Consider the following 58,363-nt stretch of genomic DNA (forward strand, 5'->3'; position numbering starts at 1 on the left):
GACACCAGCATTACATTACTGCTCATTTATTGTGTGGACATACCCTCTGTCTTGCTGTCTCAGTTGGTGTTCATGAGTTTGTTCGAGATTTTACAAGATTGTCAGCTCTGCTTTACATCTGAGTGTTATTGTAATACTGTGTTCAGTTACTCTTCTTGAAATCTCCACATTCATCTTTTCACTGTGGCCCACTAGCTCTATCTTTTCTCCCCGAAACTTTTCTTTGGCTTGTCTATGTGGACAGTAAATGGCAACGTAGACTGGCTTCACTGTGGACAGAGTTTCATGGCAAGCTTGAGCCTTAGTGGTTCCACACTCAAAAAAATCTGTTGTTGGATGAACACAATTTAATCATGGCACCTTTTTCCACGCGATTTAACCAAGTACAATTACCTATTTTTGACCATGTCAAACCAACACATTTGGCATTTGGTGGTTTAATGTAACCAGATTACGTTGGATCAACGTAGTATACTTACATTGACTTGAAGTAATTTGTTGAAGTATGTAAAGTGAAATTTGTTTTAATTCATTCTACACAAGTGAAAAACTTTAGGAAAACACAATGAAATCTTGTTGTTTGAACAACTACTTTGTTAATCAAGGCTGGAGTCTTGCTTAATGAACCAATATGGGGGTTGATGATTTCATAGAGACAAACAACCATTTGCACTTACATTCATGGGTAATTTAGAATCACCAGTTAACCTAACTCTAATTACACACTGCAAACCAGCCAGATTGTGGATTTGAACCCAGTCCCTTCTTGCTGTGAGGCAACAGCACTAGCCATCACACCACCAGGCTTAACAAAAGTAAGAAAGCTATGATTACAAGGCTTGATGCAGAATTTTCTGTACGTTTTTTGTCCTTGACAGGTTAAACCACAATAAATAGCGATACCATACACGTGGTGTGTGTGTGTAGCTGTCTGCCTCTTAAAACTCCAGCGATTTTTCCTGCAATTTGACATCTAATGTGATCTTGTGAATTTTGTGAGTCCAGGTAACTAACCACTCTTTACTAGATTGTATCATGTCATCTCAACAAGAACAAATTAAGTTGCTGAATTTCGTGCAGATGCTACATGATTTAATTACTTTCACCATAGAAACATGAAATTGTTTAGTTCAAATTACAAGTTTGAATCTTGTACATGTATCAGCCACACAAATTCATTTTTTTGAGTGCATGATTGTTTCTGATCATCCTAACCAGTTTCCGATTAATCTTCCCAAAGTCCCGACCTAAACCCTACTGCAAACTTGTTGGCTATGATTTCCTGGCGTGGTCCCTGCTTTTAAGTAATCAAATCAATGAACTCTACCAATTATGCCAGGAAGAGTGGGCAAATATCCAAGCAGAATTATGCCAGGAGCTTGATGATGGCTACCAAAACTGGACTGATCGAGGTGCACCTTGCTAAGGGACATTAAACATCACTTTGGCTGCATCAGAACAATGATGTTACCATTGTTTATTAGATTCAGACATTTTGCCTTATCTTCTAGACATACATTTAAATCAAATCTTTCTGGAAGTCTCAAATAAATCCTAGTCAAAGCCAGGTTACAAAGCCAAAAGGGTTTTAAAAATTCAAAGATGGAAGTCTCCATGACACAAAGCTATTTTTACTGGAGAAAAAATGAAAGATTTATAAAGCAGCGTGAGTGGTCATAAAGATCAGTGTATGTTGCTTTAAATGAGTCCCCCTTATATTACCAGTAAGTAGCAGATGATCTCCAGTCCCTATCAGTTCATGTTGCTGTTATTGTTTCATAGTTGTATAATGTGTCCTGTGTGTTTTACTGTTTGACTGGTTATATCCTGTTATCTCTGAGTGTTTCTCTGTGTAAAGTCTTAATTTGTGTTGTTGCACTACATGCTTGGGTTTGTGTTTTGGTTTAGCTGTCGGGACCCTAAGTTTAGGCGTGTGTGAACTTGGCTTTAAATGCTTGGACTGTAATTTGTGTGTTCAAAAATTCCAAACAAAATGACACATTGGCTCAACCTACAATTACAATTACCTACAAACCAGTTCTGTAAACCAGAGCAACTGTACACAGACTTCATCAGAACAATGAATCACAGCAAAATGTAAACAAGATTAAAAATTAGGATCTAAAGAGATGTCAGACAGAGAGATTACATCATGGAGCGAATTCAGCTGGAATAACAGAGAAACTGTTTGTTGTGTTGCAAGTGTTATGAAGGTTGTGTTAGTGTTTTTACACGAAGCACAAGAAAGATTGTTCTCTCTGCAACACAAAATGAGTTTTCTTCCTGTTAAAAGGGAGTTTTTCCTTCCCACTGTTGCCAAAGCACTTCCTCATGGGGAGGGGGATTAAAATGCATGATCCAAGATAAGGTGGATGTCAAAGTAAAGCCAGGAGAACCTTTTTAAACAGGAGGAGAAGTCTTACCCTACCCCTGTCATCCTCTTCTCTAACTTTGTCTCCAAACTGATCAACCTGAGCTGTCTCTCTCATGGACTTGTAATTCTGTCCATCCTGCATCTTCAGCTCTGCCCAGCATGTCTAACTACTATTTTGCTGCCGTCACTCTGACACAAATCACCCTGCCACTCATCGTCACTTGTTTGTGGGTTCTTCTGCATTCAGTTTTGCATTAAATATCTGAAAAGCATACTCTGTTTGGGTTAAGATCAAGTGACTGACGTGGCCATTTCTCATTTCTTTGTGAGAAAGTCTCAGGTTGCTTTTGCAGTGAGCTTTGGGTCATTATCCATTTGGACTGTAAAATGCTGTATGACTAATTTTGTAGCATTTGTCTGAATCTGAGCAGAGAGTGTAACTCTGTACACTTCACAGTTCATCCTGCTATTTCTGTCATCAAAAAAACACTAGTGAGCCAGTTCCTCTGCAGCCATACATTTACTTTCCTTCACCATGTATGACCGATCACAAGCTGTCCTCTTTCCCTCTCTATACTTGTCTCTTCCTATCATTCTGGTGCAAGAATAAAGATCAGTGTATGTTGCTTTAAAGCACATTTATATCTATCTATCTATCTATCTATCTATCTATCTATCTATCTATCTATCTATCTATCTATCTATCTATCTATCTATCTATCTATCTATCTATCTATCTATCTATCTATCTATCTATCTATCTATCTATCTATCTATCTATCTATCTATCTATCTATCTATCTATCTATCTATCTATCTATCTATCTATCTATCTATCTATCTATCTATCTATCTATCTGGCAAAGTCAAATCGTGTTCTAGAGTGTAACCAGTGGTTTGCACCTCTTAACCACCTTTTGTTATCTTCTTTTCTCATGTTAGATATTCCAGTGAAAAGATACTAAATGGAAGTTCAAAATTCTGAATGAACCGCATCTTTGATTAAATTTGTCATGACAACAAGGGAAGAGGTCTTAGCTGCACCTCTGAAAATCGGGCTCTATGCATAAAAATGTCTTTAATTCCTAAAAAAAAATGAATGCATTTTTGTTGTTAAACCACTTGAATTATAAGTCTGCACTTATGATGTTTGCCACTTCTGCTCAAACTTGTCGGATTTCTGCCCTCGTGTCATTGCTGTGTTTTTAAAATTGCTCAAATTTAATTTACAGGAACAGAACAAAACTAACGGATTAATTTAATCATTTAAATTAATCATTTAAAAAAAAAGAAAAAAAAAAAACTAACGGATTAATGCGGCGTGTGAATAAAAGGCCCTTTATCCTTTTAATTACTTGCCCTCCTCTTCCCTCGTTTGTTTATCCTCCATCAGCACCGGCTCTGCTCCTGCAAGGCGTGCCGCTGCACACCGGAGCCCCCCATGTGATACTGACGGGAGATGCAGGAGGTGTGGGCGTCCTGAAAGAGTTTGCCAGTCCCGACGCTTCATCACTCCAGATCCAGGCCACCCCGCGGCGGAGCTGCATCGTACATCGGACGCTTTGGATATTTGCTCCCTAAACACAGTAGTTCTGCTCTGGCTGCGTTTATTGCGGAGGCTTTTTTAGACCGTAAGTAGCCAAAGACGAAAAGAGTTGGCCATGGGAGCACAGAACTCAGCGCAGCAGGACGGGAAGAGCCAGGAGGATGCCTCAGCCTCAGCTTCAGCCTCCGCCGGGGATCTCAGCGCAGAAGTGAAGGCGCACCAGGAGGGAGACAGCGTCCTGGACGGCAAGGTACAGCCGACACTTGCGCCTTTTTAGCTCTGTCACAGTAAACAAGACCCCCCCACCCCCAGCCCTGCACGGTGAGCAGAGACAGACCCGGTTGCGGGGGGCTGTATCTGCGTCTGCTTCCAGCTGTAAAAGCTGTCGTTTTGTGCATTTATTGTGAGTTTACCTACATGTTTGCAAACATACCTGTCGCCCCCCATCCCGCCTCCCCAGCCTCAAATCATGTGCTTCGCTGTGTGCATGAGTAATGTGCTGCAGCGCACCAGCTCCATGTGCGCCTGACGCTGTTTTTGCTGAGTAATGGCTCGAGTCTGCAGTCCCGCAGTAATAAAACGCCAGCAGCAGCTCAGCTTGGTCCAGGTTTACAGCCACACAGGCCATCGTTTAGTCCCGGATAACGAGCATATTTTTCTTTATAGAATAGGAACTGATTGATTTGACTGTTTTCGGCCAGCTTTTACCGGGAGAAATGACGGATGTGATTCTCACAGGGACCGATGATTGCATAATTAATGTTCCTTTACAGCAAAAATTGTCAAAAGTTATTTTTATACTTCATCATAAACTATTAATCCCAATGTTCTTTGTAATTCCCACATCTTTTTAAAGATGGCAGAAAAACGTAAAAAACAAACAAACAAACAAACAAACAAACCCCCAAACAATTAAAACTAAGAAAATGAAATGTGTTAATAAACAGAAATCTGATAGATACTCAGATTTTCATTCCATAATTTTAAAACTACATGCATTACAGTTCAAGAGGTTTTTGGTGATGTTGTTAGTTCAATGTCAATGTTGATGTTAGAGCACTGAAGAAGCACCTGTTTTTATTTTATCTTTGCAAGACAGGAAATAGTTAAAATGCCTGTTATAATGTCTCAAAGCCCAAGGTGCCACCACTTTAACAGTCTTAGACACAAAGATGAAAACATTCAGTTTTTATCTAGCACCAAATCCTCTCAGAGGAAATCAGAGAAGGTTTGGCATTTGTGCTTGAGAAATGATTGATGCGGGAAAATAAACAGGCCCACTGATCAGCTAATTATTTAAACCTTTCCCTTCAAATCAAATCCAATCAAATCAAGCACTTTGATCTCGTGACTCAGCTGTTAGGAGTAAACAGCATTAAAGTGCTTTACATTTCCCATATGCCGGGCAGTTTTCTAACTCTAGTGTCACATTTAAGTCAGATGACACTTCCCGAGTCCCTCTGAAAGTGCAAGACGCTGCCTGCGCAGACAGCAGAGAATTTAAAGATAATGAATGTATTTTTATTTCTTTATTTTTTTAAACTTTTGTTTTGTTTTTTTCCACATTTGAAATTAAAATTATATAAAATATCCCTATTCCAAAAAGCTAATATGCTGTTTTCACTGCTTTAGCCCTGGACCATGCTGGGGTCCAGCTGCCACCACCTGAGGTATCCTGCAAACACTGCACTCTTACCAATGTGTCAGTTGCTCAGTATTGTGTGAATGCATATTTGGAAAGTGCCTACTAAGAACTATTTATGTCTTCACCTTCTGCTCTGTTCACGCCTCACATAACCCATCGGATTTATTGAGTGTTTTATAGATTAGAGGGCAACAGGTTACATTTCGTGGCTCATCTCAGTCTCTTTAAGGTCAGCAGAAAGGTCACATGATACTTTGGGTGGGAGGTGTTGGTGGGGGTGGTGGTGATGGGGGGGAAAGGGGCGGGGGTACATTAAGAATCTAATCCAGATTTGAATCACGGTCGTTGCTTCTTGTTTATTTCCAAAGAACGTCTGTGTGGCGGTTGGACATTTTAGCCTCAAGCCTCGAGCTCTTATCTCAGGCGTCATCATGGATTGCAGTGTTTTCACTTTTATTTCCAAGTAACTGTGGGGACTTTGTCATATGCAATATTTCAAACGTCCCCGGGGTGTTTTAGGTACATCTTTTATTCTCTGTGATTTCAACCGTGACAGGTTGGAACAGTTTGTGATTCCCAGTCTACGTCTCTGCCACTGACAGTAAATTTCCAGTCATGCTGTTTTGCTGTTTCTACATCAGTAATTACCAGCTAGTATCAAATATTAGTTATTTGTGGAAAAATATGAGAATTTGTAGGACAGACCTTTATTTCTAATTGGAGCAGAGTCACGGATCTTTAAGAAGACTTTTTACCCCCTCGAAAAAAAGTGAAATTTACTAACTTTTCCTCTCAGCTGGAGCGATCTGACTTTGCACGCTGTCGCAAGCATGAGCCTCTAGTCATGGGTAAATGGATGTTTTCTTCTCTAGTGGTTTGTTTAGTATGTGTGGTTCAGTAAAAGGGAAAATACCACCTGCATGGAAACAACACTGAAAACAAGGTTTGCGTGTTCTCGAGTAAGAGTCACCATTCGCAGAGAAGATGTTGCTGCTGATTCTTTTCAACGCCACTTCCACTGAAAAGAAAACCCATCACATGTCTAAAATGAGAAAAGGAAACATTTTGAGAAAAGTATCAGTTCATTCAATTTCTTCATTCGTTCTTTTGCCAAGAGTTTGTTGGGGAGACCTGGGTGTAGGATGGGTATCGAAAACCGGTTCATGTTGAGAATCGGTTCCCACTGTTTCAATTCCTTGGAATTGTTTGCCATTTTTGCAAACGATTCCCTTATCAATTCCAGTCGCCCCGAATGACGTCAACACGTTACGGAGCGTCATTTACCTGGCAGGAAACATGGCGCCTAAGCGGCTCAAACGCTCAAAAGTTTGATTATACTTTACGAGAACGGATGACAACTTGCAATACTTACAAAGTAGATATTTCATTTAAGGGAGGAAACACTACGAATATGCAAAAGCTCACAAAACACGCGATGACCTTAAATGAATGTCATGTTTTTAATTCCGCTCCGGATTCGTGAATCTCAACCCAGCAGCAGCGGTAACGTTTGCACGTCCTCTCCCGTTAATGCGGCAGGTATTATGTTAGCGCGATCTGCCTTATTACAAAACCTGCCATTACTGTGCATTTAGGTGACCATGATGAGAGAGACAGACAGAGTCTGGCTCAGATGCTGGCAGTTCTCGCTGCAGTCTACCGGTAGCGTCTCCTTTCAGGCCATGATAGACGAATGTCACCGAGCAGTGACTAAGTTTGTGGTCAAAGGCTTGCACAGCAGATGCTCCGATTTTCGGTAAGTGAATGTGTTTAATTGTAGGCAGGGACATTACTGGATATTCTTGTGTAATTGTTACAGAATAATTTATGTTATACTTTGTTATTGCTACAGAAGAATATTTATGTTATTATTTTACATTTACATTTTTTTTCCTGGGGACCCGGTGACACCCCATTGAAGAGCCGTAGGCTGGATCTCTTAAGATCTCACTGTTGGGTTTGTAAGGCCATGTTACTCCTAAATTTCTATCTTGTTCAAAGAGAAGATATAAAATAAAGTTCTAAGCTATTCGACCTTAGTGTTCTCCTTTTTTAAAAATAAGAATCGATAAGAGAATCGATAAAGAATCGAATTGTTAAACAGAATCGAAAATAAGATAAGATAAGATAAGATAGAACTTTATTAATCCCTCGGGTGGGTTCCTCTGGGAAATTCGATTTCCAAAAAAGCACAGCACCGACAGAAGTTACAGAGTTACAGAATATTATATATACACACACACACACACACACACACACACACACACACACACACACACACACACACACACACACACACACACACACACACACACACACACACACACACATAAATACAGAGACAATATAAATAAAATATACGAAGGGGATAAATAGAATAAATAGGAATAAAAAATAAAAATACAAGTGAATTGCACATTTCAAGTATTGAGGTCTATTGCACTGTTGACTGTTTACAAAAGTATTGCACAAAAGGTATTGCACAGTGAGGTGAAGAGGCACTACAGCTTAGTTGTTCCCCCCTCCTTTGTCCTCCTGTTTCCCCTCCATCTCCCCTCCAGAGAGGAGTGGGGATCAGAATCGTGAAAATCTTATCAATACCCATCCCTACCTGGGTGGGAGCATATGTTGCTTTAAATCCTTTGTATGCCTTTCAGTACTGATGGTGCCTTTCCAGATGTGCAAGCTGCCCATTCTATAGGCACTACCACACCCCCATATCATCAGAGATTTAAGCTTTTGAGTGCTGATGACACGCTCTTTAATGTGTAGAAGATGTTGCTGTGTTCACGTTTTCCTAAAAGAATTTCACATTTCGATTTGTCTGAGCACAGAACAGCCTAAATGAACTGAAGCCATCTTTCTGTGATATTATATACCATAGATGATGAGATGATCAAAGTCTTCACAATTGTTGAACCTCTGCCAATCTTCAACTCTGAGAAGCTCAGCCTCTACAAGATGCTCTTTTGTTATGTCCATTCATTTTGCTCACCTGTTGCCAAATTAACCCGTTTTTTCTCAAAATAGTTCATTTTCTCAGTTTAAACCTTTGACATGTTTTCTGGTTTCTGTTGTTTTCTTCATTCCCTGATCTGTTACTTTTTTAATAATGTCTTTAAAAAAACTCCTCAAACTAAAACCTTTCTAAAGTTTTTTTTTTTTTTTTTTTTAAATGAATCACTTGTTTGTCCAGCAAATAAAAATCTCAACAACGGGCACACATAATCTAATTAAAAGAAGCCAGAAGCTAGAGCTTTGGCTGTGTTTTGTATGAAAGTGAGATTTTAAAGACTAAACAAATACTTCCACGTCAGTTAAACTGACAGGTATTTGACCTCTAGTCAGGACTTCAGACGTTTTCTTGCTGTTTTCCTTTTAAACCTGTGTGTCGTCCAGCACAGAGGAGAACCATGACCTTGTCTGTGGCTCCCAAGTATTTTATACTTGAACCAAAAGAAAGGAGTCGCTGGAAAACTGCTGTTTTCTCTGTAAGTGATACACGTCTATCTAAGATGAAAACAGATATTTTAAATCCATTTATTCAGAACAAACATCAGAGTTAGACAAAGCATGTAATCTTTAAGGGTCTATTTTCACGTACATTTGTATAATATGTTGTATTTTAGGGCGAGAGCGGGAAGCGTGTGTGTGCTTTGTTGGTTGTAGCGGTTGGAGCCTTCGTGCTTGATACGCAGTCAATAAATATCCTCCTGACTCCACAGAGGAATGTTAGAAATGTCTCCCTCTCCACCAGCGCCACGGCCCGCCTTGCTCATACCTCTCTGTCTCCTCGACCTCACCAGTGGTATCAAAACGATCACATTACGCTTGTAATTTAAGTAGGTGTTTCCGAGACTTTTTTCTTTTTAATGCAAAAATGTTTTTCTTTAACCCAGCTCTGCTGGCTTTGCTGCTGTTTACATGACATACTCTGTGAACTTAGAGGCTCAAAATAAGAAAATAAACAAGTTTGGCCAACACAAATGAAAAAAATAGTTAAAATGAAGAATCAAAGAATTTAGATTTCACAGTACTACAACTCCTTCTTCTTGTCTCTCTATAATGCTTTTATACATAATATAGCTAGAATGTAGTCTATAGATATAGAATCTGCTGCACTGGATTCTGTTCGGAGCACAACATGTAACCTCCTCTTGTGAAAAACTCCTAAAATATTAAGCCTGAATTTTTAAGAATAAAGATATAAAACCTTGCAAAATTTGGGAATACTTGCTACCTGATGGTCAGTGCATACATTTATGATTAATACATAGAAGCAAATTGTTTAAAGCAAAGGTCTTCTTAGCTCTCTGATTATTTAATATTGATTAGAGTGATTCGGCAATGCCTGGAAAAGTTTCCAGGGGTCATCACCTGGGTCGGGATGGTCATGAGCATCAGATCTTTGCAGGGAAGGATTTCTACAGAGAAAGACCCCTGCAAAATACTCATGGAAAAAAGTAATAATGTTTGCAAAAGTATGAAAAGAAATATAAGTTATGAAATATTAGCATAGCTGAAGTTTAATGTGATGGTACTGTGAGGATTATTCCTAATCGCTATTCTGCAGCTCTGATCTGAAAAGCTATCGAGCTATCGAGCGTGCTGCCATTTAACTTAACTGTGTGATTGTAAGCACCCTGATAGTGGCTGAGGTAACATGTGACCATGATGTGACACCTTTGGGTTTTTGAGGTGTGAGGCACTGTGAAAAACTAAGTGCATCCTTACTGCCTCTGTAGAAATTAAGAGGATAAGTAAAATCCAGGTGCTGATTATCGAATACATGTGTGAGCACCTGCAAAAAAGCAGGATTTCTGGAAATTTGCTGGTCTGGACTAATCAGTTGTGTGTTAACATAATGACATTAGCTTCTCAGGAGCGGATGTCCAAGCAGATCCATCTCAAATTCAGACTGTGCAATACTCAGAGAAACTGCAAAATAAACCCCGTAAGGCTGGGCCAATATTTTAGGCTTGTTTTGAAGAGACAGTACCTGGACACCTCGCACTCACTGAGCTGACCATGTACCAACGTGTCCCAGAGTCCAAATGTGAAGCCGTCTGTCTGACAACAAAACGTTTAGCCGTGCAAAAGGAAAATGATGCCAAGCACAAAAGAATGACTCCAAAAGAAAAGACTCATGACATTGCAATCGCCCAGACAAAGTAAAGACTGCAAACTGATTGAAATGCTGTGGTGGGACCTCAAGAGAGCTGCCAACAAACCTCAATGAACTGAAGTAATGTTGTAAAGAAGTGTGAACCAAAATTCCTCCACTACAGTGTGAGATCCTGATAAAGTCATACAGAAAATGATTCTACAAGCTACTAAACCATACTGACTGTAAGGTGATGATCAGTGGCACTGTAGGCCTCCTCCGTTTAGTGGTGGCTGTTACAGTCTGATGTAGGTTTATTTTACTCCTCTTGGAGTGAAATGATATCTTTTACAGATTAAATCTTTATCATGTATTCCCGAGCTGAACATTCACAAGTATTTGTTAGGCACTTTTCACGGGCACCTTCCATTCAGAGCTCCTGCTTACATGGAAAGTTAATTATGGCACTGTGACCTTCATTTTAGGTTAATGTACAGCCTGACAGTGGTGTCTGCAGAAGACAGTGTTTCCTTGTTATGAGTGTATATCATGGAAACAGTACGGACATTGTTCATAAGGAGAAGGTTTCAGTCTTATGATGATTTATGGGTATGGATTTTAGAGGCCTTTGGACTCGTGAAATTAATGTTGCACTGCGGGATCTCAGTTCTTTGAGCACACTGGAAGATTTCGGTGTTTGTAGGGTTGCTGCTTCAGCTTTAGGACGTTACTGGGCTTGGAGTGCAAAGGGATGCAGGGATCCTGCAGTCAGAATGTATCACAGTGCATGTGTTCTCTTTAGTTTCCTTTTTTGCAGCCCAGTTAAATTGGAGTTGGATGGGAGGTGTCTCTCAATGCAGTGTCAGAGTTGCAAAAGTAAATTCTTATTGTTTTAAGTCGCATGCACAGAGACTTTGAGATTAAACAGAGCAAGCGCACTGCAAATACCCACCTAGACACGAGGCCTAGGATGGGAGTCAGATCCTCCTCCCCTCGCAGAGGCAGCGGCAGGTGACTCCAATGATCCAACGTCATGTTATGTAATGTAATGTGCGCTGATTAAAGCTCGTACGTTCCTGTGTAATGAGCTGCGGCTGATCAGACGCTGCTCTGGCTCTGATTATCCTGTTTGGAGGGAGAGATGAGAGGGAGGCGGAAGGGGGTCAGACAGAAGATCCATTGAGGATGGGCCGGCATGGAGACAAGTGAGGAAGCCCCTCTGTGCACCAGGGGAGGGGGGGTGAAGAAATGCATTTTGGGTGGACAATGAGAAGAGGGGGCGAGCATGGAGCACAGGGAGAAAAAAGTTTGAGAAAGAGAGAGTTACATGGGGGGCCTGCCAGTGTGACACAAAGCCAGATGAATCAGTCAATTGTGTTCTCAGTCCTCCCTTTGGCCTGATTTTAAAAGGACACTGATGATAGAGGTTGAATGAAAATAGGCTCAGGTAAAAAGAAAGAAAGAAAGAAACGTGCTAAAGACTGTTACTGCCATCACAGGATAATGTGAGTGAATGAACATTGATTTACTTTCCACTCTGCAGTTACAGCTACCTGCTTCATTCAGCAGTTTTATCAACTTTATATTAAGGAAGAAAACAAAGGCACACAAACATTTCAAATTTAGAAGCTTCATCGAGGCAGAAAAAGTTTCAGCACAAACAGACGTTTCACCTCCCCGCCCCGGTGATGACGCCCTTTTAAACACCTGTAACATGTAATGATTGAGATTTTAGTGAGTTAACAACCCTCAGGAACAGTTTCTAGTCCCCACTACCTGGGGATGTCCACCAGTTGGATGTTGGTTTTACTTCAGACATACTTGTTGGTTAAATTCAGATGTAAATAGACTGTGATGGACTGGCAACCTATACAGGGTGTACCCCAACTCTTTCCTAATTACAGCTGAGATACGCTCATGTAACCCTAAACAGAATCAGTGATTAATATAAACAATGCAACAATCATACAGCTTATATATGACATGTGCCTTATATGTCATATGAAGGGTTAGCAATCTACTATCTAAAGAACCATTTTGAGCAAATTTTGATTTAAAATAAAATTCTATAGAGCCATAAAACATCAGTGAGTTTTATCATAAAGGTGATGCACACCATTAAAATTATGCAAGGCATGATTTTATACCACGTTTTTGTGCATATGAGTCAAATAAAAGCCTTCTTAGTGACCTTTTTTTGTAAACACCTGTTCGTACCACAGCTTTGGAGGTTGAGCAGAATAATGAGGATGAGGCTACAGGTGATAGACACAGGTTATCCTACGGTTTATCACATTTTTACAACTGAGGAATCTGCAGAATTACAACAATGACAATGAATTAAAATATTCAAAAACAGCCATTTTTTTACTTCCACGTTAATATTTTGGTAGTTTTTGTTTGTCACAGCCACTGGGGGCTAAATGCACTAAATAGCTTCAGTGTGTTTGGTTGATTAGATATTTGTGTTAAGGAGTATACCTAATGAAGTGACTGATAAGTATTTTATATTACTTTATTATAATATAGGTGCAAGCACAATTAAACTACAACAAATAATGAACCTCCCATGGTTTTTTTTTTCTAAAAGGGAAATCAAATTTAGAAAGTTTTTTTTCCTGCTCTTGTTGAGGTAAACAGGAAGTGTCTCACTTCTAATTGGTCTGTTCTAATTGCTCACACATCTCTCAGATACACTGCCAGATCCATAAAAACAGGCGTGGGTGTTTGAGGATGTGAAAAACCAGGGGTCTTTTGTTCCTCTTTACCCATCAGCACTTGGGGGAAAAAACTGCATTGAAACATTATATAATATTTTTTTTCTGTTTTTTAGTTTGTTTTTCTTTTACTGGCGTCTTTTGTGTTTCCGCCTCTTTTTTCCACCTAATTATCCAATAAGCTGTTTACCCTGCATATCATTAAGCATTTACATCAAGAAATGATTCAAATGAACTGAAACAAATTCTATTAAAATGCAGTTAGTGTCTGCTTCTTCTCATAATACTGAAAACTGTATATTTTTCCCTACAAATCTGCAGTGTACGTGTATGTGAATGTGATGCAGCTAGAAGTAAAATCCACCGAAAGAAGAGAAAGAAAAGTTTTTTGTTTCTTGAAAATGAGATTATTTCTTGATGTGTTCTGCAGTTGCTGACAAATAAAGATACTTTCTACGGGTTCCAACAGCAGGGAGCTCTGCATTTTTAAGCAAAAATATACACCTTCCTGCTGTAACCCTAAATGCGATATGTATGGAAGCCCATTTCCGCTACTAAAAAACAAACAAACAAAAGTTTCCATAACAGTTAGCAGCGCTGAATCGAAATTTTTAGTTATTTTCTCGAAATTTCGACTTATTAACTTGAAATTTTGAGAAAAGTAACTTAAAATTTCGAGTTAGAGCTGCCAATCAGTAATCCACGTGAATGACATCATTTCCTTGTTACCCGGAAGCTGAAGCGCTCTGCTACAAATGCTACAGCTAAGCTACCAGCCAGTCATGAATGCACAAATTGCTGAGTATTTTCAGCGTGGCTTCACAAATGATCACATCTTTTTGTTATTAGCTGAATCACATGCCGTTACTATGAGCAAACGTACTCTCCAAAGCGCCAATTTGTTGCAGTACGGTTTTGAGTGTGCATTGCGCTATATCCTCCCAGGTAGCAAGAAAATGACATCATTCACGTAGATTACTGATTGGCAGAGCTAACTCAAAATGTCGAGTTACTTTTCTCAAAGTTAATAAGTTGAAATTTCGAGAAAAATACGGATACTTTTTTTAGTGGCGGAAATGGGCTTCCATAGATTTGTCTCTAACTGGAATCAAACCAGTGACCTTTTGTTTGCCAATAACCAGAGCAGATAACCACTACATTATGGAGCCTTCTGCAGCTGGGGATAAGCAATAGACTACTTTAGACACTGGAAGCCTTTAGCTCCTCATACTGAAGAACACTTACATTTTAAGTTGATCATAACTAGTACACACCTTGAAACTGTGGCTTTTGCAGTAATTTTAAGACACAAGCAGCTCCCTTATTTCCCAGAGCAGATTCATCCACATGTTTGATTTGGCTCAGATTTTATGGCACATGGTCCTCCTGATAAAACCTTCCCTTTTATCCTGGGATTGACTCTAGGAGTACATTACTTTATGCCCCGTGAGGCTTGGGGATCCCCTGGAACTGGGGATGTTTTACATGTGAGATGACCTCTAACCTTTAGGCCATGTTGAACTTAAGGCCACTGCGATTTTTTTGTATATACCCTTATAGTATCAGTTTGAAAAACCTACGTGACTTCCTCCTCGAGTTATCACATTCACGAGATTTTCAGAAAACTTGACCTCTGACCCCATGCGTGTATAATGACACCGCCCATTTATTATTGTAACCATTATAAACACAGAAAAAAGAGACATGGAGCTAATCAGGCGTTGGACATGTTTGCTATTTTGTTAGTGATGTAATTTAAGTGCGTCACCAGAAATAAGAAAATTATTTTATTCACTTTAGATGTTACACTGTTTTTCTTTTCTCCTTTTCTGTGGAGATGGTGGGAGGAGGTTTTGAGAACTGGGAACTGTTGTCTTGTGGTGATGATACGTTATTGAATATCTCAGGTTTGCCCTGCCAGACTTGTCTTGTCCACTGTCCCGCAGGGACCGTTATAGCTACTCTGTCCAAATCAATCATTTTGATTGGACTGATTCTCCCACATCAGCATCCCTAATATGTGCAGCCTTTCAACACTGCTTTGCCCAGTTTTGTGTCTTCATGTGGAAGCAAAGATAAAGCAGAGTGGAAAGCCTCAAGAGTTATTGTCCCCTGAATGCCTAGTGTGTTATATTTGATATATAAATTTTTGAGCCTTCTACATCACCAGAGTGATTTTGTTTTCCTCCAGAAAAATCTAAATAAATTGCAAAAATAAATAAATAAATAAAAATAAATAATGCCAGATGTAGCAAACATGTTGCAAATTAAAACTCATATATGCAATTTAATATTTATTTCATTTAAAAAAACTCCAGATGGTTCAATAATCACTTCATTTTAATGGTTTCAAAATGTTATTTGCACATTACATTAAATTGATGAGTATGCACAACCTTTCACAGTTAGGTTACGATCGTACACATAATATGATTAAAGTATAATTGCTTTACAGGGCCATGCCTATCCAACAATTCTGTTTGCATGACCCAGGGAATGTGATTTGAGGAGTTTTAGTTAAGGCGTTTGCTCTTCTAGCAGTGTCCTTTGTGTGGTGCTCATCGGGCATGAGTCATGTGGTTTTTGCACAGTTTGAAGTCCCTCAATTCAGTTAACATCCCACCTCAACTCCATTAAGAGCTTGCTGGATTCGCTTGTCAGCCTTGCCTCTGCTTTCTTCTTTCGCAGCTTCGTGAGTCATCATTTTATCTTTCCCCACACCTCTGAGCTCATGCTCTGCACAGCGTGGACTTACAGTCGCTTTCTGTATTTTGCTGTCTGCCTCTCAGCCTGTTTGTTGAAACAGAGTGGGGCACAATGGGCAAAAAGGGTGGAAATAGCCCTAAAAGAGTATTCCCTTTGATTTTATAACCAAGCAATTATGTTGAAATTCCACAGACATGATCATGTGTAGTCCTTTCACACGCCCCACACAGGTTCATCTGATCTGCTGTGAGGCTAATGGAAACAATTACATGCGGCTTAGTGTAAACAAGTGTGAAATTAAGCCACGTATTTAAGATGATGGCATCCTTGTTTTTAGCTTTGAAAAAACAAAGCAGTAGCATTCTTTTTCATTAAATAGTCCTTTTTTTTGTTGTTTTTTTAGGGCTTTAAGAGGTAGAAAAATCGTATAATTCATAGCTCCCCCCCACACACCCTCTCTTGCACTCACTCACCTCGCTCGCTGCCTTCCTTTCTGTTGCTCTTTTTAACACATCCATTTTTCATCAGCTTCGGTCCTGATGCAGCACTAGCTGCATCACGGAGCGCAGTGGAAGACGTATGAGGTCATGTTTTGTGTGTGTATGTGTGTTTCCGGTACCGGTGTGTGTTTGTGTGTTCTGGTGAGAGTCGGGGCATTTGAAGGACAAACAGTGAGTCATAGCCTGTGCACAGCTGCTTTTTCGGAGATGCTCGTGTGGGGCAGTGTGGTCACTGTAATCCTCACAGCTGAGGTGTGCTTACTGTATTAACTCCTATCTTTATTGTAGTCTTATAACACCTCTGCCTCAATCAGATTTAACGTGCTAAATCTGTCAAATGCTCATAATATTTATAGAACAGCCTAATTTTTCATACCAAGATTCGACAAGGTGCTGGAAACATTACTCTGAGACCACATCATCAGATGTGGTGACTGTGGTTTTGAGTAACTCATTGTTATGTTCAAGAAAGCAATTTGAGGTAAAATTCTCACCCTACCAAATGTTGCAGAAATTGAGGCTTTTTTCAGAGCAGGCCTAATTTTTCCGATTATCTTTTATCCATTTTTGAAGCACTCGTGTGATATGTAGTCTTTCCTGTTCTTAGACGTAAGTGGCACCTGGTGTGATCTGTTGCTGTAGCCCATCTGCTTTAAGGTTTGACCTATTCTGCATTCATTTTAAGTTACTATTAAAGTTACTCCTATTTAAGTTACTGTTACCTTCCTATTAGCTCAAAGCTGTCATTCTACTCTAACTTCTAGTCAAGCCATTTTCTCCCAGAGAACTGCCGCTCACTGGATAGTTTCTCTTTTTGTGGGAAAATAGACAGTCCAGCCTAACAATTTAAGACTTCACTTGCACTTATTTAAATTTAAGTCAAGGCAATTCATTTTTATTTATATACCGCCAAATCACAACAACAGTACCTTCAAGGTGCTTTATATCTTAAGATAAACACCCTATAAAGAGAATCAGATGACCCCTATGAGTAAATGACTTGGCGACAGTGGGAAGGAAAAAAACCCTTTTAACAGGAAAAAGCCTGGGAGGTAGGGGAGGCAGCCATCTGCTGTGACCAGTTGGGGGTGAGAGGACAAAGAAAAACAATTTTGTAGCCTATGTCACAAACTAAGGATAATGAAACAGTCCAGCTCCAATGTAGGCGACCCTATTTGCCTAACTAAAGGTGCTGTTAGCCCAAACCATATGCTGAGTACATTAAACTGCCTTACCTTGGCTCTAAATGGGATCTTGACACACAAATGCTGTTACTAAATGATTAGAAACATATAGCAGAAGGTTTTGCTTGAAACCTCTCAAAGTGTTACTATGTAACCACAAACAACCATTCACAGCTTCACTGAGTTGAGGATTGAAATATATCCTTGATAAATGAACGTAACAAGATGAGGAGACCAACACTGAGGTGGTTGTTTTCTTGCCAGAGTCCACCCTCAGTGCTCATCTCGTCATATAATTTCTCTCACATGTGTGTTTTCATTGCATTTAAATCAAATGGCACACTGCAATATGTTAGGAAACTTCATTTAAAAGACCCAAATAAGAATTTTTCTGTCAAGTCAAGCTAATGGGTTAATATCCCTATTAGTGTTAAAGCCGTAATAAATCAGTCAATTGGCTGTAATGTGGAAGGTGTTAGCTCGCAATTACAAGCCCACAACTGTCACTCGTTCATCTTTAAAGCTCAGTGTTTTAAATGACCTGGTCTTTAAAACCGTATCTTATGACTTCATGACAAAGAAGTGGCTCGCTGGAGAACCTTGTGGATAATGTAGCTGCTCTGTGAAGTTTCGCCCTCAAGATATCCATGTCAAATGCAGTCGGACTTGTTGTGGATCTGTGGTCCATACTGGCTCAGCTGTCAGCCGTACAGTGAGCGCTGCTGTTAAAAATGTGTTGCCTCTTGGAGAAAGGAATTGCTATAGGGAAAGAGTCAGAACATGACTACAAGTAACTGGAATTTATCTATTTTATGACAGTACATGGATATTTGGAGATTTTATTTATAGATCGGTAGGTAGGTAATTTGTTTCAAACAAATAAATGAAATTGTAGTAGTCTGAAAGGGACTAGAACAGTAGACGTTTAATACATAAAACCCCCGAAACAAACACAAAGTAAACTTTATACAGACTTCCTATCTCCTCATTGGCTATAGAACTGTTGACATAACAGGTTTTCATTTCCTCTGTACTGATATTCCTCAGTGTTTTAAAGTGATTTTACAGGCTAAACAAAAGAGCAGTTGGACTAAAGCAGTTTTTTAATTATAAATTATAAACTGTAAATGCAAACGTCCTGTTAGCAGGTTTGTGGTGTTAAATAAAAACACTTCATCATATTAAGAAACAACCAAACAGCTTTTCATATTACAATACTGTTCTGTCTGCATGATTTTTTGTGCTTTAATGAATAATAAATGAAGATATTGCCATAGTTTTCACCATTTTATCTTATTTTTTGCAGATTTATGTTTTAAGGAGAAGTTTGTGCTCCTTCTCAGTGACACCCTGTATGAAAAAGTCTGGCCCTTCAGAAAAAGTCTGGCCCTTCAGCCCCCCACTGATGATGTGACCTTGAATGTTGTTTCTGAGCCAAAACCTGGATCAAACTTATAGATATTAACTGGGCAATAATGTAGGAGTAATTTGAGGCCCAAAGCCATAAAAAAACAGTCTGCTTTAAGTGCCTCGCTAATTAAAACCATGTTATGCTTCTTAGTCGTCCTCTCTTCTCATACAGGACTCTGAAGCTCAAATTCTTATCGGACGTGAGACGAGGAGGGTCAGCAAAGAGGCTGGATTTGTTATTTCAACCCATTTAGAGAGGCAGGCCCCTGGGGTCAAACACTGGCCAGTGTGGCCTGATTATGATCGTGTCCTGGGGGGTCTTAACTGCGGCCAGGCTGTTGTTGTTGTTTGGCTCCGTTTGCTGTTCAAGTGTAGCAAGCTGCACAGATGAGGGGGTGGGGATGATGAAAAACAGACAATTTGTGGGAGGTATAGAGACGTGGGGTTAAAAGGTTAGCGATGCACTGATGTAGGTAGAGGAGGGCATCCCGCCCTCGTGTGTTGTCCTGAAACGGCAGCTAACAGGTGTGCGTGTCTCTGCAGCTTTGGTGTCACTCATCGGTTTTTCTTCGCTTTCATCTCCTTCCCATGTCTCTCTCTGTCTGTTACACACAAGCATGCATGGACACACTGAAAAGATTGTGTTCTGGGGGTTTATTTTTATCCCTTTCTTGTTTAATTAATCGAATTCAATGTCCCCGTGGTCCCTCCTCTCACATCATGTATGTGAACCGGAAATTGAATACAGCTGACAGTCACACAGAGAGACTAATGAGGTTTTCAGGGCTGACTGGCAACGGGCAGCATATGCAACAGAGATGTGGTCTTATTATGGCTCTGCAGTTAATCAAATTTAAATTTCAGGCATAATTTTGTCTTTTAATCTTAAAACGTCTTATGTTTATTCCAGTTCATAGTCTAATTCTTTTTTCTTTTTTAAATTTTGTTTATTTTGTTAAAGTTCAAAGAAGAGTTGTTTGTTTGTTTTAATCCAATAATTTCATATAGTCCATCAGTAATCATGTTAAGTAATCATGGTCAACAATAGTTAGAGTTTTTAAGTCATCAGTACCACCGAGCTTAGGCGACGGTGAAGCGTCCATCTGGGATCTGTACCTCCACGTTTCCCAGGAGTCCCCGCTCCCTCCGGAGTGTTGGTCAGATTTGAGGGAGATTTGCACAATAATAATCACTTATTAGATCTTCATCTGAACTGAGCTCTAGGTCAAGGCCATATTTCTTGATTTACAGCCACTTTTCGATCGTGGCTCAAGAGTTGGGAGTTCGTCTTGTAATCGGAAGGTTGCCGGTTCGAGCCCCGGCTCTGACAGTCTCGGTCGTTGTGTCCTTGGGCAAGACACTTCACCCGTTGCCTACTGGTGGTGGTCAGAGGACCCGGTGGCGCCAGTGTCTGGCAGCCTCGCCTCTGTCAGTGCGCCCCAGGGCAGCTGTGGCTACAATGTAGCTTGCCATCACCTGTGTGTGAATGTATGTATGGATGACTGAATGTTGTGTAAAGCGCTTTGGGGTCCTTAGGGACTACGTAAAGCGCTGTACAAATACAGGCCATTTACCATTTTTCATTTTTACGAGAAGAATTACTCCTCCTCCTTGGGTATTAGTCAGATTTTAGTGAAATGAGATTCATTTGTCCTGGATTTGTGTCTGTTTGAGAGCCTCCGGGAGGCTTAGTTTGTGCAATACAGCCAGCTAATCACAACAAAACTTAGAACCGTCTTTCTGTACTAAACACAGCCTCTGAATTGTGCCGCATCATGAACTGAATGAGCTGCTTATGTCACTGCTGGTCTGGTTGTCATTCGTTTTAGCTCCTAGAAACCAACAGAGATAGTTTAAATATTTTACAAATTGCAGGTCATTCACATCTCTGACTCCAGGACCACACCCTTCTTTGAAAATATTGCATGTTTGCACAACAGATAAAGGAGTGTTTCAAATAAATTGCAGATTAAAATGAATGAGCACGATAGCATGAAGAAGGGAGCATCTTCTGTGAAGCCTTTATTATGTCCTCATGGTCCAGCCACACCCAAATCCTCAGAGTATTGAGTTCTGTAGCCACAGAGGGACAGGCGGTATAAGCACCTGTCAAAGCCTCGAAAATTGCCTTTGTGGTATAATTTCTGCTACAGTAGGTGTCTTCATCTCCACGTTTTACCCTGATTACAAGATGCTTGTCCTCTTACTCACCCACTCTGCAGTGTTTGCAACACAGAGGACTCACTCGAGGATAAGTGGAGCCAGCTGTTGATACATTTCAGACAATCGTCGGTTGTAACAACGACAGTTGAGTTGTGGAAATTCTTTATTTTCTCTGTTACGTAAACAAACAGTGGATTTTTTTTTTTTTTTTTACCACAGTGAGGTCAGGGACACCACAGCCTTGCTGTGTTTTTGGTAAAGTGGGGCCTGCAAGCTGTAAGTGACATATTTCTCCCTCGACACTAAAATGCAAAAAGTTTTGGCCACACATAACTTTATTTACAAAGTACAGAGCATGATGGAGGACTGCAGCTTTATCTGTACTATTATTACTCTAATAAGCTGATTGTGGATTAATGTCATCAGACAAATAAAAATAAGCATTAGATAGTGTTTAATTTATTTTAAATCTTGCTGCTTAGAGCAGGAGGCGAGCCACTGCTGGGTAAGAAATCAGCACTTCAAAAGGGCTGATTTTCTGTATGGTTATCACTGATTTTTAATGTATTTGTTATAGTTGCTGGGTTTCGTCTTATTTTTAATGCCGGGGTCTTAATTTGTCTCTTTGTCACTTCCTGTTTTACTTTGAAGGTTGTTTCCTGTGTGAATTGTTCTAGTTTTACTTCCCCCGTCTTCTACCTTCTTTATTGTCTATGCAACACTTATTACTTTCTCCTGTGTCTCATCCCCCTGTGTATTTATAGTTTATTCCTCTTGTCAAGTCATCCATTTATGCACCCCGTGTTTCTTGTGATTTGGAATACTGCTCTTTTTTTTTTTTTTTTAAATCTCTTGTATGGTTCCTCATGCTTCATTCCTAGTTCCCAGTTTAGTTTATCTGTCTTGGACTTTGACTTTTTTGTCAAATTAAAAGCAGTTCAGTTATTTCCCTCACATGCTTTTGAATCCTGCAACAGGGTCCTCTGACCACCAGACTTAAGGCTGGCCACAGATGACTAAAGAACAATACAAACAGACCAAGACCCCAAAAGTGAAGAAAGTACCAGCCTGGCTGCCGGAGCTCCCAAACACTCGTTTTCTGTCATACAATTTCTGCTCATTGTGCTGAAATTTTGTATAAATTTCCATGAAATGTCAGGGATCCGATTTTTTTCTAACACAGTTAGAGTGATTTTCTTTGTACATGTCAAACCTCACTAACTGCTAGCCCAGTAGTACAAAGACTTGATAAAATGTGGGGCAAACTATGGTGAAGGTTTGTATTCAGAGTGAGAGTTGTCCCTCTGAGCTGCAGCTCGCATGTTTCAAAAGAAACAGCTTTTACTTTGAAGGCAAATTGTCGCATTTCCAGGTTGTGATGCACTTTTCACAGTTTCACTACACCTCGGGGAGCAGATGACCAGTGTTTGTAGACAAGTCTGCCACTAACGTGCAAACTGCAGGCGTCCGCAGCAATAAAGTAGCAACCAAATCAATCACAAGGTTTGTGCCAGAAACCAGTCGGTTACTCCCATTTCTCCATTATGACCCAAATGACTTATGAACAAATGTGTGACTCCCACCCCAATCATTTTCTCAGCAACTCCCATCAACCACCAGCAACCAGTTGAGGAATACTCATTTTCCCCCTGTGACCTGTGATTGCCAGATTGTAACAGGTTGATCTTTAAACCTGGAGCTTTAATCCACTTGATCCTACATTGTCACCGTGATTATCACATCCAAAGTGGCTGACAGGTTAATGTCACATGGTTAGCAGTCACGTGTCTGCAAAACTTCCATACACTAAACCAGGCTGGACCAACTCCAGGCCTCGAGGAACGGTGTCCTGCTGTTTTAGATCTCACCCTGGGTCAACACACCTGAATTAAATGATTAGTTCATTACCAGGCATGTGAGGAGGTAATTTAGCCATTTGAATCAGCTGTGATGGATCAAGGACACATTTAAAACCTGCAGGACACCGGCCCTCGAGACCTGGGTTTGGACACCACTACACTAAACCAACAAAACTAAAAGCATTAGCTTGCAGAATTTAAATTAAGTCTAACATTCACATTTTCACTCAAGTTTGACCTGAATGAATGTGACCCTCCTCCATTAAAGATAAAAGAGTAAAAACATTTGGCAGCTACACCATCGAACATAAAAACACACTGGGCCTCTTACAAACATGAGGAGCAGGGAATTATTTCCTTATACAGCTTGTGCCTGTGTGTTTGCTGGGGGAAAAAGTTGACAGATTCATGGTAACGGATGGGTTCCCGAAAGCTGCATTAAATATACTCCAAGTGGCAAACCTGCTCTGTTTATAGAGCAGAAGTGGATGAGATAGCTGGAGTGAAAGAGGGCAGAAAAACCTTTCCACCTTGTAATCCCCAGAAACATTCGACTTACTTAGTGCTTTGCTAGTTCACCTCAAACCACACAGAGGCGCAGGTGTTGAGTTTGAGCACCTGAGCAGAGTTAATGGGATGTGGAATCAGCGAGTGTTCGTCGGGGGATCTTGTCAGGCTTTGATCTTTGGTATGTACTGAATGTGGGGGTCAGGGATAATAGTTTGGGGGCTGGCAGGGGTGAAGAAACATGAAGAGAGAAGGAGGACGTAAGCGACGGCAGACATGATGGTGTCATGGCACCCCAGGAACCTCCTGGTGGGAACTGATAGAAATGTCACAAAAAGTACTGGAAATTTTTAAACCCCTGTCTTTATCTTTCCTGTCTCCGTGTTTCCCAGTCACCCCTTCTGCCCGTGTCATCCCCCTTTCGTTTGCTCAGAGACCCTTTCCACACCTCGGAGGTCAGAGGTTGTCGCGTTAACTATCCCGGGCAAAATACGAGTCCACTGGGAGCCTTTAAGCCTGTTATCTCATTCGCCCAGTTTGCTTTTGTGTGCATGTGTCCTTCTGAGAATAATCCTGACATCCCAGCTAGTGTTACTAAACTTCAGCACAGCCATTTACACAGACAGTTAGAAGACTTCTTAATATTTGGGCTATTTAATATTTCCTCTTTACTGCATAATTCCCATTATAATGGCAACAAAATGACCATAAAGGCTGGATGGAGTAAATTTACTGCCATTTCTGCTTTATCCTTACTGTGTGTTATGATTGACGTTTATAGGTACTTTCCTGGCGAGACTGAAAATATTAGCCTACTGTATCTGTTTATTTCTGCAAGGATTTCAAAATGTATTCAGTCCAATAAAAGCTATTTTCATCCATTGCTCGGCTGTATGAGCTGGGTTTTAAGCCGACTTGATATTAACTTGTTGCATAAATTGCAATAGAGCAGTGGTTCCCAAACTTTTTTTGCTGGGCCCCCCTTTGTTTTACAAGAAAAATGTCCGCGCCCCTCCCCCGCACACACGCACGCACAAACACATCCTCCAACCACACACACCCATATTTTGCTACATTGCGGTTTATGTCACACCTCAAACATTTAGTAAATAATTAAGCAAATACAAGTAATCTGCAATAAATTACAGGTAGTAATAAAATAAACTACTAACTCTTTTACGCTACGTCCACACCTACATGGATGATTTTGAAAACGCAGCTGTTTCATCCACATGTAAATGGCGTTTGGAATCACCGAAAACGCAGTTTTTTAAAACTCCTTTTTTGTGTTTACGTGTGGACGAGGAATACAGAGTTCGTCACACAACGTCAAAGGTATGTGCCTTTTTTCACGTCACGCTGTGTGTATTGTTTACATGAGATGAATTGCAGAATGGCAGATAGAGACAAAATACTATGACTATCTTCAGTTTTTACACGCTTACATACACACACGCAGTTACTGTCCCTCCATTTCAGTGGCGTGTCTAGAAAATTTTTGTTGGGGGGGCCAGGTAGGGGCACAGATTTGGAGAAGGGTGGCAGATGTAATTGGTAGATAATGTTAAAAAAAAATCTACCAACCATTAACCATAATTCAATAACCCTATAAACCTAATAACCGAATGCGCTTTTAACTCTTATTAGAATGAGATTTTAACCACTACGGTGCAAAGTTTTTAGATACTGCGTTGATAAAGTACAAGAGATACAATCAGTGCTTTGTCAGTGTTTATTCAGCATTCAAGGACAGCAATATTTGCATGGTATTTTTACTGACATATAGTGCACATATGTTTTGGGCAAAACATTTTTGAATATTAAAATACGAACATTTTTAGCCAGTGCCAATGCAAAACTTTATCTGCGTATTAAAAAAAGAAGATAATCTTCTCACAAACTGGTGTTTGATTTTGAAACAGGAAAAAAGTGGGGAAACAAATGAAAAGACTAACATTTGAATGAAACCTGAAAGCAAGTAAATACTTTCTATGCTGCCTTATGGTAAACTTTGGTAATATTGATAAAGAACAACACTGGCTGATGATGAAATACAGTCAGCTGGCATGGGGACACTGCCAGTATTAACTGGCATAAACATCAGCTGATACTAGAAATTAATGTTAAATAAATTCTAACAACAGCTGATCAAGCTTAAATGTGCTGCTGTTGTTTACCGCGACATCCGCTGGGTTCCTCTTTCTGCGCCAGAAAGAGGAACCCAGCCGATCAGAAAAGCCGATCAGCTGATCATTGATCAGTTTCATGATTGAAGTAGGAACTGGAAAGGGAGGGGGAGAGAATGAGAGAAGCAGAGGCAGCTGTGCAGCAAACACACAGAATAACTCCAGCTTTGTGTCTTTTTCCATTCTAGCTAAAGTTCGGGACAAACTGTGTCTCTTCTCAGCTCAATACGAAACGCGTAATATTGTCTCTGAATGAGGGACCATTCCATTTTTAAGGAGCCATTGGCAACTCTACTAACTAAACTTATGAATAAAATAAAGTTCACTATCAGTAACATCATAGCACCCACCCAGCTGTATAGAAACTCTGTCATGCTAGCTAGTACGAATTACTGTAACTGACTGTAAAAAGTCAGCACAACGAAAATAAACTACCCCTAAACTTGGTTTATATCTGACCCAGATAGACTGCAGGTCATAACTTCTTACCTGAAGTTCAGTTCACCTGACACTCGGACTGGCGGCTGCCTCGGGTCTCTCCTCCTGCCTCCCCTTCCCTCATCCACCTGTTGGCCTCTGTGGAAGCTCCGCCATAGCCACCACCAAACAACTGAGTTATTTTTACACATCGGCCAGCATCTGGCCAATCCACCACTCTCATTGTTCCTGCCGTTACAAAAAAAAAAAAGTCATCAGCCCACGGGCAAATGCCCGGTATGCCCGATGGCCAGTCCAGCTAGGTTAACCTGCAACCAAATCTGCAGCTCCATACAGCTATGTTACGACTTGGATTATATTTTATAACTCATAACTCTTATGCTAGCTCCCCCCAGTAGCCTACTGTCTGAAATATTCGATGGTTGCAATAATTCTTTAAGTGTTATTTTTTCCTTGGTATTCTAATTTCACCGAAGTTTACTAAACTCAACAAACTTAATATTAATTACAGGGACATTTATTCTCTCCTCATTTTCTTTCGCCGAAAAATTGTTTTCTGCGGTGCTGTCTTTCGTGCTTGGCTCTCCGAGTCCTACCTTTGCTAACCTTATGCTCATAGTGCAGAAGCTGATGCTGTATTCACTTACACTTGGATATCTGAGCTTCACTGTGAAAACATAATCGTACATTTGATATTTGATTGAATTTTATTGTTTTAGCTTCGGGGTGGCACCTGGGGTGGCCAGTCTGGTAGGGGGGGTGGCCTGATCATCATCACCCCAGGCCACCCCGCTGGACACGCCACTGCTCCATTTAGAAAGGCAGAGGCGTCACCGTGTAATTATTTTACATGTAGTTGTTTTTTTTCCTGTGTAATAATATTCAACATAGCTATCAATACATTTTTCAAAAAATGCCTCTCTGTGCAAAATGGGTTTAAAAACATAAACAGCTGTAGGAGTCTGTGATTTGAACCGGGGGAACAAATCGTGGCAGGATCAGCCTGATATTATTTGTATCCCACTGTAACTTTACTGTATAAAGAGCTAACATCTCCAAAATGTCAGGAGTAGTTAGTCATTACAACAAGTGTTTGTGAACTAAAAATCAAGAATGTGGGCTACTGTTTGTCCCTGATTTGAAGAGCCCAGCGTGTGCTCCCAACAAAGGGAAAACCAGTTCTGCAGGGGAGGCCTACCTTGGCACTTGTGCAGGTGAAACCAAAGGGCAGACATGCTTCACCATATTTTCTAGTCTTTGGCTTAGAATGAAGTTGGTTTGGAAACATATTCAGCTATGCTTCATCTCCTGCTTTGCGTTTGTGTGGGCGCCCCGTGCTAGCAGTGTTCAAGCGTTGGTTTTTTTTCCCCTTTCATACCGCGCCCCCCCTGCAATGGCTCTGCGCCCCCCCTAGGGGGCGGGCCCCACACTTTGGGAAGGTCTGCGATACAGCTTCAAAAGAACAGGTGTTTTCGATTAGACTGTAACAAATCCAGACTATAAACCCAAAAGATTCTGCTGTTTTTCTACATGTGAGCTCCTAAATCAATTTCACCAACAATTCAAGGGTCATTTAACTGTAGACTTTTAGATAACATCCTAAAGACATCCCTGGACTATTTTATCTAGAGATTTAAAGGAAAAAGGAGGGTCATCAAACTTTATTTACAGAACTTAATATCTTAGACTACATGCTTGGTTTTAAGAAGTAACATGCCATTGGTGGCACCCTCTTTTTTTCCCCATTAGCTCCATTCTCCTGCTTTCTGTATAAAGGATATAAATCTCCTCTGTTGCCCTTTGTGAAGTGATTTAGAAGACAGCAGGTTGTCTCTATGCTGGAGCCGATGAGCAAAGGCGCAGCCAAGAAGTAAATGAAAGAGCCAGATAAGAGGTATAGGAAAAAAATAGATAAAATGAAGATAAAAGTGAAAGCACAAAGAAAATCTATTCTGAATCCTTTTGCTTTCACAGACTAATTACAATTTAAATAATTCCTTTAATGAAGGTGCACTAAACCTCATGGATTTATAGAGAATGGTCTGAAAACGAGAAAATATCCCATGAGCAGGAGCTTTCTGGGTAGAAGTGACTTGTTGATGGCAAAAGTAACTCAAAATTACCGTGAAGGTATGCAGAAAGCCAGCTCTAAAGACACAACATATCAAACCTTGACGCAGATGTGCTACAGCAGCAGAAGACCACACCACTTCTGTCAGCTAAGAACAGGAAACCGAGGCTGTAGTTAAGAGATAAGATAAGATAAGATAGAACTTTATTAATCCCTCGGGTGGGTTCCTCTGGGAAATTCGATTTCCAAAAAAAGCACAGCAACGACCGAAGTTACAGTTACAGAATTGTTATATACACACACACACACACACACACACACACACACACACACACACACACACACACACACACACACACACACACACATATATAAATACAGAAACAAATATAAATAAAATATACAAAGGGGATAAATAGAATAAATAGGAATAAAAAATAAAAATACAAGTGAATTGCACATTTCAAGTATTGAGTCTATTGCACTGTTGACTATTTACAAAAAGTATTGCACAAAAGGTATTGTACAGTGAGGTGAAGAGGCACTACAGCTTAGTTGTTCCCCCCTCCTTTGTCCTCTGTTTGCATGGGCTCACCAAATTTGGGCAAGAAAAGAATAGAAAACGGTTGCCTGACTTCAGTCACAAAGCTTAAATGATCTCAAACTGCTTTCTTCAGCATGAGAGTGAGTTCACTGTACTCAAATGACCTCCACAGTCACCAGATCTCTACTTTGGTTTCTGATATGTTAGACATCATGCCCATCTGCCAGTGCAGGTCAATTCAAATAAACTGCAGCTTTTTTTTGCAAGTGTAAATGGTGACTCAGCAGGTTTGGTAAGTGCTACAAAAAAGTGCTTAATGCATGTGTAATCCCTCAAGTGGAAGAGGCTGAAGAAAAGGAAGGGGAAGATGAAATCACTCTGTGAGTGCTAGGCTGCTTGGGATAAATGAACATGAGACAGGAACATGTTAGAAGTGGTGAAAGGGGCTGTAAGAGAGGAAGGAGGTGTTTACTACTACTCGCTCTCTCTGACTCTGTGCTACCCTACCGCATGAATACTACAAGTAAACATGTGCATTCATGTGTGCTGTGTCTTATCTTGCTGTTTTGTCAGTTTATGCGGTCTCATTCTAGACAGCAAAAATAATCAAATCTATTCATAGACAGAAATGTGACTTCTCAAATGTTTTTCATTGGGCTAAATTAAATCTGATCATATTACACAGGAGACAAGACAAGAGAAAACAACAGCATGGAAAAAAACAAGAGGAGATTACTTTTTCCATGCTGTTGTTTTCATAAGCAGACATTTCGTTATGTGGCCATTCCTTGTGCACTTTTTTTCCCGAGCAGGAAGTCTGTCTTTAGATCTTTGTGGCACACCATGCTGACCAGACAGACATCAAAAAATGCACAACTGGCAGTGAAACGGTGACTGATTGCGTCCAAACACTCGAAAAGAAATTCAGAGTTACTCAGGCGTCACACCACTTTTCAGTGTTTGGGCCGGTTCACTTTCAGTTCAATGCAATAATAAAATGCAAGAAAAATTCCTTTAATACCAAGAAAATTTTCAATCTTCAAGAATGTATATATGACATAATATGACATTACTGAATGTCTATCCTTACCTGGTCACATGCTGATGCACATAGATAGTATTGCCTTTCATATGACATTAAAAACCTTGACAAAAAGAAACCCTATCCTTGCTTAGCATCATTGTTGGGTAAGATTTAAAAAAGGCATAAACAGCAAAATTGAGACTAATTTGATGCAAAATAAACCTAAGATATCATCTGTTTGCTCATGTGGTTCAGGTCAGAGATTTGTAAAGTAGATGAAATTCCAATCTAAAGACAACCCAAGTTTAAAATTGATTGTTAAGTGTCGCTGTGGTTTCTATAGGAATTTGCATTTGTTTTCTCTATAAAGTATGACATTAAATCTACATGTTCCCAAATTTTACATGCCCATCCATTCATGTGTATATATACCCAACCAGAGAAAAATTTCAATATTTGAATATTTTAGATATTATATCAAATGCAAACTTTTTTAATTGAATTTTCTTAAATATTTTGCTGAACTACAGTATAAACCTCATCTTGAAGCCAGTTCTGGTGGTAATAATAAGCCTATTTATTAGCAAATTATTGGAAAAATTCAGTTCAGATGCTTATTGTGTAAATTACAATTTTTTATCCTCATCAATTCCACTGAGACTTCCCTTTTAAAGGTCTGTGATGATCTTTTAATGGTATCAGGTTGGCCTTTGACCATACTATGTCACTTAATAGGCTTAAGGGCTGGTATCTCTGGCTCGGCATTAAACAGCTTTTCCACATATTTATCTGGCAGGAATTTATTTGTTAGCCTGAGTTCTCCTCTAACACTATTTTTCTAAACTGTGGGGTCTTGACTGTTCTCACTTTTTATTACTTTGATAATAAGTTTGTGGATATATGTCTGTGAAAAACACTTTATGAATCAACTTTACTTTCTTATTTTTAGTTAAGGATAGACAGCATTAGCAGTTTTTGGTAAAAACTGAACTGAACCGTTTGTGATTAGAAATAAAAACAAAAGAGAAACGTGATAATAAAAAGACATCCAGACATTAATTGCAAGGTTAATCCTGTGTGATGACCAGAAACGCTGCACCCACAACCACCACCCTCATTGCATTTCAAAATTATGAGATGCAAATTCTTTCCAAATATGCATAAATTCTTAGGGATACTTTCCCTTGCCCACCATGTTCGGGTAAGGGACGTGAACATTTGGAGAAGGTGGAGTCAGGTGTTAGTGGACCTGTGGAATTTTGGTGAAGGGGACAAGGAATCCTGGGAATGTCGCAGGGTTGGAGGAGAGTTGATGGCTCACGTGCTAAATGTGATCACAGGTCCTGATGGCTTGAAAAGGACAAAAATGACAGCCCCACCCTCCCCTGCATGCAAGCATTTGACTGAGTGAAGATTTCATTTTACATGAATGGGGTATAAATGCTCTTTTTACCCTGTTTTGCGAGCGAACCTTAGACACAGATCTAGACGGTGGGATCCTACAGACATTGTTGCTCAGAAACTCCAGGAACTTTTGAGAGCTGTGTTTGAAAGCTCATGCACTGGTTGTAGTTAGGGTTTTAATCGGTGAAAGATGTCAAAAATTAAAGGAAAAAATGATGTCTTGCAGCAAATTGCAGCTTGCATGATGCACATATTGTGAAACAGGCCTCACAGTTCCAAAAACAACTCACATTTGTTGGCTTTGAGTCATTTATTTCTCTTTTCAATAGATCAGACCAGCCTTTGAATCAGATAAGGATTAGAAATTTTCTTTCTTCTAGTATAGAAAATTGAGAAGTCAAACAAGCGGTTGGCAAATTTTCACTCGAGTATCACATTCCTGGATGGATGAACGTTTTAGTACGAGTGAAAGAAGAATCAAATTTTTCATGACTTCACGATGAGGTACTGAACTTTGCTGTACGAGCTGGGCGATGATTAAAACTTAGACTGCATTGTGCTTTTCAAGTAAACATGTTTTCAGATGACTGATTTCACAGCTCATTATAAGCCAATACAAACAAGTAAGATATTTAACCAATTCAACAAAGTTCAGTGTACTGAAATGTTCATGGTTGCAGTATTGACAGAGTTCAGAGGCAATTATGAGACTTTTGTACATCTAGATCTTCTGTATAATGAAGCCATATGTCATAAGTTGGTGTTCTTGCTAACAGAAAAGAAAAAATAAGATTAGTACTTTAAAAGATCACAGATCAAATAAAACCATAAATATAAACCATGTCAGCCAAGGATCTATTGGCTGATCTTTAACATTGCAGGAAATTTCTCTGATCAAACTTCAGCTTCATTATTTCAAATCTAAAAGAATTAATTAAATCTAAAAGAATTAATCTGTTAATCTGTTTTTCCTGTCTTGTTGTCCTCATCCTTTCCATTTGTCCTTGTACACCAAGTGGTTACACCACCATGTCGGTCATCCCTCCAGGTGATGATTGAGTCTCCCTGCACTCTCCTAATCTGGTCCCATTTTCTTTTAGTTCATCCCTCTGACCTGTCCCAAGCAGATTGTTTCCTTCGTGGTGTCATTTTTCAGGGCTTTCCTAGAGAAATCGGGAATAGAGCCCGACTTGTCCATTAGTTATATTAGCACCTCAGTGGGGAGGCTCTGGTTCCTTTTCCCCAGGCTGTGAAGGACAAAAGCTTGGGCCTGCCTGCAATTGTCCACCTGTCAGTCAGAGTTGGTGGCAGCCAGAAAAACTGTCAATGCTCAGATCCTCAGATAAGAGTCCTGTGAACCCGGCTGTGTGTTGTTAACTCTGTTAACACACTCGTCCATGTTACAAAAAACAAGTAAGAAAAGCCACTTTAAAAAAAAACAACCCAGTAAATTATTGCTAGAATAGAATAGAATAGAATAGATTGCTGTGATTTTGGTGTATTTTCTCTTTTTCTGAGTACTAAAAAATTACTGTAGCTATTTTCAAGATTTGGTCACTGTTTGCTTTGTAAAATAATTACTTCAGTGTGGTGAATTTGATGTTAATTTAATTTAATGAGAGGCTATTGAGCAAAGAGGCCATTAGGTTAGTTGACTCAAACCCAAATTTTACATCATTACTATCCGATTTTTAATGAATCACTAAGAATAAAAAAAAAGGAGCATGTAATCATAGTTTTTGCTTTTTTTTGTTAACTTAAAAAATTTGGCTCAGTAGCATCAACAAACTCTGGTTTGTTCAATTCACCAGCAAAACTAGCTTGGTATTTAATATTTCTAAATTGGCTTGAGGTTTTTTCTTGCACAAAGACAGGAAACAAATGAAAACAGTTTGCTGGGTCAAATTACAGCTCCAACACTCTCATACCAACACCTGGAAAGCTCTTGGAATAACATTTTGAATATTGTTTGCTTAATCTATAAACAAACTGTTACAGTCTGTGGTTTTATAGGGAGTTTAACAAATGTTGTGGGTGGTCAGACAGCCTGCTGCCAAGGAATACTTCCAGCAAGCAATTTCTATTGCTAAGCCAGTTGTTGTTTTACATTTCTTCCCATTTACAGATTAAACAAACACTATAACGCTTGATAATTAGAAAGCTTTCGAGGTTTTGGTGGTGTGTCTTTGAGCTTCTCCTCATGCCCAATTATTCCCAGTCTCTATGCTAAGCTACAGAAAGCTAAACGAGTCTCTTGCTGCCCTAGCTTCACAGTGACCAGACAAAACATAAGCAACATTAAAGAATCTGTAAAGTTTCTTTAAGTTAAGTTTGATTGTGTTACTTGTTGAGTAAATGCTTCCCCTTCTTCCAGTTTTTATGTTAGCTTGTGCTAAGCTAAGCTGCTATATCCGATGCTAGCTTTATGCTTAGCAAACGGAAAACAGATATCTTAAAGTCGGGAAATATATGTGTATCCACATATGTTAAACTTTCCCTTTAAAGAGAATTAACAGCACTATGCTATATGTGTGAAATGTATTTATTTGTTTTTCTTTGCTGTTCTTTTCAGTCTTTGCAGAAGAATGGACAAATCTCCAGCATGACTAGCCTGAACGGACACTCGGAGGACAACACGCTAGCAGAAGGTGTGTATGCGTGTGTGTTTCTGTATTGCTTGGAGTGTTTATTTACTCTGTGTGTGACTTTGGGAGCTGTTTCTTTGGTGAATGTGGTTAAGCGGTGACCATGTGTGTGGGTGTTTGTGTCTGGGGTTTTGTCCTATGTCTTAAGCAGCAGCAGAAGGTAAGCTTGTTTGTGTGAGGTCTGCTTTCAGTGTGTGTGCGTGAAGAATTCTTGTGTGCAAATGTCTTCATGGCTTTGCATGATCTAGTTGATACTAACCTAATCCCTTTGTCAACACACAAGGGACAGCTACATGAGCTTTTCTCACTGGAGCCGCACACACTCGCTCTTACATGCCCACATACCAAGATACTCCTTTACTCTCTTTTTTCATCTTTAGCTTAGCAGTTTACTGGATTCGAACTGAACTTGCATTCGCTTCTTTTGTGAATATACATATATCTCTTGAAAAATGGCAGAAATCTAACTATTTTGTTCAATAAAATTAAGAGTAACATTTATTTCCCAAAAGAAAATATAAAAATATTGATTGGTAGAAGATTCTTTATACAGAAGTAAGCCTCATTTGTTATTTTCTGACAAATGAGACCTACTAAAGAGAAATGGTTTATTTTGAAAGATATTCTAAGGAAATTGTAAATCAGTTATCTTTTAAAAGCATTAAACAGTAATAAACTGTGTAAATTAGTTTTAACATGTGCATCAACCTGCTCTGTTCATCTCCTGCAGCGCCTGTCCATCACTAAAGCTGCGTTTGTTTATTTTTAATGCTATCTCTATCGTGTCCCGCTCAGTCTGGGATGGCTGCAAGGGCACGTACGCCCTCCTTAAATATTTATCAGGCCATGACCCAGGGCCCAGCACAAAGCAACCTGTGCACTTCATAATATGTTATGGCCCAGGGGAAGGAGTAACCCTACACTACTTAAAACACAGAGATATGTCACATACTACTCTGTCAAATAACTTATTTAATAAGGTATTTAATGAAGCAAATCTGTCCATCCATAGAGTAACCCAATACTCTTCTCAGTGCCGAAGTACAGATTGTATGAGTTGATGTGGCATGTAGACTTGAGCGAGTAATTCTGTTGGGAAAGTAGTTGCTTCTGTGGCCCTGTACTCTAATTTAATCACTATTTGGAAATTTATAGAGCAGAAAAGAGGGTATTCAGATGTTTACCTTATTAGATGTACTTGGGTCGTATGCACAAATAGAAACTGCTGATTAGTTAATTTATTTGTAGAAAACCAAATAATTTAATTTAGGTTAAAATAATTAAATTTTTTGAACACAAGTGACTCGTTTGTTTCTGAAGACCTGATTTTCTAACCCTCGATCTTAGACTTTTGGCTGTAGTCAGTTTAAAATCATCTGTGATAAATGAGGGGTGTCTCTAACAATATACCCTGATTTTTCTTCTTTTTCAAGATTTTTTTTTATTAATTAAGTCTTTAAACTAGCGATTAAGACCATGACCATCAGGAAGGTACATACTGAAGGTCGCAGATCAAGTGAAAAACGTGGTAATTTTATCCTTAACCTCTTTAAATTTGGGCTTTTTTAAAGCCAGAGGAGTCACCTTGTGCTGGCCGTTACACAAATTTGCTTTAAAGCACTGCCTTCACCCAGGCTTAAGATCCGTGGTCCATCCTGCTAATTGTTCCAAATTGGAAAGTTAAAAATTTACATGGAGATTCACTTGAACCCAATGCATATATATAATATTTCTTAAAAAAAAGAAATCAAATTTGTCTTTTGTTTGACTTTGACAAAAAAAAACAATGTCTTATTTGACCCCATTCCACCTGATGTTCTCAGTAAGCCGGACCTAAACAAAAAAGACAAAAAACTGAAAACATCAGAGGTTCTGAAGAACTTTCAAGGCTACAGATTAGAAGAGTACAGGGGAGTGAAAGGAAGAGAGTTACACAATACACAGAGAGAGAAGATAGAGGAGCAAAAGGTATGGAAGAATTTCACATCCCAGCAGCGCTCTTCCTCTTGCGCAGCCTGATAAAGGCAGCAATGCATTATGGGAGACAGGAAGAGAAACAGAATCTTTCCGATAACAGCAAAAAACAACAAAAGACTGGATGTAGATCAAAAGACCCGACACACATGCAAACCCACAACCATAATCTCTCTCTATCAGGTAAAACAGAGTGTTTATAGTTAGGAGGCCAGCCCAGGCATGAAACTCCCCAAACACATAACACACAAGCCAGTAGTGTAGTGGCCTCGTTGAAGATGCCTCCTAATATGATAAAAATCCATATGTAGGTGATCAAGAAGCAAAACATATATGTTGGATATATGTTTAGAAATGATATGTTTAGCATATATGTCAAACTCAATTTCCAGTACCTTTGTCAGCAGTCAACACGCATGAACCAGCCACTAACTAAAGTAGTATATAAATAAATAGCATATAAATAACTGAATTCAACCTAGTACCAATTTACTCAAAACTTAGCACAGTATTTGTGAAAGAGCAAATGTGTGGTCTAGTGTAGATTTTATAGGGCCATTATATTTTTATCAAAATGTGATAGGAAATTCTCTACATTTCTATTTGAAAATCTTTCCTTAACCTCCTAAGACCCAAACTCCTCCGTGGCATTCGTTTTTAATTGCTCTTTGATATTTGGGCTGACTGGGACCTGATGAATGTAAAAACAAAGAATTACCCGATTCTTTTTTTTTTTTTTTTTTACCAAAATTTTGTTTCTGAGAAAAATAAGAGCCACATATGAGGATATTGGTCTAAAATTCCAATAGCACAGTGGCAGTATAACATCCTCGTAAGTGGATATCAGGCCCTTGTAGAGCAAAATTTCGTATTTTGGTCTAAGCAACCCAAAATGTGATGTCCACATATGTGGACGCCAGGTCCTAGGAGGTTAAGGCTGCCAGAGGCTTTGAAATTAAGGGTTTTATGACACTATCCCAGGTAGACAGAGAGGAGTTCAATAAATATTGCATGTTTGTAAAGTTCTGAAGAGGCACTCTGAATTTTTGGAGGCGGGAAGATTAAAAATAGGTAAAGAGAGGAAACAACATAAATGATGCAGCTACCGATTACGTAACCCAGTGCAAGGCCTCGACCCTACAAAACTAGCTCCAAATGCATCAACATCACTTCATTTTTTTGTCTCCCCTATCGCTTTTTGTGTACACTTTTTAATTATATTAGCAACAGGATAGATTTTTATGTGCTCTGTTTTCCATTTAGATGTGCATAAAAGCCTGCATGTGTGATTCAGGGGTGTGGATGAGTTAGGGGTGTAATGGGAGCCTAAAGAATGACATGAAAGCTGAGGTAATTCACTGGCCAGAGCATTGAGAGACCCTCCCAGATGGCTCACAGACTCAAAAAAAAGAGGACAGATTAAGTTTTGTGGAAGCCTTCAGAAGGAAGATACTGCTGACTGTGTGAGTGTGTGAATGCGTTCGGACATGCCTGTTTATCTGCATTGCGACTGGACATCATTCGCTGGTCAAATCATCCGTGTTTGTTTGTTACATTCCACCCACGGGACTGGTGGGTGTGGTTCACCAAACTGAAGTCAATTTAAAGAACGCATTCATTAACGTGTGTGTGCGTATCAGTTTTAGATACTGTAAGAAATGTAACTGGATTTAAAGCTTTCTGTCATTCACTTCAGAAATGCTGCTTCAGAAATTATGTTGAAATGTGTTTATAATCATTAGGCTGAGTCACTTCTGGGTTTATAGGTTGTTTAGAAAGACATCACTCTGAGCTTAAGCCATTTGCTTGTTCTGACGTCTTATAGACTAAACAATAAAAGTAGTGGACATGCTAATAAATACCGACAGCTCCTCGTCAGAGCTTAGTGATTGTCGCACAAGGAAAAGTAAAGTAAGCAAAGGTTTTTCAAGTGCTGCTGGTCCCTGCTAGTTCCCTTGTGTCTTCCTGTACTTCGTTTTTATTACTTTTTTGGTTGCAGGTGTAAACTTTAACATTGTGTTGCAGTCTGGTAGGCATGTGTGTGATCGTGTTTAATGTGAAGCCATGATTTCATCCCAGGATGGGCTTGCTCGGGCTTGGCTCCGGGGAATACATGACTGCGTTGCCAAAATGTTCATCATGCCTGTGGAAGGGACCTCTCCCTCCACTTAAGCTCTGTCTGATCTCTTCCAGTAAAGCTTCGAGTTCCTAACACAATCCAGCCGCTGGATTGCTCCTCTTGGATTCCTGCCCCATATTACTTTTACATTCCAACTGACAATACTCATTACAGTCGACAGTTGTGGTTCAGATGTTTTGTGCATCTTTTTCTACTGCCCTTACAGTACTGGAAGGAATACGTGCGCTCTTGATTTGTACTGTGAGTGCGAGGAGGCTGCAATCCATTAACTTGCCTTGAGATGTCAAAAGGATTTCTCCAGCTACAAATAAAGGAAGATGTCCCACAGGAAAGTGTTAGAGAGGCTGAGTTTTATACCGGAGTGCTTGAAAGCCCCTCGGTCCCCCAAGATCCATCGTTGTGCAGTTATGACTGCAATTATGTCCATTTGTGCTGCATGTTTTATTTAGTCTTTAGGTATGAAGTGGGTGCTTCAGGGTAGGAGATAATAAGAGAACTCTATTAGAAAGCTGTCAGCTGCTGATCAGGCAGGAGGCTTTTCCCCTCCTAGTCAAGCATAGCTTGCAGCTCATAGGGGTAACAAAATGTTTAATGTTGCAGCTGTTTAACTCTTGCTCAGTTTTAAAAAGTCCACATGATCAGCAATAGAGGAACAGACAGCAATACCCCGCTGAGCACCAATCTACCGATGTTTGTTGGATTTTGGGTGGGTACGTTCAGAATTCAATTCAAAGCTCTGATTTCCTATAACTGCTTTCAGTCATGTCAGCAGCAGGCCTTATTATTGATTCCTAGACTAAAACCTTCATCTTATGACCTTTGAGATGTGAGCAGCTGAATACTCGCCACTTTAAGTTGACATTTCTGTGACATTTTTCTGTGTTCCTGTTTTTGCTTTGTTTTGTTTCTCTCTAACATCCTTAAGCCTGTAAGATAAAGCAGGATTTTCTTGATTTTCATTCCCTTCTTGCCAGGTCACATCACCATGGTAGCTTATGCTGTAAACCTAACCTGGTCTGGAGTTGATTATATTCTAGATTAGAGATTAGCCACCTACTGCCTAATCAGTTCTCTGGAAAATATCATCACCATTGCTGGAAGATCCCGCGGACTCCTGTGTGCAAATTAAAGGAGTGTCTAAAGTTCTTCGGTAATAAATAATGTCTGTGTTTCCCTGTTCATGAGGAAGAAATATAAATTCTTAAATGTAACATTATTTTTCCTCCAATGGCTCCCACCAACAATTCTAATGTTCTATAAGCACAAATATCTGATTCGAAAACTCAGCACCTATTTGAATTCTGCTGGCTTTGTTTGATAACAGCATCAAGGTACCTTTATCAATGCTTAAAAAGCATTGATAAACATGACAAATATGTTTTATTTTAAATTTTCACTGTGTTTACATTTCTACAGCTTATTGCAAAAGTCACACAAAGAGGAAATTTATTATTTATCATTACTTTTGGCTGTTTAAAAAATGATGGTGTAATATGCAGCTGACAGGAAAGTGACCAGCGTCTGGGCTATCTACCAAAGCAGTTTATTAGTCTAATATATATTTTCCATCTACTCTTTTTAGCATCTAAATGCTCAGATATGTGTGCTGGCTATTCCCTGCTGTTGTTTGCTTCCTGCTGAGTGGATAGTGCACAGCTATTTTCATGTTTTTCATTAAAACATGTTTGTGCTATAGCTGGAAGCAGGGTTTATGTTACTACGTTAAAACAAATCTAAAGAGTTACAGAAAAGAGGCTAAAGAACTTAGTGGAGCTGATCGGGGATTCAGTTTGGACTGCTAATTATCAGTATGGTGAAACTGTGAATGCCTAATTTAACATTCAACAAAGATATTTTAATCTGTGATTAAATTAATGTAAAAATGATTTATTAAAGTAGCCTTAATGTACCTTGCAGATGAGTAGAAACTGAGAAAGAATCTTTTTTGCCTCAAAGGTAACCCTCGCTGCACACTTTTAACTCTTAAAATTCCTGATCATTTATTAAAATTCATGCAAGAAAACAATCGTAATCGTGTTGTTTTCAAAATCCACCATATTTAAAAACTAGAGCTTTTGAGCCAAACCACAGCATATGAAATGACTAAATTAGGTTGTCAGCTCAGCAGCTTTTAAGTAATAGTCCTCAGTGCACCGGACCTAACAGTTCAGTAATAATTAGATATTTATGGTAGGCTCCCATCAGAGCTTTCAGACCCCCACAGGACCTGCTCGTCTCCATGGGCACTCCTCTCTCATCTTCTCCGGCATCAGGGAACCTAATCTCCCTCTCCCTCCCTAACCTTCTTCTGAAAATGGGCCCAAAATATGTTTGACCCCTCCTCCCCTCCTTCTTTAATGAAATTATCGAGACTCTTCCTAAGCAGTATGTATCCATAAATTATCATTAGTCATTTGTACCTTAAAATTGAGAACAAAATGCTTCTTAAAAAGGTACCAGGAATTAGCCAGTGAGACGAGGTTTTTCACGTGTTTTGGCAGACATTTAGCATAACCGTCTTGGTGCAGGATACCTGATACTTGTACAACTGAGACTACCAGCAGTTGTATCAACAAAAGTCACAAATAATCCAAATTGTTGTGGAATTATTTCCCTCTGTGAGCCGTCTCAAGAAAACTTTGATTTGAACGATCAGTTGAAAGTAAATGTAGGGTTCGGATCAGCATTTTTATACATCAGTCACAGGTAAATGAATATTTGCCAAAAGCTAATGTTAAACAGACACTGGAGTAAGAAAGGAGGATGAGCAACGAGAAAGATCATAAAGGAACCTGAACATGTGAGCCACCTTTGGGTTGAGCAACATTTAGTAATCAGCATTGTGCTTTTTTTGTGGGGGGGTTGGTACACAGCTTTTATCTGGAGTTAGTTTCAATGCACACATTCATTTGAAATGCAGATTAAAGTGAAGCAAAACACACATGAAAGCCTGCATTCTTGTTAAACTGGCAGCTGACGTAAAGGAACACCATTCATCTCCATTCATTTGTAAATGTTGACAGGTTTCAACCTCTAGGAGGAGATCTTAAGATCTCCACTTCTCCGTTTATACATTCCAGTCTGTACTGCAAGACAAGATGATGCATAACAACAACTGGAATGCCAAATTGCTGGGCCAGATATTTCAGGAATGCAGAGGAAAGTGTAGATCAGATGGCAGCTGTTGGCTAAACATACTACTTTGTGAGAACTGTCTCTCCTCGCCCAGATTTATAACCCCCTTTTTGTCTTTATAAAACTTAAGAAAGACCAGCAGTACAGGAAGTGAGCTTAATTGTCTCAAATGTGATATTAGCCAGTTGCGTGCAAGTCAATATTCAATTTAGTGGAGCCAGAAGCTTCTCCCTGATTACTGAAAGCTGTAAACATGACTGTCCCATTGTTTTACAGCAAAACTAAACAAAAACATGGGAGGCATCACAGTCACGGTGTACGCTTCATCACACGACATCACGTAATGTACGGTCTCAGTAAGAAAACGGAAAGATTGCTGGACAGAATGTGCAGAGGACAGAATGACTGTAACTCGAGGAAATGGGAAGAGGAAACTGTGATGTCAAGAAGTGACTATTTCCTGTCCAACATTCTTATCCATCCCTCTGGCCCACACACAAACTGGGGAAGGGGTGGGATGGGGTTTAAAGTGGATAGAAGAGACTGAGGCGAAACTAGTGGGGTAGGATTAAAGGGGATTGCGGTGTGGATTTGGGGAATAAACTACAGTCTGAAAAGGAGAAAGAAGAATTAAAAAATGTGGAAGGCAGGAAAGTCACTGAATGAAAAAATCTCTCAGATCTTGAGGGCAGTTTCACACACTTGTTGGCCTCGTTTCCCTTTCCTCCAATTATTTCAATATCACCCAATCCAGCCCTTGGAGGAGTATGAGGCACTTTCTTCTGTGCTATCTAATGATGTCACTCACTTATTTACAGTCACCAAAAAGCCCCTCCACCCAGCACCCTAAACCCCCACCCGCCCAACCACTCAGAACCCCTCCTCAAACATTCCTGAACTCCAGCACGTTTTCCGATTTATCGAGATATGCGAGGCATGTACTGCACAGCATAACGTAACAACACAACTGGTCTTTGTTTGTAGTAAAAAATAGAAGTTTTAATTAAAGGAAAAGACACTTGTTGTTTCACCCAACATTAAAGCTATACAACATTTGCATTTCATGAAATATTCAACCCTAACACAGCATATAAACACTGCACCATTTAAATACAGTGCTGTGAAAAAGTAACTGTTCCTCTGACTCTATTGTAAAATCAAAAGTTAACTATGATTGACCACATTTTCTTAAAAAAAAAAGTGAAGCAGAGTAAAAGATATCAAAAAGTAACGATTTAAAGAAACTCAGGAAACAAAAAGTCAGTCTGGAAAGGGATACAAAGTTATTTCTAAGGCTTTGAGACTCGAGTGAACCACAGTGAGAGCCATTAACCACAAATGGAGAAAAGTCGTAACAGCGGTGAACCTTCTCAGGAGTGGCCAGCCTAGGAAAATCACTCCTAGAGCGCATCAACAACATCTAAAGAACCGCAGCCTTCACTTGCCTCAGTTAAAGTCAGAGTTCATGATTCAACAGTAAGAAAGAGACTGGGCGAAAATAGCATTCATGGGAGAGATCCAAGGAGAAAACCACTGCTGACCAAAGAGAGCACAAAGACTCGTCGCACATTTACCCCACAAAAAAACACCTTGAAGATCCCTCAACAGTTTTAGGAAAGTATTCTGTGGACTGACGAGACAAAAGTTGGAAGGTTTTAGTCACGTTACATGTTAGAGTAAAACTAACACAGCATTTGATAAAAGAACGTCACACGAAGACTCAAACACGGTGGTGGTAGTGTGATGGTCTGTGGCTGCTTTGTTGCTTTACAACCTGGGTGACTTGCTGTAATTGATCCAACCACGAATTCTTCTCTCAACTGGAAAATGTCCAGCTATACGTTTATGTTCTAAAGCTCAAGCAGTTACTTTTTCAGACAGAGGCAGGTAGGATTTAATAAATTCAATCAGAAATTAAAAACTCAGGTTACCTTTGTCTAATATTAAACATTTATTGAATGATCTAAAACATGTAATTGATCTTTTTATACTCCTTTTTATACTTTCCTTTCAAGTTCAAATAAGCAATGTAAAACAATCAGATCCGGGCTTCCCAAATGTAAATACTTTATGGTTTTCTTTGTATGAAAAAACAAACAAAATAATCAAATTCTGTGTATTTGAAGGATTTCTGGCTCCAAACTTGCAGATTTCTTGCTGTTTGTAATTATTGGCCAACGGCAGCTCAGCTGGATTCAAAATTGTAATTACTTTGTGCTCTTAAGTTTATATTAAGGCAAACATAATAGTGCAAATATGTAGTACATTTGAATTGCAGTAGTATCAAGTCAGGCCAGGCCAGCATATTTTGTAGACATCTTTGGCAGCAGGACAAATTTAGAGTTGATTGTTCTCTGCTCTGTTTTTAATAATGGTCATTTTAAAGGGGATAGGGATCTTTCCTTTATTGTCTTCAGTGTTTCCCATACAGTGTAGTCTAAATACAATACGTCTCAGCATGTATGGAAGTCCAGGAATGTGATTGATGTGGATGAGTCACATGAAGGAAGCTGGCAGGGAAAAGGAAGACGTGGTTTGACCTACTGGAGGCACTCTATCTAAATTCTCTTCGGTCTGACTCAGTGTTCACTCAGCACAGTATCCTGTCAAAGCGGTCACTTTGTACGGGACGGATAGTGAAATAACTCTTTAATGAGTCAGTAACCGAATAACTTGGATGATTCAAATAAAGAAAGACTCACTGGTGTGTCTGAATGAAATTCTTTTTAGGTGATCAGCATCAGAATAATTAATCTGTAATGACAAGATTTTCTCACTCTAAACCACAGATGGATTAAAGTTATATTCTTAGTTAGAGTTAAAATAAGTCTCTATATTACTATAACCAGATCATGGATATAGCATTCATCAGCAAAAATCTGAAGGTTTAATCCATAACGTGATAATAGTGTAATGCTTTATAACTCTATTTAAGTAAATAAAAGAGAATCAAATGACTAAAGTAAAACTGAGAAATTCTGGAAACCATCTCCTCATATTGAGCTTGATGACAGGTACTTTCCAGCCTTCTTGTGACTGTATTGTTTCTTATTAGGTGTTGGGGAACTTTGGAGGCAAATTTCCAAAATAAATGTTTTCTCATTCTTGCTTGGTAATAGATTTGACGGTTCAGAAAGCTGCAATAGTTGGTGCAAAGGTTCTGAGCTGCAAGTAGGCAGACATCTGGGCTCTTTTACTGCCTTCCCTTTAAAATATGTTGTCTATATGGCAGTGTATTTGGCAATCTAATAAAAATCATACTGGTCCCTTTACACATGTTTTTTTTTCTTTGTTGCAAAGATGAACTCTGTTGCTGAGCCTATGCAATGATTTCTACAGCTCAAGCATGTCTCTTTTTTAAGATCACAGTTTTCCAGTGTTGATTTCTTGTCTTTTTTTTTTACAATTTGATTGTCTGCAAGCCCAATAACTCCTTCACAACTGACTCAGTTTAGTAAAGCTGATAAAAAACTCACAGGAAGTGGTGTTAGATAAGGAGAAAATAATATTTCTCTTGCCCATGTTCCTTGGTTTGCCTTGGGTTTTTTTTAGCCTGACATTCTGGAGGTTTAAAAGCTATAAGAAATGTTTTTTTCATAGCATATACTGAAAAATCGGAGCCGACTCTTCAATCGTCTCACTTCTGGAGCCGACACTTACCTTGATTGCTTCGGCTAGACTCTATGTCGATTAACTTCCTCTATGTGAATGCTTTTTCTCACACTTTAAACCTCAAGCACATAAACATTTTCGGCGGCCGCTTTCAGACGGTGCTTGATTACTGTTATCACCCATTTGGGGGGCCGGCTAAGGTGGAGTTCACACATTCCTGTGGGACAATGTTAAAGTGTGACAGATCTGATTATGTTGGTATTTACCTGAGGATTTATCTGCATTCCTTGTCGTCTCTCTTGCCCCACAGACAAAAGCCGAATTAAATGTGTCTGTATTGGAGCAACTGAGCCCCATTAACATTCACAGGGGGCAGGCTGGAACTTGATGGCAGTTCCCATTCATGATTTTGGTGCTTTAAATGAGAACATACTTGAGGTCAGTGTACTAAGATGTCTCAATTTCCATACAGTGCAGTTAGCATCCATATTAAATCCTGGATTTCCCTCTGGGTTTCCTCCATCAACATTCCTCTACATGATTGGTGACGTGAGCCACGACACACTGCACGGAAAGCCTGGTGGCCTCCTTAAGAAGTGGAGTAGAGGGGATTCAGGGGGGATGGGGGCGCTCAAGACTGTTTTACAGTTGCTATTTTAGAAATAACATAGCCATGAATACCCACGTCTTTCCTTAAAAGACAGTCATGGGTATTCAAAGGCCGGAGAGGACACCTGTAGAGCGCCCATCCGAGGAAACAATGTGTGTAAAGTTTGCGTCTACGTGACAGTGGGGAGAATAGATGGGACTGGGGTGGGGGTCGCTGGTGGTTTGTACATGTACAATAGTTTTTTGAAGAAGTGGACGACAAAAGCTTCCTCAAAAGGTCACACGATGAGCTCAACTTGTTCAGGCTGGACGCTCAGGTCTGAGGGAGTGTGAGCGGATAAAGGATGAGGAGGAGGAAGAGGTGGGGGTGGTGTGTGTGTGTGTGGGGGGGGTTCATTCAGAACAGCTGAAGAAAGGGAGGTGGGAGGGAGGTAGGGGTGGTCCTAGCATGACATGTGTGTGGGACTATTGAAATGTGTGTGGAGCCCTGATTTCTGTTCATACTGACTGAGAACCACTGGAGGAAAGAGAGAGAGACACACACAGCTTCTGCCCTCTGAGTTAATAATAAGGACGGAGCCAAGTGAAAGAGAGTTAACCTAGTCCGCAGTGAAAGAAATCAACGCTAAAAGGCTACATAGTGTAGGATTTTATAGTTTTGAACTCCAGGTTTTTTTTTTTTGCATCTTTATTTATTTTTAAAAGTTTTTTGGGAGAAAGGATTTTTTGGACTTCTACCAATGCTTGGAACAATTACGTTAACAGGTAAGGAGAAGGATTGAGTGGAATATAAGCAATTGCATGTGGACACATTCGGTCTTTTTCAGTACAAGATGCAATTATATCAACTTAAACGTGTAAATAAATAGAGGTGTGGCTGCTGGTTTACTGTGCTTGCATGAGATAATGTTTAAAAGTTAAATGTTGTGATTTATGCTTTTGCTTTACTTTGTTATTTGAGGGAATTTCGAAACCTAAAGCATGTTTTTCTTGTACTGTATGAGGGAGTATGGCCAGAGGCATTGTTGTCCTGAGGGTGTGGTTAAGTGAGTATTGTGGTTTGTAGCTTTCCCGACACAGATGAGTGATTTCACTTTGGGTGCTTCCATTGATCACTATACAGTAGAGCCTTGTTTTTTATTAAGTAAAGTAATCCTGTTACACTGTTACAGTCCTTCTAACAAATATTCTAAGTGTTAAAATACTGACCTACTTCCCCTCATCCCAGAGTATACATCCCTCACCAGCTGCCAAACTTCTTAGTGAGGAAATAATTCACACAGACAGCTGACGATTAGAGATGTATAACGATGCATGCACAGATATGTTTTGAAACCTTGCTTTTAATGTGTGTCGTCATCTCAGCCAGCTGCGCTCCGTGCATCCCATCATGTGAAGTGTTTCATTAGATCAGAGTGGGATCCCAATTCCCAGTGGGGTTATTTAACTTAGCCACAGAGGATATAGGGAGGGAGGAGACAAGGGGCCTATGGAATTAATTACATGCCAGGACTGTTCCTTCTTCTGGGACATCTAACCAGGAGATGTTTCAGGCTGGGCAGGGTTGGACTGTTTTGCTTCATGGTGACCCATGGTTTTGGTTTCTATTGTGCGCTGCTGGTTAATTCAGCTTAATTTTGGTTTGTCCTGAGAGGCAATTATGCAGCTGTTGATGTGCCCCACCCCCCTTTGGAGACACTGAGACACTCTGACCACACCTTTCATACAGACGCAGGGTGCAAGACAGAGTCTGTTAGTCTCCTCTCTGTTGGGAGGACAGGGGGCGGGGTTGTCCCTACCTTGGGTTTAACTGACTTCTTTTGTTTTAAGGCTTCAGGTCCAGACTAGGAATTATAACAAGGATTTGCATATATTTTATAATGTTTTACATACTGTATAGAAAGAATAGCTGCTATTCATCCTCCCAACTGACACACCCACCCCCTGCAGAGTGGAGTACATGAACAACAACCAGTTTTTTGCAGTAGTGACAATATTTAATACAAGCCTGTCTCCAGTGGAGAGAAGCATTTCAGCTATGAATGTGTGTGTTTGAGATATGTGACACCCTCTAAAGTGAATTAGAGGGTTGGATGCACCCCCCCCCCCCTCTCTCTCACACACACACACACACACACACACACACACACACACACACACACACACACACACACACACACACTTCTGCCCCTTCATCTCTTAACTGTCTCCTCCTCACCCCTTGTAGCCACCTCACCCTTCGCTCTCACATTCTTTCTAGTACAGTCGTTACTTTAAACACCCTCCTCTTCCTCCTCCCCCCCAGATAAGAGTTGTGTGTCTAGAGGGGAAAAAAAGAAATAAGAAAAATTATGGGCTGGAAAACAGAGATCAAAAAGAGGGGAGAGATGCCAGTAGTCTGTTAAGTCAGCATGGTTCCTGTTTTATTATCAACGTAGATGCACACTACTGTTGCTGGCCTGGCTTACCAACTGTCTGACCCCTCCTCTATACACATTTACTCGGAAAAGTCTTTACTACATCATTATGCGCTCTATTACTGATTTTCTGTTGCTAGCATATGTAAATTGAATTTGCAAAACGTTTAACATGGGTGGGTTTTTTTTTTCTGCTGGTCTGTTTTGATGTTTTTTGGTGTTGCCTTTCCAGTTTAACAAGGGTGTGATCGGACCCTGAAAATCACACCTACGTGAGAAAGAGAGAGCCCACTGCCATGTGACACTGATGTAATTAAGAAACCACTCAGGCTTGTTTTTTTCTCCCTGTTTCATTTGTGTTTACATCAGCTGGGTAAAGTTCGCAAAATCCTAATAATTTTCAAACTTCCTCGGGGCTCCAGTGTCTCTTGATAAGAGGAAAGCTGACCAACCCCCTTCCTTTATTTTCGGAGGCCAGAGAGGGTTAGAAGACTATTGTGTTTGAATGCGTATGTGCCTTGGGAAGGGGGTGGGTCCCCATCCATCCTGCTGTGGTGGAATTTGGGTCAAGGGGATTGGGACTTATTCTAAGGGGGGGTAGTAGAGGACTGTATTGTTTGTTTTGTGTATGCTATATGGGCACAGGCAAGACACAGTTTAGCTGAGAAAAAAACAAACAAATAAGCATTCTTGAAATCTGCTGGGATTTAAGTTCTAGTTATGTTTAGCGTATCCTAAATTCTTTTCCTAAACATATGGTGAACCGCGTAGCTCACATTCCTCTCAAGTCAAATTCATGCATAAGATATGGGCGTGCCCTCGTTAACAAGTTGGCATACAAAAAAACACAAACTGTTTGGGTTTTTTGAAACCAAAAAACATTCAAGGAATTTGATGACTTGAAATTCATGCCTATAATTTAGAAAAAGGGATGTAGGGAGAGTTGTACATTTTTGTGTGAAATGGGAAAACTGAATTCTGCTTGGAAGTAAATCGTTGATCTGTGAAATATGATTTTTCATGTTTCAAAGGTTTTCCTTCCATATTTTAAAGTCTGCCTTGTTGGTGACTTGCAAGCAAAGGGCATATTTCCCACAGTGTGCGTAGATTGTGGAATGCATATCTGCCCTCCTGTGTAATCATGTAACCTGATATCCAGGCATTAAAGTTCTGGGAATTTGTTTTGAGAGTCTAGGGGTGTTAGATGTGAGGTTTCCCAGACTGCACTGAGATCTGAGGACTCCCTGGCAGGTCGTCGTCACCCCCCACCCGCCACGCCTTCTTCTGTCAAAACACAGAGATGTGGCAGGCGTGTATGCGTATGTGTGTGTTGCATGTGTGGTTTTCATTTCTTACATCATCATGCACCATTTGCCTAGCAAGTGTATCGCTACCAAGAAATCACTCGTGATAATGGAAAGCGTTGACCATCAAAGGCAACTAGATGCTATTTACACGTTGCACAATAGCAGAGTTGCTTTGTAGACTTCTGGACAATAATCTGCAAATTGTTGAAGGATTGCTTGCATAACACTTCCAATCAATTTCCATTTGGGGATCACTGTTCTTTATATTTCTACGTCAAACCTTTTCCTTTTTACGTCAATGCCATTTCTTTGGCATGTTTACGTAGCGAAGGATTAGTGGGAGCAGATTGCAATTTAGTAGTAAAACATGATCTCTGCAAATGCTTTCTGTTTAACTTCTTTTTTCTGCAGATGGGGGTGAGAGTTTTGTTGAAGATATAAAACTTTTTATTGTTTTTACTGGGTCATCTCCTCAGAGATTTTTATGGAATGCTGAATAATTTATGCTGTCTCAGCCAATAATTTGATTTCCTCAACATAACCTGAATTTGTTAAATTGAATATTGCCTATTGTAGCTTTATATCAATGTCATGGGAATGTTATTTGTGATTTTTTTCTGTAGACAGAGACAAGTAGTAAAGTCCAGTGAGAGATTTGATCAACATCTTACAGAAAGTTCTTTCTCTTCTCTTGTGCTCTCAGTTGGCCAGCCAGATGGGGTGTCTGTGGGTCAGAAGGAGGACGCTACTGAGACCATGGACACCATCCAGGATGAAGTGACCCCTCAAGTAAATGGAGAAAAAGTTGATAAAGAGGCCCCCGATGCAAATGATATTTCAGCTGCTGAGGAGAAGGCTCCGGAGGAACAACCTGATGATGCAAGTGAAGTTGGTTTCAAGAAGATCTTCCGCTTTGTGGGCTTTAAGTTCACCCTCAAGAAGGACAAGAGTGAGGAGAAAGACCCTGTGAAGCTCCTGACAGTCAAAGATAAAGAAGGAGAAGAGGGCAGTGGGACAGATGAGCCTGCGAAGGAAGAGGAGGAGAAGGAGAAAGAGAAGGCTCCTGCTGTTGATGAGAAAAGCACGGCTGAAGAAAAGGAGGCTGATGCAGAGGCAGCTGCTGTTGAGGTCACTACAGAAACTGTAAAAGTTGAAACCACTGAAGCCACGCCTGAAGGTGCTGCTGCTGCTGAAGCTGTTGACGAAGCAGTCAAGGAGGAAGGAGCTGAGAAGGAAGGTGAGAGCACTTCACCACCTCAGGAGGCTGCCATGTCCCCTTTCAGGAAGTTCTTCAGTGGAGGTCTTTTCTCTAACCTGCGAAAGAAAGCGAGCATAAAGAAGCCAAAAGAGGAGGAGGTCAACGAGGTGGCTACTGAGGAGGAGACTGCTAAGACCGAGGAAACTGTTACTGCTGTCGAAGAAAAGGAGGTCAAAGATGTGACAGAAAAGGAAACCGAGGAGGAAGTGTTGGAGGCTGCTGTTGAGGAAAAATCTGAGCCCAAGGAAGAGGCAGCGATTACCCCACAGGAAACAAAATCAGAAGATCATCCAGAGCCCGAGGTCACAGCTGAAACCCCTGCTGTTGCAGAAACAACTAATGATGAGGTAAAACAAGAAGAGCAAAAAGCTGAACCTCCCACAGGAGTGGAGGCAAAAGCTCCAACTGAAGTGACATCTGAGGCTGAGCTGCTGTCATCTCAGGAGAAGGCAAAGCCTCAAGGAAGCCCCCTGAAAAAACTCTTCACTGGAGCTGGCCTAAAGAAGCTCTCAACTAAGAAACCGAAAACCAAGAAAGATACTGAGGCCAAGCTCACAGAGTCTGGGGAGCAGGCGGCTGAGCAGCTCCAGGCCTCCACAGAGCCAGCAGAAGCTCCTAAAACTGATAGTGGGCCCTCATCTCCAGAGGAGTCGGGAGAGCATGTTATTGCTGTGGAGGTGACCCAGAATGAGTCTAGCCAAGAGACTGAAGGTGAAGTTGGATCTGATGGAGAAAAGAAAAAGGAGGGCATCATGGCCTGGTCCTCATTCAAGAAACTGGTGACGCCAAAGAAGCGTGTAAAGAGATCATCAGAGAGTGAAGATGAAGCAGCTGCGGAGAAGCCAGCCAAGTCGGCCACCCTGTCCTCTTCTGAGAGTGCTGCATTAGCAGATAAGAGTGTTGAGGAAGAAGCTAAAGAAGATAAGCCCTCTGAGGAAGAGCCAAAGACTGAAACCACTGAGAAGCTGCTCAGCAGCACCGAAGAGCCCAAAAAGAAAATGGACACCTCTGTTTCCTGGGAGGCTCTAATGTGTATGGGTGGACCCAAGAAGAGGGGCAGGAAGACCTCTGATTCCGATGATGATGAGACCAAGATTGAAGAGGAAACACCAGCAACAGCAGAAGTAGAAAAGGAGGGTAAAACAGAGGCTGCAACTGACACTGAAGGTGAACCAGTTTCTTCACCAGAACCTTTGCCCAGCCCTCCTGAAAGAGAGTCTACCTGGGGTACCCTAAAACGCATGGTTATGCCAAAGAACAAGGCCAAAAGTGAGGAAAAGCCTGATGAGTCTGCAGAGCAAGTCCAGTCTGACAGTGAAGCACCAAAAGATGAGTCATCCTTCTCTCTGAGGAAATTCTTCCCAGGACGCAAGAAGAAGAAGGTTGAAAAACAATCTTCCACTGACCAGAGCTCAGGAGAGGAGGACTCTGAAACTCCAGCTGTGGTTCCGCTTTCAGAGTACGATGCACAAGTCGAAGCTGAACCCGAGGCACAGGCAGAACCAGCTCCTGTCCAGATTAAGGTGTCATCTGAAGACAGATCCCCTTCTTGGATCCCAGCCGATGTTGAAGACGCTGCTGATAAACACGATCAGCTGAGTGATATCCCAGAGGAAGCAGAGAATGCTGCTACACCAAAGTCTATAGATACTGACATCGCAGAGGATGAAACTGAGGACCCAGCCATGCTACCTAAACCCCCGGGACGCACAGGTCGCCGACTCTCTGTCGCTGAGGTCAAGCCTGTCGATCCAGCTCCAGCTGCTGCAACCACCCCTGTTCCTCAGACACCCAAGTCAGAGAACGCAGAAGAGGTTATGCAGGGTGTTGAGTCCCAAATCAGTGAAATCCCGTCCCAGACATGTGTGGCTGTAGAAGATGTACGATTAGAGGTAGCTGCTGAAAAGACGGAGCCTGAACCACCGATTGACAGTGCCAAGGCCACAACAAATACCATCCTCGAGCCACATACTCACGATGACGCCATGGCTATCTGCACTGGCCTCGGCACCAAGGAAATCGCCAAAGTAGCTCTGGAGAAGCCTGCACAGCCTCTGGTAGAGACTGTGGCGGTGATCCGTGATTCTCTGTGCTCTGAGGTGTCAGTGGAAGAGTTGGACCCACCTACAGTGGAAGCAGTATTCACAGAAGACCCAGTGTTGACGGCCCAAGTGCAGCTACTAGAACCCACTGAACTTCAAGTTGCTGTTGAAAGTTCAGGGAGTGATGGAACTATTCAAGTTGCCAGCTTGTGTCAAGAACCGGAGATTGAGAAGGTTGGAGTCGTGAACACTGTCACAGAGGAGTCTGAGGTCCTTCAGCCCACCACAGTAAGCGAGAACTCCCCTAAAACTGTGCTAGTCAGTCCCATTGCTCCGACCTCCGAAGCGGTTATCTGCACCCAAAGTGTTGAAGTCTCTGAGGTAACTGTAGAGACCAAGGAAGTGGAGATGGAAATGGAGCACTTTGCTACCACTGAAGAAAATATCCCTGTACAAGAGGTGTTTCAGGCTACAGCTGCAGAGATGTCATCAGACATATGTGAAACCACAAAGACCACCATCACAGAAGAGACTGACCCGCCCATTCCTGTAGTTCTTCCAAGTGAGGCGGTTCCTGTTATCATAGATACAGTCGTCCTTGTGGCTCCAGTCAGTGTGGAAGCAGAGAAGGCGGCGGCCACAGAAAGTGCCTCAGAGTCTAAAGTAGCCGATGTTGAACAGTTCAACTCGCAGGAAACCACGAAGGAGGTTGCAAAGACCGCAGAGGCTGCTGCCACCCCAATAGTAGAGACAGTGATCAGTTCACTTGTCTCTAGCGAGAAGACTAGCAAGGCCAGTCTTCTCGCTGGCCTTGCTAAGCAGGCCAGCGAGAAGACAGAGGAAATCAAGGAGGAAGCCCAACAGGTCAGTGAAATTGAGGTTCAGAGCATGGCGATTGCTCAGACTGTCATTCAGGATGCTGTAGATAAAGTTTCAGAAGATGTACCTGAGCCAAAGAAGCCTCCCACTCCATCAGCTGCCATCCCAACACCAGTCCAGGCAATAGCAACAACAGAAAACGAGATCGACATCGCAGCCGACGCACCAGTTGTCACTGAGACCCCTGTTCCCATCGTCTGTGTAAAACCAGTAACAAAGTCACCTCAGCCACTCAACGTTGCCATTCAGGTCATTGATGCTATCCCAATCGAGGTCACTGAGAATCTTGAAGAGGTGGAAAAGAAACCAGAAGAGGGTCAGAAGCAAGATGCAGAGATTAAAGTAAGTGAGGAAACGCTTAAAACAGAAGAAGCAGGACAGGTAAAGGAAGAGAGTCAGGAAAGTGAAGAGCCTGCACAGGTCAAGGAGGTACAGAGCAAAGATCAGGAAGAAGCTCCTGAAAAGGTGGAATCACAATCAGAGGAAACCAAGCCTGAAGCTTCCTCAGAGGAAAAGAAAGAGAAAGTGCTTGAAGTCCACATGCCCATCCAGGTGGTCCTGCAGACAGCGCTTGTGGTTGAGGAACCATCAATCGAAGAAGAGGCCGTTGAAGAGTTCGACAGCAATGGTCCTGCAGCTCAAGACACCAACGCACCACCCAAGAGCAGTGGAAGCGAGAAGCTCCCGGTGCTGGAGGAAGAACCTCAAGCGATAAATGCAGTGGAGGATGCAGCTGGCACATCGGAGGCCGAGAAAACACCGTCAAAGTGTGCAGAAGTGATGGCGCAGGTGATTGAGGTGATCGAGGAGGCTGTGAAGGAGATCGAGCCTGTGTCCACAGAGATCACAGCAGCATCATGAGCAGGTGAGGCTAATCTTTCAGCACTGTTATATTGTCTGTTTGACTGTCTCAGAACTTTAAGTAGCTTCTGTACTAATAGTATCTCAAAACTTGAGATTTTTTCTTTTTAAGCGTAGTTATTTACAAAATTCCTGTGTTGGCCTATCAAACAATCTTCTCATAGTGTTTTTTTTTTTAAAAAACATCAATGGGTCCTGCTTTTATTAGGGAGTAGGGGAGGGGATTTGCACTCTCACCAGATGAAAAAGCTTTTGTTCAGGCTATGAGTAACCAGATTGATATCAAAGCAGGAATGCCGCCATTGACCCCTTCTTTGTAGGCCGGGGTCTTAAAGGGAAGTGGTGTGTGTGTGAGGGGCAGATGAACTTGTGCTGAAAGGCTGATTATGATTCCTCCGCTCCCTCCTTCTGTTTTTCTTCTATCACAGGCTCAGTATGGAGTCAAGAAACCATGTCGGAGTATGCATTTACTAGACTCAATTACAAAGCTTCAAAGAGCAGGCATTTTTCTTTTCAGTTTTAACTGAATTATCCTCTTATAGTGAGCACAGTTTTCGAAATACAGTGTGATGTTACCTGATACGACCAGATACGAGGACAAGGGGGAAACTGGGCGTAGTTCGCTTAAATATGTATTAAGCAATGCAATGAGAGGCTGGACAGGAACAGAAACGGGAGATAAACACAGTAATTCAATATGATGCTAATGCTAATTCAGCCACATTTAACACAGCTTTAAGATGAGATTCGGAAGATTTTATTTCCTAATGTAATATAACAGAAGACAAGATCCAGCCATTTCTTCTTCCTAATATATGTTTTATGTGCTTCTCCACTGCAGCAGAAAGGAGGCGACTGATGCCTGGGAGACGCACTGTCTGGACCAGGACATGAGTGATGAGGGAGAGAAAGAGAGAGACAGTAAGAGACAAAAAGAAGCTGCTCTGGGAGAACATGTTGAGAACGACCTCGGCCATTCCGCCCAGAGAGAAGAGCAACAGCACCGCCATTCTCTCCAGCTGCCCTCCCACCTGTATTCCAACCCCGTCCTGCAGCCCTGTCACCGCAACGTGACGACCCACTGTTGCACCCTCACCCCACCCACTCACTCACACTTTTCACAAACACACACTCATGCATGTCTTCTGCCCCAGAAGCATCCCATCTGGCTTGTAGTCAGTGCAGTGTATCTACAGTGTCCCAGTGACTTTCCATTGCCCTTGTTGCACACCGCAAGAGTCAGCAACCCGGCTGAGTGTGTTTCTGTGCATATGTGCGTGTGTGCGTGTATGTGAAAAGAAGGAAAAGTAAGATGGTCTTAGAAAGTGACGAGATGGATTAATATCCTGTAAATTGTATTTATATCTTGATTATTCTTACTTTCACTCCTAGGTCTTTATTTTTTTCTTTATTTTGCTCTGTTTTGTTATTGTATGGACTTTGTTGCCTGTTTTTTAAATTTCTAATATTAAGCTGTGATATAACAGGTATTTTTGAGCAACATAAGAAAGCAGACTTTAAAGTTAGATGCCCACGTCTACAGTATTTCTTACTAAATGTATCTGGATGATCAGAATTTACCAAAACAAATGTGAAAGTGTTACATAAAAAGTGCTTAGTGTATCACAGCTTTAACTGTCATTTTCAAAGGTTATTAGGATTTGTAGCAAGCCATGGTACAAGTGTTATTCCTCTGGCAGAGAAAACAAGCAGTAGGGGCAGAGAGTATGATGATACTTTTCAGAAATGCATCACATGTTTGACTTTTGCCACATTCTCTTGTCACAGTTTGTCCTTCGCCACTCGACACCCCGATCAAAATGCAGCTCAAAGTCGATAAGAAAACAATCACTGCCTGGTTTACTGTAAAAACACATTGTTACTCATTGTTTCATGTAATAATACAATAAAATACTATTAAAACCACCTCATCTGATACTGTGACACAGGCATGCAGTAAACAGTGCAAAGAATATTGATGGCACTTTTGCGCATTCATGAAACACTTGCACTTGTCTGCAGTGTTTAATGACCCTGTTTTCTGACTTTCTCTGTGAAATATGTCTAATTGATGTGAAGCAGTTTAACACTTTCTCTGCTGCACTATATTTACATTTGAAATGAAATTTTAACGCCCTCTGCTGCCTACAAAAAGCACTGCAGCCCATTAGTCTTCACTCATTGGTGTCATTTTCTTTTGAACTTCAGCTATATGTTAACTAAAAGTTAGTAAAATGTGAGATCATCATCGTCCAGTTTTGACTTGATCTGCGCTTGTTCACCACGCATGGTCGCTCAGGGTCAACAAATTGGCACAAGGGAGGATGTGGACCAAGAGGTTGATCAATAAAGCGTGGTACCATAAATTAAAAACAATAGCTCATTTTACTCTTAATTTAAAAGCCAAATCAAGTTAGGATAAATCAGGGAGTCGTGGTTTCCATTGCTCACAGGATAGGAAATCAGTTGCATCCAATTAGATTCCCAAAGCCTCTACTCAGCTACTTTGATTTGGGCATCAAAACTCAAAACCGAGTCAAAAGTCGGGGCCTCTTTTGGAGATTTATTGGCAGATGATTTCTGAATATCTGCGTCATCCCTGTGATGCAGTTTCACCACCAAAGTAATCGCTTTCCTATTGGTCACAACTCCTGAACAATGAATTAAAAGTAAAACGAGGAACCTCTTCAGATGTGAGTTCTATTATCCAATCAGTTTAATTTAGTGGGTGATGCTAGTAGCTCTGAAGGCTCCCCTTTCACTCAGCTTTATTGCCAAACAAGTCAAGGATCAGGAAGTCTGGACCATTATCTAGGTCACCACTTCACTTTGCTTTGACCCCAGAGGGCCTGTTACATTAGTGATATTTGCTTTATTTAAAATAAGTGATTTAAAAAGAAAAAGGCAGACTAAAGACTTTTGCTATTGCAGCATATTGTATATTAAGCATTTAGGGGCACCCGCCCACCTTCAGTCCTCCCTGCTTTTTGTAACACTCTTAACTGTGAACCTGTTAACATTTGTACAGATTGTATACCTACTGTATGTACTTAAATCATATTGTTGTAATATTAACGATTAACCTGCAGGCATTTAGCATAATATTCATGTAGCATGTCTGTTATATTTCCCAAGCTGTTAATAGTAAGGATTCAGAAACTTCTATATTTCATTCAATAAAGTTAGAGAAAAACGGTGTGTAACGTGAATACTTTAAATCATGATGACTCACCATCAGGTAACAACAATATTTAGTGATTATGAAGAGTGCATAAATACACTTTGGTATAATAATGTGCAAAAGTCTTAAGCCACCCCTTATTTCTTTAGATTTTGCTTCCAAGGAGCTGTGTTTTTTAAAGTGGTCTTGAGCAATACTTCTCGAAGCTACTTGAGGTACATTACACCAAGGAAGCACTACTGAAAAAAAAAGGTATGACTACCAGATTGTTGCACTGTGACAGCACCATACCAGACTGAACCCAGAAAAAAATTGTGGGATAAAATAAGACAGATTATAGTTACTAAATGACTACAAATCACTTTAAATTTGAAAAAGGAAAGAAAATTAAAAGTAAAAAACAGAAATAAATGAATACATAAGAGGACAAAAGAAAAGAAAGACTCATAAGAGGGAGAAATTGATTGAAATGATCAAAAACCTCACCTTATGATAGTTCTTGTTTTAAATACAATATTTGAGCGAGCTGACTGGAATTTTCTCGATACTGTTAGATAATAATCACATATTGTTATATTTGTGCCTTTAAAAAAGATAATTCCTCAGTGGACAGTTAACTCCTGATAAACCTTTTTACAAGACAGTCATTCAAATCTGTGGTTATAAGATGCAAATATGAAACCAAAAATTCACCTGAATAAATGTCCTACTTTGAGTTTGTCTCCACCTGCTGGGCGGTGGCATGTTTAGGGTGGAGGATGTAGTTGCAGCTGTCCTGCAGGTGGAGGTGGTGCAGGACAAGCAGAGCAGCAGATTTGTGAGTGTTTTGGACTTGAATTAAAAAGACCAAGACGTGCTGATGAGGCTGCTGTGTGAGGTAGAGACAGGTATAAGGATGTGTATAAAGATTGGGTCTCGCTG

At 40.5% G+C, this 58,363-nt stretch overlaps 1 protein-coding gene across 2 annotated transcripts; it reads left to right on the plus strand.

Moving 5' to 3' along the window:
• The first annotated feature begins 3,864 nt into the window (after positions 1-3,864).
• akap12b (A kinase (PRKA) anchor protein 12b) lies at positions 3,865-57,459 on the plus strand. Of its 2 annotated transcripts, XM_004541722.5 has the most exons (4): positions 3,865-4,170; positions 33,955-34,030; positions 49,925-54,265; positions 55,103-57,459. In XM_004541722.5, the coding sequence occupies exons 1-3, from the start codon at positions 4,036-4,038 to the stop codon at positions 54,259-54,261; spliced, it is 4,548 nt and encodes a 1,515-aa protein (XP_004541779.3). In that variant the 5' UTR covers positions 3,865-4,035; the 3' UTR covers positions 54,262-54,265; positions 55,103-57,459. The 2 variants fall into 2 exon arrangements, with proteins under 2 accessions (XP_004541779.3, XP_004541780.3); XM_004541723.6 differs by lacking the exons at positions 3,865-4,170; positions 33,955-34,030 and adding an exon at positions 45,988-46,262.
• Positions 57,460-58,363: the final 904 nt, after the last annotated feature.

The sequence above is a fragment of the Maylandia zebra genome, linkage group LG15 (assembly GCF_041146795.1).
Source record: "Maylandia zebra isolate NMK-2024a linkage group LG15, Mzebra_GT3a, whole genome shotgun sequence".
Lineage (NCBI taxonomy): Eukaryota > Metazoa > Chordata > Actinopteri > Cichliformes > Cichlidae > Maylandia > Maylandia zebra.

What these genes read in the sequence shown, in the direction of transcription:
- akap12b (XM_004541722.5), top strand. Translation starts at nt 4,036, where the DNA reads ATGGGAGCACAGAACTCAGCGCAGCAGGACGGGAAGAGCCAGGAGGAT. An exon ending in ACAGCGTCCTGGACGGCAAG is followed by an intron (nt 4,171 to 33,954) that starts GTACAGCCGACA and finishes TGTTCTTTTCAG; the next exon opens with TCTTTGCAGAAGAATGGACA. An exon ending in GGACAACACGCTAGCAGAAG is followed by an intron (nt 34,031 to 49,924) that starts GTGTGTATGCGT and finishes TTGTGCTCTCAG; the next exon opens with TTGGCCAGCCAGATGGGGTG.